Below are 72,089 nucleotides of genomic sequence, written 5' to 3'. Positions count from 1 at the left end.
GATTCAGTTTCTAACACTTTCAGTTAAAAAGAAGTTCAGGAATTTAGGATGCATAAGATCTTGGCCTAGTTAGAGAATCACTGTTAGTTTGAATAACCAACCTTGTCAGGATAGATAGACCAATACCTTGGCTCTGTATAAGGCAGTTCCCCAGAACACTGGATACCTTTCCTCAAAGCAGTTAGCCCTTGTTGTTGCTTTTGGCAAGAGAATGGCTTATTGTGGGTCTCAGTTCCATGCCAAAACCACCCAAATGGTATTTGTCCACCGTACAATCACAGAAACTGCTTGCTTGCACCCTTTTCCCCTGGAAAAGGGTGCTAGTACTCTTGAGTAGCAAGTACTCAAAATCTCCACACTAACATACTGCCATGGGGCAACATTCTCAGGAGCCCCTTGGTCCTCCCAGCACACTTTTATCCAGATTTAGTCACACATCCATATCTCAATAAAACTCCAGCATATTTTACTATCTCAGTTCCCTCCAATTTTACTTTCTAAAAATGGAGGTCAGTCACACTCCCCCTCCAATCCCTTTTTTCATTTCTTCTCAACAACTACTGGAGACTCCGATTTGGGGATGTAGTTGCTAACAGCACAATCCTAGGCATGCATATCTGCCTATAAGAAACACTCATTGAGTTCTGTGGGATTAGTGTTCGATTCCCAGCTCAGCCATGAAGCCCACTGGCTGACTTTGAGCAAGTCACACTCTCTCAGCCTGAGAGGAAGGCAATGGCAAGCCTCCTGTGAACAAATCTTGCCGTTAAGTCTAAAACATGTCTGAAATGTGTACCGTAAGTCTGAAATGACTTGAAGGCACACAAACTGTAGCCAGGGAATGGTTTAGGAGCGAAGCCTCAAGGGTCCCAAATGTATTTTGCCTTCTCTGCAAAATAAGAAAATCTTGCTCACCTGGGCTTTGTTGAATCAATCTGACACTTGAATTTTCCCCAACCATAGTCAGTGCCATTTGTCTTTCTTTATTGTATTCTTCCAAATGATCTTGCTTTAACTGTAACCTCTGACCTCCTGCCCAGATAATCCCAACAGGTGGATTCAAACTGTTTTAGCATGAACTAACTTGTCAATGCCATGTGGTTTTGTTTATCTCCTTTTCAACAGGTTCTTTGGCTGGGAAATTTAATCAAAAGGGAAGAACTTCAGTGCAGTATCTCTCATTGTGTCCCCACCCTCACCCCCCTTACCTCTCGCAAACATCTTCTCAAAGTAAATTTAGCAAATCCACTCATTTATCCTCAGCACAGCATAGTAAAACCATCATCTTTCCCATTCATAGATCTCTACCTCCCTTTATCACCTGAGACTGAAGCCCCAGACATGCTTGGGAGTGAATCACATTAAAAACAATGGAACTTTGGAAGAACAGGGCTGAACGACTTCTTTACATGCACAGGGTTCAGCAGGGTTGCAGGACTACCTATGCAGGCTAGCCCTCCATAAAGTCATGCATTCATCTCAGTGACAGCCATACCTCCCATCTGTCTAGCCATCCATCCATATCAAAATCAATCTGTACAGCTATTTACCTTTCAGGACACCCGTGCATGGACACACACACTGTCACACATATGCACACACACCGCCGCATGCTGCCTCTCCTACCCATGTGTCACCACCTCCGTTGCTGCAGTCTGGGCTCCTCTCGATGCCTGCCTCTTCCAATTTCTCTCTCTCTTTCCCTCTCTCTCCTTCCCTCTCTCCCTCCTCTTTAGTTAATCTCTCCATTCCTTCCCCTCCTTGCACAATCGGGCTCCAGCCAATGGGCTGCTTTGGCAGCCGTCTCTGCTGCAGGTAGCTCAGTGGCTTGGCTACTGATGTCATTGCAATGGAACGCAGGAACCAAGGTGAAGTGTGCCATGTGGGGGCTGACGGTGCCCAGCCTCCAACTGGAAGCAGAAGAAGGCATGGGTAGGCAACAGCACTCACCTCTTCCTCCACCCCTCTCAACCATGCTTACTTGTTTTGGAGTCTGTCTTCTCAATTTCCATTTCAGCAATACGGCAGACAAGAGTGGGAGAGCAGACAGAGGAAAAGCTGGACTCTGTTAAAGCATCTCCCTCCCAGATGGCAGTAAAATTGTACATAGGCATGTCTCATCTGCAGGGTTGCCATGGGTCAGGACTGACTCAAGCATGGTTTACAACAACAACCTATCTGTGAGAGCCAGTGTGGTTTGAACATTGGACTACAACTTAGACAGCAGCTGGCTAGGGGATGAGGTAGTTCCAGAGTGAATACCAAGAAAAAGATGCTGTATACAAAACCCTATCAGAGATCAGAGTTTGATTCCCTACTCACCCTTGGAAACCCACAGGGTGGCCTTGGGCTAGTCACACTCTCTTAGCCACAGAAAGCTCCATGATATGGTGGTCATAAGTTGGAAATGACTTGAAGGCACACAACAACAACATCTATCTGTAGGCTAGGATGTATATAAAGCTCCCCTATGCTAGTTTTTCCCAAGTTGATTCCTTTCAGAGGTTGGATGACAGTTCCCACCACCCCACGGTGAGCAGATGTCATAACCACAAGGGAGAACAAGGCACTGCAACATGTAGGGTGCTCAGGAAAAATGTAGGACATTACAAAATAAAAGCTAAAAACACTAATATAAATATAAATTCTGCTTGTTAGTCATGCTAAAAATGGAGGACATGTTGCACTTTTTCATGGACAGATGGTTGAAATGTAGGACATGTCCTGGAAAATTAGGATATCTGGTCACCATGCATTGCCCCCCCCAGCATAATTGAGGCCATAGGAGTTGGTGCCCAACTCATCTGTAAGGTGCCAAGCTGGCGTGGGGATGAGGTAGTTCAAGAGTGAGTACCAAGAAAAAGATCCTCTATACAAAACCCTATAAAATGCAACTAATAAGATTTGGTGATTCACAGTCACTCAGATCTCTGATACTGCACAATGAAGTAGAATATGAGGACAACAGCAGCTTCCAACTCACACTTTCTAGCAAATGTGCTCAGAGGCATATTGCTTCAAATATTGGAAGGAAGGTATCATTTGATATACCCTCAGTGCAGAAATAAAGGAGTTTGATACCACTTTAACCATTACAGCTCCATCCTGTGGTATTCTGGGATCTGTAGTTTGATGAGGTATTCATCCTGGCCTGTCAGAGAGCTCTGGTGCCTCGCCAAACTACAAATCCCAGAATTCTGTACTAAAAGTGGTGTCAAAACTGTTTTATTTCTGCAGTGTGGATACACCCATTATTCTAAATAGGTACAATTGATCCTCTTTTGCTATCTAAACATTGGAGATGATCCCCAGTGCCTACCAGCCATTTTAATTGTGAAAATGCCCTAGAAGTAGTCTTGGGAACAGAAAGTACAGAAACTGTCTTAATTTAATAAAATCTCCAATGGTTGCATATGCAAAATCTCCAGTCTCCATGCACTTTGTCCTTCCTATTATCCATGTTGGTTTTCTCGTCTCCCTTTACCCAAGACTCTTCCTAAACTGCAGTTCCTCTGAGAACTGAAACACTCTTCTCTGTCCTCTTACAGCTATTCACTGGAGTTTATCAAGCGGGAGGAATTTCTCTTAAATTCGAATGAAAAGAAAGTGGGGCCAAAACGCATTCACTTAAAGTCGCTAGTTTTGTGCAATTACGTGAATGTGCATTGCATTCGAACTGGCTCCCCATTGCCCGAAAATAGCATGCCATTGCCCGAATTTGCATGTGGCAGTCTATCACGCAATAACGTGAAACCCCATGATTGCTTTCGAACTGACTTCCCATTGCACAAATTTGTGTGTAGTGGGTTATCACGCAATAATGTTAAACCCCATGATTGCGTTCAGATTGCCATCGGATTATACTTCCAATTCCCCTTGTCTGATAAACTCCACTGTCTCTCCAGGCATCCAAGACAAATGTCCCATCTCATCAAAAGATGGGTTAGCTGTACTCCTCAGTTTTACCCACACCCATATATATACAGTATGAGGCCTGGGAATGGAAATCAAACTAGCCAGGCATGAGATAAGTAGTATGTCCCCACCCCTAACCCCCTGCTGCTTCAAATTATGATTAGGAGAAAAATAATCCCCATTATGCAGATGGGACTCTTGATTGCAATTTGCCTGATATGGTCTGGTATTCCCATCACTGAGGTAATATTTGAACTAATATTTATCCAGATCTAATAGCGGACTACATCATGTCTCATATTCAGTAACTGAACTGAAGAATTTGTTTCCTTAGATGGATTGTAACATATGAGTTAAATGCATGGATTTACTGAGATTTTTAGTTAATTATTTCCCAACTTTGCAATGTGTAACTTAACATCTATCTATCTATATATCTATATCTATATCTATATCTATATCTATATCTATATATATCTATATATATATATATATATATATATATATTACTCTATCATCACATCCCCTAGCATTATGGAAATAAGAAGAGTTCTATGACATACAGACCTCCATAAAAGAATCTATGTTACTTAAAGTGTGTGTGTCTGTGTGTGTATATATAGATGTGTCTTCAAGTTGCCGATTGACTTATGGTGGACCATGAATTTCTCATAGGCTTTTCTTAAGTGAGGAATACTCAGAGGTGGTTTTGTCAGTTCTTTCCTCTGAAATATAGACGACAGCACCTGGTATTCATTGGTGGTCTTCTATCCAAGCACTAACCAAAGTTGACCCTGCTTGGCTTCCAAGATCGGGTAGAAACTGGTGTCTTTAGGGTATTTAGGCCAGCTACAACTAGAGGCTAAAGTGTGCAATAATGAGAGTGGTGTGTGGTTGCTGTAATCCATGTGTTCCATCACAGTCACTTTCTTGTTTTTATGTGCCTTCAAATCCATTCCAACTTATGGTGACCCTAAAGTGACCCTATCATGGGATTTTCTGGGACTGAGAGAGTGTGACTCGCCCAAGACCACTCAATGGGTTTCCATGGCTGGCTGGGGAATCGAACTCTGGTCTCTAGAGTCCTAATGCAACACTCAAATCACTACACCAACCTGGTTAGGAACATAAAATTGCTGGGGTGGGGGGAGAGACATCATTCAACATTTCTGTGCCCCAACAAGGAGCAGCCAATGTACACCCCAACAAATTATGACAAAGCTAAAAATGGTGCCCCTCACTTTTTAAAGCAAGATGCATAGCACCCAAGGCCAACTGAATCATCTTGGTACTTGAGTCAGAATCTCCCATAGGCTCCTCTATGCCCACCAAGTGGCAGCTGGTGGCTCCCCTGTCAATGGGGTGGTGAATTCACTCCAGGTCTTACAGAATCAATACAAAGGACTGAGCCTACTTAGACTTAAGCGCATTGGATAGCTCCTTTACAACTCAGAGCAAAATCCAGAGCTGATTCACCATCGCACTTACATGAACACCACTAGTTGCCATTGATCCCAACCTAGCCCCCCTCAAGCTGGTGCAAAAAAAGAAAGTAACAATTTTTGCCCTTTTCTGACACTCCATATCTGGGGCCTTAAGTAATCGCCCCATTCTTCATAACAGTGAGGCCGGCCCTAACCATGCAGCAGGGGTTGTACACCAAGGGTTGTGGTGGTATCATCAACTAAAATACTGGAGAGATGTGACAGGGGAAGTAGAATGGCAGGGGATGGACACCTCTCACCAGCCCCTTTTTAAAAATAGCTCACATGCTTTAAATTTTTTATTGCTTATCACTGAGCTGGAGCACCATGGTGGTTAAGATTGCAAGTTGAGAGTCCCAAGTTTAAGCCATGGCTTTAGCCAAAGCTTTATATCCCAGTCTCAACCTCTTGCTTGATGAAGTGGAGATAATAACATTGGCCTACCTCACAGAGTTGTTGCAAGGACTACTGAGAGAATAGATGTGCGATGCCTTGAAGACTTGAAAGGAGGTACCTAAATGTTAAGTACAGGTTGAGTCTCCTTCATCCAGAATTCCAAAATCTGACATCCAAAACTGTCTACACGGGTGGCTGAGAAAGTGATACCTTTGCTTTCTGATGTTCAATGTACATAAACTTTGTTTCATGTCCAAAATTATTTTTAAAATATTATGTATAAAATTACTTTCAGGCCATGTGTATAAGATGTATACAAAATATAAATGAATTTCATTTTGAGAGTTGGGTCTCAGCTCCAAGATATTTCATTATGTATATGTGAATATTCCAAAATCTGCAAAAATCTGAAATCCTTGAAAGACACTTCTGGTCTCAAGCATTTCAGATAATGGAGATTCAACCTGTATAATTATTTTTCTCAGCTCAGCATAGCAGCACCTCCTTATCAACATAAAAGCAAATTCAGACCAGCAAAAAATTGGCTTAAACAACAATAAACAGAATGAATTATTTTTGCAGTAATTCATAAACTTTGGTCCTACAAATGATTTGGACTTCAGCTCCCAGAACTCCTGTTGGCCAAGCTGACTGGGGCTTCTGGGAGGACTAAAGTTTGGGAATCATTGCCTTGAAATCATTTCTGGGTTGTAGACTCCTGTGTCCAGTGTAAATTGGTGATACAAAACATATTATATTAAATGACATAAAACTGAAATGAATAAGTTCTTATGTTGATATGCAAGAACAAACAACACCAGTTGTATCACTGAAATCTAGGTTTACATACTGAAATACTGTACAATGAGACTATGCACACATTTTAAAAGTACCCCAAAAGCAGAAGAACACACATCCCCTTGAGATGAATCTTCCCAGTAAAGTAGGAATTCCCATTTGCAGAAACTTGCAAAACTTAGCAGATTCAAATTTTGTTTGGAAAATAATTTTTAGTGATAATGGAGCTGACATAGACTCCTGCTTGGGCCAGAAGGGGAGACTTTGGCTATACAAACATTTGAGAGCATCAGCGCACATTTGCATTTGATCTGTTTGAAAGAGCTTGTGGGGTAAATGAAGCCTTAGGCTGCATCTGCATTCCAGAAATAATCCAGTTTGACACTACTTTAACTGCCATGACTCCATGCTATGGAATCCTGGGATATACAGTTTGTTGTGACACCACAGCTCTCTCACAGAGAAGACTAAACATCTCACAAAACTACAAATCCCAGGATTCCATAGGCTAGAGCCATGGCAGTTCAAGTGGTATCAGACTGCACTAATTCTACAGTGTAGATCCAGCCAAAGTGAGGCTTGACAGGTAGGTATACATGTACATGCACATGCTGGGACTCACATCACGCACAGATCAATTCCACTTTTTTTCTCCATCACATGTTCAATGTTGTTGATCACCAAATGGAAACCTCCATTTGGCTGTCTTTCAACTTATGGTGACCCCATCATTGTTAGAGGGTTTTCTTAGGCTAGGAATACTCTGAGGTGGTTTGCCATTTTTTTTGCTCTGGTAATTCTTGGTGATCTCCCATGAAAATACTAACTACTCCTGCTTATGTTGGAAATGATAGACAGCTCTCATGACCTATACCCACTGAAAACCTTCTCTTTCACAAACTGGGATAGTCCGTGTATACAGTTGTCCAAGTTGTTGACCACTCCTACATCATGTGGCAGAAAATTCTGCAGTTTAACTCGAACACATTAAAGGTATTTTTGGCTAACTCAAAATGATGTGGACAGGAAGGTTAACTCCATACCATCTTGAAGTTTATGAGGGGAACAACAGCTTTAAAATGAAAATCTCTGTTAAGTGTGGAAGGTCTCTATGTGATTCGAAACCCCCCAGAATAAGGATTATTGGATGTTTGGAGAGACTGCATGCAATGGAAGGGCATAGAGTCATTCTGCTCCCTCTTCTTTTGGGGTCAGAACACCCAAACAGGGCTTTAGTATTCTGTAGAGATTGACTCTGTTATCTATCTAGATTACCAAGTCGTTGAGCTTCACTGGATTGTTGAACATTAATATGCAAGAGGAATGGTGGTGGTGGGGTTGCTCATCACTTTCTTTATACCATGTATTATTTTATCCACTTTTAGTTTATCTCACTTGCAGTGCTTCCTAAATTAAAAGTCTTCAGACATTGTGGCTGCTCCTCATTGGGCAGTTGCTCCAGCTTCTTGATAATTTTGGTTGCCCTTTTCTGTACTTTCCTCTGTTCTACAACTGGGGCAGTGACCAGAATTGTACCACAGCATTCCAACCATGACCACAGTGTGTATTTGTATCTGAGATGTGGTGCTGGAGGAGAGTTGTGCAAATGCCTTGCACTGCCAAAAGGACCAATAAATGGGTCCCGGAGCAAATCAGGCAGAGACAATTTGGTGTAGTGGTTTATGTATTGGATTATGACTCTGAAGAACAGGGTCTGAATTCTGGCTTGGCCACGAAACCCATTGGATGACCCTGGGAAAATCACATGCTCTCAGCCTTGGAGGATGGCTATGGCAAACCTCCTCAGAATAAACTTGTCAAGAAAACTCAGTGATAGGTTCATGACCTTAGGGTCTCCATAAGTCAGAAATGATGTGAAGGCACACAACAGCAACAAATAGCAAATCAGGCCTAAATTGTGCCCAGAAGCTAAAATGACTAAATGGAGGCTGTTGTAATTTGGGCATATTATGAGAAGAGATGACTCACTAGAAAAAACAGTAATGCTTTGGAAGCTGGAAGGCAGTAGGAAAAGAGGAAGACCCCATTCCAGATGGATAGACTCAAGCAAGGAAGCTATGGCTCTGAGTCTGCAAGATTTGAGCAGGATTGTTGATGGTACGGTGATTTGCAAATCTCTCATTCATAGGGTCACCATAAGTTGAAGTCAACTTAATAACAGCCCGAAAAACCCACAAACTTGATAACAGTTAACAACAACAACAATGTGTAATGTTGACAGATTTATTTTCAATTATTATCACATTGAAAAAATGGAATTTTCCTTGTTTTTTAATAGCAGCTACACATTGAGTTCATTTTCACTAGAGGCACATGCAGCCCAATAATCTGCTATGCTAGCATTTCCCAATTTGTGGCTTCTCACATATTGGAGGTTTATAACTATCAGAAACCTTCCCTAACAATTGTGCTGGTTGGTTCTTTGGGGACGTGTAGTCAAAAAATGTTTGGAGACCTAAGATTGTAACCACTGCACTAACCTAAGCAATAGTTATGGCCTCTAGCTGTGCAATGTGATACATGTTAAAAAATCTTTTTTTGTACCACGGAGACAATGACACAAGCTTCTAGACACGAAGACTAGAAACTTTACACTTTCAAAACTGAAAGGGGTTTTTTGAGGGGGAAATGAGGCAATGCACAGCCTGGAAAAATAGCTGCAAATGTATCATTTTGAAAATGAAGAGGGAAAACACACGTCTAAGTTTCTATCTCCAGACCAACCAAAAATTCCAGCAGAAACAATCAGTCTTGAAAATAGATAAAAATGTATTTCAGCTATGAGAGGAAACAGTCAAGCCCACCAAATGCAGCATCCTTTCCTCCACAATGGCTAGCCAGTGTATCTGGGAAGCCTGTAAGCAAGGACATGGGGGCAACAGTTCCTCTCTACTGTTCATTCCCAGCACCTGATAGTCAAAGACATCATTCTTCTTAGATAGAACACACAGAGAATGAAAATCAAGAAGCAGGAACAAATTGGTCATACCCAGCAACTCACTTTCAGTATGAAGAATGAAAGAAAAACTGTTTGCAGAATAAAAATTAAATCCAGCACTTTGCTACATACAGTACTTCACCCATAACTATTAAAAGGTTCAGACTGCCTGCATTCTATAGCTTGGAAGAGTTACTTTTTGGAACATGTTGGCTGAGGGATTTTGAGAGTTAATAGTCCAAAAAGGTACTAACTGTTCATTACATACACACAAAAATGTCAAAATTATACCGCCTGGCCATTTACAAATTTAGTTGCCCCTTGTGATCACTACAGAGCCTTGAGTCAATATTGGCAATATGTTATGAATGATGTGATGCCAGTAAGATGGCTTGCATAGGAGGCCTTACCTAAATGATTCTTCCAACTAGAGCTCTAGTTGTCAATTAATACGGAAGAAGAAGAGGAAGGAGGAGGGGAAGGAGAAAAGAGGAGGAATACTGGAATTTGCTGACCGTTAGATAGAAGTATAGTAGGACGGATATTCTCTTTCAAGGTTAGCTGACCTGCCAGCCCCAGAAACCCCTCTGTTCAATTCCCCTATAGATCCCCCCCATCAATGGGGTTACCACTATCATTACTGCCACTGCTGTAATATGATGACTCAGTTGGTTTAACACCAAGAGGATGGAAGGCTACCTGGTTGTCAATCAGGTGCCACAAGCTGTCAACCTCAAAATAGGAGTGAAGATGAAAATATGTGTACTGTCTTTCAGAGGTGGACAGAAGCCTGAGTATCATCTAATGACAAAGTGCTACATTGGGGAGTGTTTTTGACTTTTATGGATTAACAACAACCAAAACGAAAAAAGCAAGGTCACCTCAAAATTGAACAATTCTCTCTGCATATGTGTATGCCTTCAAGTCACCTGTTGACTTATGGCAACCCCATGAATTTCATAAGGTTTACTTAGGCAAGGAGGTGGTCTTGCCAGTTTCTTCTTCAGAAATATAGGCGGGTTACAGACAGGCAGGGGAAGACGTCTTGAAGGTGTATTCTGCTGAATACGGAGCCTCCAGACCGCCCGCCCCAGGGGCGTGGCTCAGGTGTATGGGGCTTCCACATGGGGGGCAGTGAAGACGCCTCACCTGGGGCCGTTTCTGACCCGTAGCTTCCATACCGCCGCCTCGTAGGACACTGTAAAGAGAGAGGCAGCTTCCGCACGGGCGGCTGCGAATATGGCTTTTTTTTTTCTTTTGCTGGCTGAGAAGTGCGCAGCTGCGGCAGTCCAGCACCGGCCGGCAATTTCCCTTTTGCTGGCTGTGGAATGTGCATGTACACATTTAAAGCGCCCAGGCCCCATTAAACTTTTTTCCCCGCCCTACCCAAGAACAAAGGTGGCCTCCTGCCAGCTGGTGATCAGCTGATGTTGGCATCCTTGCCCGCTTGCGCATTGCGAGTGCCACCGGCATCATGGATGCCTCCTCTCCTTTGTTCCCTGTGGTCTTACTGAAGCTGCAATCCACAGCCACAGGTGTCGCCGCTGCCACTGTCGTCCCCTCCACCTCCTCCTCCTCCATTGACGCTGCAATGGAGGTCCCATCATCCATTTCAATCAGAGCTCTAGCCTTGGCTGACAGGAGGAATGACGATGACGATGATGATGAACAGCGAAGGGCAGTGGCTGCCATAGCGGTTCATCAGGCTGTTGTTGGCGGTGCCATGGCCCTGGTCCGAGTGGCGCGGCTCCGCCGGTGCTGGAAGGACCCGACACCACAGGAGTTCTGGGACAAGTTTGTCTCAACCATATGGTCTGACAAGCAATGGAGGTATTACTTCCGAATGCCCCGTGCCCTCTTCCTCAGGCTAGTGGGCATCCTGTGCCCAGAACTGGAGAAGTCAGACACAGTGATGAGGAAAGCCATCCTGGTGGAGAAGAGAGTGGCCATTGGTGCCTTTTCACTGGCACACAAATCCACCTATGCTGTGACCGCAGCGCTGTTTGGGGCTGGCATTGCCACCGCGGGGGAGATCGTGGTGGAGTTTGCCCTGGCCATGGAGAAGCTGCTGCTGTCACGGACTGTGTACCTCGGGAACGGACGTGAGGTAGGGACAGCCAGACCACCTACCCTTTAATCTTTGGCAGCTCTGTGATATTCTGTGTCAAGTGTCACCCCCTCACTGTACATTTGCTGTTCTTGCTATGGTGCAGTTGCGCATGTGTAAAAGAGTTGTCATGTCAATTCCTCTGTTTCTCTCCCTTTCTTTCCCCCACAGATTATGGATGCCTTTGGTCGGCGCGGCTTCCCACAAGTGGTTGGCCTCATGGACAGGTGCCACTGCCTGATCATACCACCCTTGGGGCTGAGGAATGTGTATGTCAACAGAAAGGGCTCCTATTCTGTCATCCTGCAAGGGACATGTGACCACACAGGAAGGTTCATGGACGTGGAGCTCGGATGGCATGGGTCAGCCCACGATGCCAGGGTGGCATGGAATTCTCTCATCTACGAGGCCATGGAGGCTGGCATCTATGTGGAAGGGAACCCCAGCATCAACATCAGAGGCCAGCAGATCGGGTCCCTGATACTGGCTGACAGTGCCTACCCCATTCGGAAGTGGCTCATGAAGCCCTACAAGACCCCCCAGACTCCCAAACAGAAGCTCTTCAACAAGAAGTTGAATCATGTCAGGGGGGCTGTGGAGAGATCGTTTGGCAGATTGAAGGCGAGATGGCGCTGTCTCACTTCCCCACTCCTGGTGGTAGAGGAGAACGTGGTGCCCATCATTGCCTCATGTGTCATTCTGCACAACATCTGTGAGACCAAGGGCAGGGTCCTGGATGAGGGGATGCGATATAGGTGCCGTTTTGTGCTGCCCACCCTGGGAGCAATCACGGAGGCTGAAGAGAAAGAGAAGAAGAAAGCAGGTGTGGCTGTGAGGAATGCCCTGGCAGACTTCTTTCTGACAGGGAGAATCTGAAGCTTGGCTCCTGTGCCATCATCTGTGATGTTAGAGTGCATTGTAGTGTAATAGCATAAGCACCTGAATAAATGTATCCCATTATCCACAGTTTGAGTCTGCCTATCATTCCTGCTCTGTGCTGTGGGCATATTTTGCCACGTGCCTGAGGGGGACACACACAAACACACACACACAAAAGGTCTCCTGGCGCCTGTTTTCCTGGGTCAAAAAGATACATCAGCTCCAACTGCCAATTTCCCCTTTGACAATGTATCAATCCCCCTCAAACTCAAGCTTTCCTAATGGCCCATTTGAATGTATCAATAGGGCACCCAGAGGGCATCTATTGGGGGAGAGATTCAAACTGCTCCTCTGAAAGCTTTCATTGGCCTAGGACCACCTTGGCCTAACGGCCCTGAGCCGCAGGTGCCCATATATACCCATGCACAACTGTGCAAGACCCCAGGACGGCGATCAAGATGGCAGCGCCACGCAGGAGGGTCCTGATCCGCATTGCCTACTGGACGGACGAGGAGGTCGGGATCCTCCTGGACTCCCTGATGCCACAGGCAGCTGCGAGAAGGGTGATGGCCAGCACCAACAAGCCCAACCGGGGGTATTTTCTGCAGTCATTGCGTGCCCTCCGAGACCAAGGGTTTCAAAGAACACTGCACCAATGTAGAGTGAAGTTTAAAACTCTCAAGGCAGCGTTCTTTGAAACCCTTGAGGATTTCGTTGAGGATCCCCCGGTTGACAAGCGGCCACCATTCTTCTCTCGGCTGAAGGACCTGTGGATCAGGGGAGATAGGTCGAGAGCAGAAGATTGCCGTCCTCCAGGTAAGTCAGAGCTCTTGCCATGCACTGTCCTACCCTCCTTGACCCTTCCCTTGCCCTCCTCTCCTTCCTGCATGGTGCCAATGCCATCCTTCCTCTTCCCTTCTGCAGGCGTGCGGCCGAGGCGGAGGCGGAGGGAGGGAGGGCACCATGCCAGGTCGCCCTCTTCACCATCCTCGGGGGATGAGGATGTCCTCGAGGGTGGGCCACAGCCAGGACCAGCTGCTGTGGCCCCTCCGCAGCCAGAGCAGGCTCCTCTGGCGGAAGGTAGGTCCCCAGGGTGAGGGGTGGGGGTTGCCTGACTGCAGCCCCCACGACACTTGTGCCCTCCTCTGCCATGCCAACATGGTAACTTGGGCCTTTTTTCCCCTTTGGCAGGGCTTCATGTCCTTGCTGCTGCCGCCGCCGCCGAGGAAGAGGAGCCTGGCCCGAGCCGCCGCCTGCCAGGGGAGCCAGGGGACTTGGCCCTCGATGCCACGGCCCTGGATTGAGTCCTCCAAGCCCGGCAGCGAGATAAGTGTAGAGGTGAACCCAGGGAAGGGAGAGGGGGTACCCAGAAACCCTGCCTGTGGGAGTGGGTGATGGGGTGCACAGGCTGATCCTAACCATCCTCTTTCTTTTTCCCCCACAGAGAACCAGACGGAGCGGAGGCTCTCTGCCCTGGAGGAGGGTCAGAGGAAGATCGAGGAGAGAGTGGAGGGCATCGAAAAGACCCTCCAAGAAATCCTCCGCCGGCTGCCCGCCCCACCCCCACCTCCCCCTCACTGAAGCAGCTTCCCTCCCCTGCCCCCTCTGCCATCCCCCCTTCACCACCACCCTTCACCATCCCCCTTCCCTTTTACATATGTGAATACAAAAAGTTTTGTTATTATTGTTAATAAAAAAGTTTATTTTTTTTTTTAATTGTGTGGTTCATTGTGTGCAACTGCAGCAGTATGGATGTGTGTGCGAATGTGACGGCTTAGGCGCAACTGTGCACTCTAAACCTAGGCAGTAGTGCTGTGAGGTAGCAGTGTCCAAACTCTGTCCTTCAGGTGTTTGGACTTCAGCTTTCAGAATCCCAGACCACAGGGCAAGGTGGCTTGGGCTTCTGGGAGATGAAGTCCAAACACCTGAAGGACAGAGTTTGGACATTGCTTGTTTAGGGGACCAGTGAGGCAAGCATGGTGGGAGGAGGGAACAGGAAGGGTAGAACAGAATAGATAGGGCTGGGAGGGAACACATACCCTGGGAGGCAAAATGATGTCTTTATGGGACATCATGGGGACCCAGTGCCTTGTCAGTGCTCCCTGCCCCTTGATCCCAGGCCCCCTCTAGTTGCCCTTTGCCTTTGGGGGCGAGTAGTGGGCGGTGGGACTGCCACCGCGTCACTGAAGAGGCTGGAGGATGGCCTAGCAGGAGGCTGCTGAGACAGCTCCACCTCCATTGCAACTCCCTGCTCCTTAACTGGAAGGATTGCTCTTGCTGGGGGCTCCTGCAGCCCAACCCCTTCCTCCACAACCCTGGGGACAGCCCTGCCCCTTCCACTCTGCTCCCTACGTACCCTTCTGCGTCTCGGGCCACCCTGCCCTCCCCTCATGATCTCCACCATCTGCCCCATCAGAGCAGTCTGTGCTTCCAAGGTGGTGTTGAGTTGCATGTTCTGTTGGTCTGACCTATCTATTGCTCTCTCCTGGTTCTGAAGGGCTCTCTCCTGGCTCTGAACGGCCCTCTCTTCAAATTCCAGTAGCCTTTGCATGATCTCCCTGTGGGACTGTCTGTCCCTCTCTCTTTCCTCAGAGGCTCGCTGTCCCTGCTCCACCAGTGCTGTCATGTGCTCTGCTGAGCAAGCCTTGAGCTGATCCACAGCCGCCACAGTTCTAGTAGCTCTTCTGCTTGGTCGCAAGCCGTTCCTCTGCTGACATGGCAGCTATGGGATTAGCTGGAGGTGGTTCTTCTTCTTCTTCTTCTGCTTCAGTTCGTCCTCTTACTATTGGACATACAACCAGAGAGTCATAGAAGCCTACAGTTAGCAGAGACCCTGAGGGCCATCTAGTCCAACCCCATTCTGCCATGCAGGAACTCTCACTGAAAGCTTCCCCAATGTGGCAAAGGGTAGCGTTTCAAACTAAGGGCATGGGGAAAGGAGAGATTTACAGGCAAGGGAGGGGTGCCTTAGGAATGTGGGACACATGCAGCACATGACCATGCCAGGGACACTCACAATCCTACTTCCACAGCAACCTTGCAAACATACCAGCATAGTAAGCAGTGAAAGATACATGCCACAATTGCGCAGTTGAGCCATGCAGTTTATTGAGTTGCAGTAGCGCACGTACAGTTATAAACATAAATATAGGGTTTACCTTGCATATTCTCTTCGGCCTCACTGCCATCGCTGGCGGGTGCACTGGCCCGGGAGACAGGTGAGCGGTCACGGTAGCTGCTGGTTGTGGAAGAGGATCCAGCACGAGATGGTGGTCTCCTTTTGGAGCTCCCGGCCCCAGCAGACATTCGTCTGAGCAGGGCGCGGGGGTCCAGACGTCGCTGGCTGCTGGAGGAATCGCCCGAGTCGGGGTGTTCCTCCTGCTGTTCATCTGTATGACAAGGGACAAGGGTCATCTCTGCCCTGTGCCCACCCTGGGGCCACATCTTCCCTTTCTCCCATTTCCCCCTCCCTTTCCCCCAGGGGCCCTGGCGCATCTTACCGTGAGAGGGCATCAAACAGTCTTGGGAACATTCAAGCTCCGGGGTCTCGTCCTCCACTGCCACAGGCTCCGCTCTGGCTGGCTGGCCCACCGGGATCCTCACACGCTCCCCACTGGTGGCTAGTCTGTTGGGTCTGATGCTTCCATCACTTTTAATGAAAGCATGCAGCTCCTTGTACAAGGGCAGAGTCGTGGCCTTCTTAGTACCTCTCGCCTGGTTATCTCTGTATTGTTTGTATTGAGATTTCAGCGATTTGCATTTCCGGCGACATTCTTCCCAACTTCTGCTGTGGCCCTTGGCCGTCATGGCCTCTGCCACTTCTTTATATGTCTCAGAGTTCAGGTAGGACTGCTCCAATTTCTCCAGAATATTTGGCTGTGACCATATAGCTATGAGGTCAGCCATCTCCGCATGAGACCAAGACGTCCCCCTCCCTTTTTTCGGGGTGCTGGTGGATGGCTGTGCCATCCTGCCTGGTGGCAAAGGGGAGCCGCCACACAGCTGTGACAGGAGCAGCCGAACTGTGCCCGTTCCCAGGTAAAAATGGCGCAGGAATGTGTGTAGGGGGTCACTTTAAATTCCAAACTTTCCCTTATCACTTTCTACAACCAAAACATCCGCTGGCAAAACTTACAACTTCCCACGAATCTAGCCGTGCATGCGCACATGTGGCTCTAGGGTTAGGGTTACGAGCCTTAAAATGCGCTGCAGCTGTGCCGCAGCTTCCACACCTGCATGACATCTGATGCTGCAATTAAAGCCTGACTGCAAACCACGCATGTCCCGGGACCCCGACTCATTATGCGACGCAGCTGACACGGAGCTTTTAAATGGGCAACTTAAATTTGCGGCGTGACAATTGTGGCGTATCGGTGCAGCAGCTTATAGACGGAGATGCGCACGTACGCCGCTTATCAAAAAGAAGCGGGGAAAAGCGGCACCTTTTTAATGCCGCTTCTTCCCGCTTGGGGCGTGCAGGCAGCGTGTTCATGACGGCATTCAGGTAAGGGCCGCCTGAAGGCTACACCTTCATGACGTCATGAACACACCCCTTTTTGCCCGTCTGTAACCTGCCATAGCCTACAGGCCTGGATACTTGTTGGCAGTCTCCCATCCAAGTACTAACCCTGGCTCACTGTGCTTAGCTTCCAAAACAAGATCTTGCCTTTAGGGTATTTAAGTTCCTACAGATTCTCTAACCCATAGTTGTTTAGGACTAGATTGTACCAGTATATTCAATTTACTCCAAAGTATGGCCATGAGGTTCAGTAGGTAATTAGTTCTCCTGCCCCACATCATTATTTTGCATCTTGTTCTACACTCCTTCCCATCTTGGCCACTAGTTTTCACCTGGCTCCCATTGGTAGACATGGAGGTTGTAGTGAAATGCAAAATCAATCTCTCATGGCTGACATCTGCTGTTCCTGTGATACTTTAACTAGCAATTTGCTCACTTCTTTCTCTTGTCTCTAAAGCAGCCTAGGAAAGATCCCATGAGCCAAAGGATGTACTCTAAATAGAACAGTCTTTCTTAGGCAGCGCTATGAGCTATGACTCATTCTATACCTTAGTTGTACCTCTGTGTCCTAGCCTAGCATGGGTCTGCCCCTGTAGACATTGGCAGAACTCCGTTCTTGCCCTGCCTCTCTACATACAAACACTTCTTTGTCTTTCATAGGGCCTCAGTTTCCCTTCTCCACTTCTCTTTCTCTCGTAGCCCTTCTTTTCAGTGCAGGCAGTTGATTTCCTGCAGCTCAGGACCATTCCTCACTCCTTTCTGCTTAGGGCTCAGTGCTGTTCACCGACTGCTTTGCATTTGGAGTTGGTCACAATCAGCAGTGCCACAACCTATGAGCAGTTTCAGTTGTTGTTGGGATCTTTGAGTAGCTCTCAGCCCTACGGGATCAGTCTTTTCCATTTGGAACAACATCTCCCTGAAATGAGTGGGGCCATGTTATCTTCAGATGTTTTTGGATCCTGACAAGCATAACCAATAATGAAGAATCATAGAATCATAGAGCTGGAAGGGACCTCAAAGGCCATCCAGTTCAATCCCCTGCCATGCAGGAATACACCAACAAAGTACCCCTGAGAGATGACCATCCTCTGCTTAAAAACCTCTAAAGAAGGAAACTTTGCCACACTCCGAGGGAGATTGTATCATGGGAGATACAATCCAATCGCATCTTGATTATGAGAAATTCTGAATCCATGTCTCAGGTTTTGTCATGTTCCGCCACACAGGTTGTATTCTTCTCCTGACCTACCCTTTCATCCCTGGCTTTGACTTACTTCAGACTGTTACTCATATCCTAGGGTGTATCTACACTGTAGAAATAATGCAATTTAACACCACTTTAACTGCCATGGCTCCATCCTACAGTATCCTGAGATTTGTAGTTTGGTGAGGCATCAGTACTCTATGGCAGGGAAGGCTAAGGACCTTGCAAAACTACAAATCCCAGGATTCCATATGATGGGACTACAGCACATAGAGTGGTGTCAAACTGCATTATATCTACAGTGTAGATGCACCCGTGGTCTGAGAGGAAGATGAGCATTTGAACTTAACTGAATCTAGCCAGATGCAATTCAACAGGATCTAGAGGGTCAAAAGCTGTTGATCTTGATTTATGGGACCCACTTAGTTTACTACAGGTAAAGAATTGGACTACCTGAATTCTGTGATAAAACTGATATATAACACTTGCCTCTGCACTGCAGAAATAATCCATTTCAATACCACTTTAACTGCTATAGCTCAATATTATAAAATTCTGGGAATTGTAGTTTTATGAGACATTTAGCCTTCTGTTAGACAACTCTGGTGCCACAACAAACTACAATTCCCAGAATTCCATAGCACCGAGTCATGGTAGTTAAAGTGTCATTGAATCGGATTATTTCTGCAGTGCGAATGCATCCAGCAAGATGTTTCTTCAAACCAAGAGAGAAAAACAGCACCTTCTAATGAGCTGGTGGCATTTTACTGATTGATTGATTTTAACTTATGCATATACATCTTTTCCCTCCTAAAGGTGGACTCATATCTGCTTACAATATGGTAAGGCAGAAAATTATTGGTTTAAGACAGGGGTAGAAAACTCATGGTACCTTCAGTTTTTGTTGGATTATAACTCCCGTTAACAGAATTTACCAGCATAGGCTTTCATTAGGACTCATGGCAGCTGCAATCGAACATCATCTGCAAGGCTACCTTTTGCCAAGCTCTGATTTGCTACAGGAATAATAATATCAATATTCAATAATGCTTGTGTATTTGTTCCTTCAAGTCACCTGTAGACCTATGGCACCCCCATCATAGGGTTTACTTAGGCAATACAACTGGGGGAAAGGAAAAAAGAAATGGCTTCAGCCTGAAGAAATGTGTTGTTTAAAATGGCTGACAATCAATGCAAAGGAAAGATCTTCCATTGAGTAAAACTTGAATTTAGTCAGTGCAACTGGAATTTTAAGTTAAAAAAACAAACAAGCTTGAATTCAGGTCTTGAAAATTTCAGAATCCCCTAAATCTATGCAAAATAGGAAGCTGGAAAGTAAGTTTTTTGAGTGTCAAAGCTCCACGTCTCCTTGCCCCTACTTGCAAAATCTTGTATTTGGCTAGCACTGAAATGTCAAAGCTCAGATTTATAGGCTTTTTCTCAAGCACACTTCAGCACTAATAAGAAATAGACAAGAATGAAAAGCAGAGTTAGTCTCAAGCTCAAATTCATTTGCAGCTATACTCCTCTTTTTGTGTGTGTGTATACTCATGGTGGCTAGTTGTTCACATACCAGAATATCTGCTAACATTTCACAGATGAAAACTAGGATACATGTGGCTGAGCAACCTCAGAGTGTGATCAAAAGGGTGTGAGCATGAGGACAAACAAAACTACTCTCCAAAGGAAAGAAACTCTGGAATGTATGTACTGAATTCAGGAAATCCTGGAAAAAAGAAAGAAAGGGGGGGGGACTCCAAATTAAAAAAAGTCAGTGTGGGGTAGGGTCTCCATCAGTTGGAAATGACTTGAAGGCACACAACAACAACATCTATCTCTAGTCTAGGATGTATATAAAGTTTCCTTACAATAGCTTTTCCCAAGCTGATTCTTTTCGGAGGTTGGATGACAACTCCCATCACTCCTCACCCAGCATAACTGGGGCCATGGGAGTTGTTGCCCAACCCATCTGTAGGGTGACAAGGGGGATGAGGTAGTTCAAGAGGGAGTACTGTGATAGGGTCACCATACGTTGGAAATGATTTTAAGGTGCACAACAGCCACACGAAAAATGCAATACTCTTTGTGCATGCACACATGGCAGTGACATAATTATCAATGAATGTAACATGATATGATATGTTACTATAAGATCAAAATTTCTTTATTGGACCTGCTCAGAACTACAGCTTTATCTCAGGTCGTTGGTCATCACATGAGCTCTGTGTTCACACCTGCACACTCTGCCCAATGTGCATTATAAATCAGGTCAAATCCCTGCCTCCCCATAACATAATAATAATAATAATAATAATAATAATAATAATAAATTATTTCTATACCGCCCTTCTATATAATCAGGGCGGTGTACAACATTATAAAACATCAACAGAAAAGCAATCATTACAATTACATTAAAATTTACAACTACATTAAACATAATACTCACATAGTTACTGTGACCCAACCATAACTTCTCAGCATAACCTACTTTACAGGGTTTTTGATAGGATAAAAGGGCAGTGAATGGTGGCTCAGAACAGGAATAAGAATTACAGTATTTATAGCTCAAGAAGATAAACGGAATAAAATTATTTAAGAAAAATAATTGGGGTAAAAAACAAGACTGTCCAAAAGAACGAAATGCATTCCAATGGCCTTTTAGAATGTCTCAGGCTACAATCCTTACACATTTACATAGAAGTAAGTTACACCGAACTTATTGGGGTTTATGTCTGAATAGACACTTGTTTGTATTGCTTCTTTGCAATTCTGTTTTCTGCACACTTAAGTCCACTGAGGAGCACAAAACGCCCCAACAAGATTCTGGGGAAGGTTTATGAAAAATCAAAGAAAAAGCAACTAAAGGGAAAAGAAAAAAATATTTTCAAATCAGAAATTCTTTTCTGCAATATTAATCTTATATTGGAGGAGAGGCTCTCCACATCTTTGTGTGAGACTGAGTCCACAATTTTGAAGACGCAAGGGGGAATCTTCTCAAAGATTTTTTTTAATTTGACAGGGTCCTTTGTCTTCCCTTGCTTTGTACAAATTGTGTGTATTCCTTTTGCTTACGATAAGAAGCAATTTGTGGTCATCTAACCCAGGCTTGAAATGGCTCCAGTGCAGTTCTTGCTTTGTTTTCATTTTGACTGGCAAGAAGGCTCTGCCTTCTCCTCTCCAGAGTACAGGTTGCCTAGGCAGAGTAAACTGAATGCAAAGTGCAACTGAGTTTGAAGCAACTGGGAAGATGGAAAGTGAGGCATCTTGAAAGCAGCTGGGAAAGGCAGGAAGGCAGAGATGTAAGCATGACTGTCCTGGCTGAACCAGGACGGTTGCAAATTAAATGGCATTGGAGTAGTGAATCAGCCCTTGACTTTAATCTAATCTTGAAAGGAACTATCCAAGATACTAAACTGATATGAGGGAGAGAGGTCAGCACCCTGGATAGCTCTTTTAAAGCTTGGACTAGAATCCAGAGCAGATTTACTAACTCACTGACATGGAAACCACCAGCCACCATTGTGTATGCCTAAAATGCTGAATTCAAGAAACATATATATTCCTGTGTATCACACAGGTATACTAATTAGGAACTATGATTGGTGAGAAATGTGTGTACAGTATTTACCCTAATGCATAAACAAGCAGCCCTCTGTATCCACGGATTTTGCAAGCAGAGATTCAACCAACCACGGCTGGAAAATATCCATATATATATATATATATATATATATCAAAAGCAAAGTTGATTTTGCTATTTTACATAAGGGAAGCCATTTTACTACCTCACTGTATAGAATGGGAACTGAGCATCCACAGATTTTGGTATCTATGGAGGGTTCTAGAACCAAACCTCAGCGGATACTGAGGGTCCACTGTAATAGCTCTATATTTATAGTCCTGGGCCTCCCTCCTTCTCTCTCTTTCCCTTAGATACACTCATGCCATTGCATATGACACATGTACACACCCCTTGCAGAGAGATTGCTTGGGCTCCAGTTTATTCTTGAGGCTTTAGCAACAGCCACCTACCTCATCTGGCCAATAAAGTCCCACCAAACGGAAAAGAAATTAAATTGGTTAAAGCCAGCCAGGGGTAATTAATCAGGGTGCTTCTGCATTCTTGGCAGGCTCTTGGCCTAGCTATTCATCATTAGAGTGCTTTGAGATTTAAAGTGAAACACAGCAACTGGAGTGAATGAAGGGAAAGGACATGCCTCTGTGGATCATCATCTTTACAAAATCTGTGTTGCCAGGTGTGTGAGAATTTTCTTCCAAGTATATGATCACTGCCACTGTAAAAGGCACATAAACTTTTGTGCCACCACACAGAACATGATGGATGAATTTAGGGCTGGTCAATGCAGCCCTAACATAGGCCATGCGTTACCTGTGCTATGGTGTGAATTATCTCTGATTTAGAAACTGGAAACTGTAGTGAATCAGGCCATGAGCACCACTATCCAGCCTGGTGTCCAACTAGATTCTCCAGTGGAAGAAAGGTCTCTTCCATTTTTAATCTGGCAATACCAGGGATTTAACCTGGCAATACCGGGAATCCATGACACCCAAAGGAGGTGTTTTGACCATGGAACTACAGACTTTCTCTCAAGGGGAGGAGAGAGGTAGAAGGAAGAGAGTGAGCAAGCAGTTGGACTGCTTCTAGGCATTTGTTCTATGATACAGTGGCTTTATGGTGATATTGTGTGAGAAAGAAAGAAGTTGCAGAAGGAGGCTGAATATGGCACTCATGTTAAGGCAGTGTGACATGGGTGGAAACTGTGCTGCCCACAGTTCATGTATGCTCTGGAGACTTTTTAGCCAAGGCCATTCCCAGCCAAGTTTTTTTTGTTATGGTTAAAAATGGAGAACTGTATCTTCAGGGGCTTCTATGAGGTATAAGTCTCCATTTGATTGCTATGTCTCTCTTCCTTAAAAAGAAAATGATGACTGATCCAAGTGCAGAAGAACAGGTTTTGAACCAGAATATGCTAAAACAAGACAGGCAACATGGCATAATGGTTTGAATGTTGGAACAGACTCCAGGAGACTAGGGTTTGAATCCCTGTTCAGCCATGGAAGTCCACTCTATCAGACTAAGAGGAAGGTGATGACAAATCCACTCTGAATAGATCTTGCCAAGAAAACCTTATGATCAGGTTGTTTTAAGGTTACCATAAATCAGAAATAACTTGGAGGCATTCAACAACAGAGCCAGGACAAAGAATCAGTGTCTGTCTGCTCTTTTCCCTCTGTGTCTTAAATGCCAGCAGGCCAGAAGTTATTCATATCTGTTGCTAGCATTCATGACAATCCCTATATCCTTTCTATGCCATCACAAATATTGTTCAACCTTTTAGGTTACTACAGGACACAAAATGTAGAAATCCTCATATTAGGAAATCTGGAAATCAGTATTTGTACAATTATACAAACAAAGAACTCAGATGTAATGTGAGATTTTAGCAGACATAGCTATCTTTATAAGCATGAAACCTATAAGTTTGCTGGGCTTAGTGGCAATATTTGTATAGCTCTAGCCCATCCAAGCAGGATGATACCCAAAGACAGATAAATGTGTGCTGAATATATTGATCAATGGTGGGTGTGTGGGAGGGATGCTATGGGCACTTGAGCCTCAGCTGGTGGAAGGTGTTTCTGGAAGGTGGGCTCTGCCACAGAGTCCACTACAGTTTCCAAAAAGACAACACAGACTTAAGTGTGTCTCAAGAGTACCACATGTGAACTTGGTGATTTAGAGCAGAGGTGAGACTCATACGACCCTCCAGATGTATTTGGAGTGCATCTCCCAGAAGTCCTAGTCAACATTGCTGGTGGTAAGTAATGCTGGGAGCTGCACTCAAATATATCTGGAGGGCTCCACTTTATCTACCCCTGGTTTGTAGGGAGTGCAGTTTTTGAGGCTGGATCAGAGACACCCAGCAGCAAAAGGATTACAAGGAAAGGTTTGGTCTGTCTCCAGCCTGAACAGCTGCTGCTGCTGCTGCTGTGTTTGGTTGCTGTCCATGGTTCTGATTATTAAGAATGCTCAATCCAATTGTACCCAATGCTTTCATGCTGCACCTGGAAACCACAGGGGTCAGTCAGGCTTCATTTTCTTAGAAGTACACTGCCCCTGCTCATTTTTGCCAAAGGAACGGGGTCACAGTCTTCCTGCAAGTATGGAATAAAAAATCTGAACAATTTCAAAGTCTTCCATATTCATAAAAGGGCAAATCAGTGTGTGACTTCAGCATGCATGCAAATGTTTATAAAGGCCTTGGTTTTCTGGGGGGGGGGGGGGGTTAAAATATATTTATTTAATATCCTATCCACAGCCACCATATTTCCAGAAATGAAAATATGATATGTGGCAATATTTTTGGTTTTGTGGTATAAATTTTGCCATTTGTGATTTTGTAATCTGTTATGCTGCATGTTTTGTTATTTGTTATGCATCCTCCACTCTTGTGATTAGTTTAAGATCTAGCCAAACAGATATGCTAAATTCTACCAATTCATCAGGAGGCAATGCACACAGAAATTAGAGAGCTGCAGCAGTAACAAATCAAGTGTCCAGACTTCTCAGTTATCTAGTATAAAATAAGCCATAGCAAATATTCATGAAAGCTAACTTTATACTAGACATAACTTGAGAATTTTCTGGTCAAGGTGATCATTCCAAAACCTTTGTGGTCCATTGCACATCTCTTCTCTGTTTCAACATCCTAAAAAATGGGTATTAACTGTGCATGCCTTTTCACAACATGATAAATGCAGGGCAGATGGTTTGCATGGTGTGGGCAGGAGCTTCTGTACAGAAGTCAATGTACCTTATCAGCTGCACATATGACACACTTTGTACATAGTCAGATTTCTGCCACTACAGAACCATGTGAATCTACCTTGATAATTTAATGTTGCTTCATGACTGGAGGAAAGACCAGTTACTGTTGGTAGGACTTGCAGCTTAATTACATGATACTTGTGGACCTTAGGGTGAACATCATTAACTTAAACCAGTTCCAAATTTTGGTCATCTCAGCTAACAAAAATCCAGATCAGCTAACAAAAGAGAAAGAATACTTAAAACAATTCCCAAATGGTATTTAACGTCCATCCAACTATCAAGAATAGCTAAAAATGTCCCACCATCATGCTGGAGGGTTGCAAACAGACTGGCTCTTATCTCCATATGTAGATAGTATGTCCTAAAGTTAAACTTTTTGGACAGTGGTCATAAACAAGATCTCACTTATGAGCAAATGAACCATCAATTTTTGTCCTGCACTTTTGTCACTCCATTTGTATACTAAAGAAAACAATGCTCAGAAACATAGAAACCCTATTACCTTCCTGTTGGCTGCTGCAAGAACTGAAATATCTGCCCACTGGAAGATGGGAGATTTAACTCTGGAAAAATCATGGGCTAGAGTTTCGAATACATGGTTACTTGAAAAACTGTTCTATGTCATCAATTCTTGTAATGGACAAAAGAAATCACACTCCTTTTATGAGGACTGGTCAACTCTTATTGATTATGTTACCACTACTTCACATTTGTCCAGACCACCATCAGGAACTGCTGACTTACTTGAGAAACACATTTACTTTAACCCAGTGTGATCAGTGAACTTTTGTGTTCATCCTCCTTGTACAATGTCACCTGGATAACTACCCTAATGAAACTGTCTGTTAAGCATCCCTTATATTTGTTTTCTGTTAACTCATATCCTCAGCCTGTTTGAACTTGTTGCTGTTGATTTATAATTAAAATAAATAAAAGTTTTTTAAAATAACATATTTGCATATTAAATAAATTATATATTAATGAAACAAATTAATTAATTATTAAGCACTACAGAGGTCCATTTATGCACACCTCAGGGTAGGGCTGTACAGATGTTGAACTAGGACTCCCATCATTCCACACCATGATGGGAATTAGGGTGGAATAATATCTGGCAAACCACAGGTTGCCTATCACTGCCTTAAGACTATGATATTCCTCACAAGTTCTTGAGGGGTGTTATTCATAAAGTAACTGTGGGTTCTGACTTTATATCCATGATTCAAGAATAATAGAGGATCAGTTAGGTATGCAGTCTGCCTAGAAGCACTTTTTAATGACCCACTTTTGAATAATTTCATCCTACTGATCTCTCAAAAACACTAGTTACACATCAGTTCTGAAAATCTGTACACAGGCTGTTTAAATGGAAAACAGATTCCACCTAAACATTAGGAAGAACCTCCTGACAGTTACATTTGTTGACAGTGAAATATGCTGCCTCAGAGTATAGTGGAATCCTCTTCTGCAAGCCATAGACTGCAAGCCTATGGAAGAAGGTGGTGAAGTACACGTCTGAAGGACACATTAATGCCAAGATCCCTCCACATATCCCAGGATAATTTACCAGTAGGTTTAGTCTCATTTATGCTCTTATAAATAGGTACTTGTGTATCACGTTTTAAATAAATAAAATTATCTACCTAGACAATGCAAATTCAGAAACGAGAAAAGCCAAATTCTGCAATCTATATCTGTTATGCAAACTTGTATAATTTCTCCTAAATGTGGAAACCTTAGTAAGAAGCTACATAGTTATTTGGGAGGCTCAATGTAACTTACTTTTTATAAAAGTAAGCACAGGGTTACTGTCTGTCAGGCCCAGCCTGGAGGAGGACTCAGAGGATGAACAAGAGCCTCTGGGATCTGAATCTGCAACTGTGGAGCCTGAGTCCGGCGCTAGTTCTGTTGTGCCCATTCCAGCAGAGCCTGTGGCATCTCTGAAGGCTTAGCAGCCCAGTCTCCCTGTGGCAGAGACTATGGACATGGAAGAGGGTCAAGGAAGTGTGCCAATCTTCAGACAGTGTCAAGCCAAAAGGGAGTGCCTTCAAAGGTCGTGGATGCTTTATCAGAAATGTGCTAGATGCACCTGAACTCCTGCAGCATGCCATATAAACAGCTGTAGCATGTTTGTTTAGTTGCCAGTGATTATCTGACTTTCTTGGGGAAAGTACTGTGCCTCTGGCTCCCATTGCTTTTTGGACTGCCTGTCTGATACCCTGGACCTCGGACTTCTGGACAAATCTCTTGGTTATACCTCTGGTGCTTCTGGACTTGGAATCAGAGGCTGACTTTCACTTTGCACTGGCTCTGCCAGGCCGGGGGGTTGCTTGGGAACTGAGCTGGTCTTATCAGCCATTTGGCTGCTTTCCCGGACACTGTCCTCTTTAGACTGCAGCTCTAGTGTGCGGGGAAGAGTGCCTTAACCCTTCTGCCCGGACCACCACCTAAATCTGGATCAGTTCCCTGAAATTATGGCACCCCCCACCCCAAAATAGTCCTACCAAACTAAATAAGGCTTGGCCACAGCTCCTTTTAGGGAAAATAAACTTTTTTCTTTTCGAACAGGCATAACTCATACACTTTCCAGCCTCCCTTTGTCACCCTAAGAACTAGAAACTTTCTGGGCCTTTAAAAACATTAAGCCGGTTTTAAAATGGAAGCTGATATTCTCAAAAATCTGAATTCATTGCACCATACTACTCAGCTTTTCCCCTGTGTTCCTACAGAATTATAGCATAGAAACACTCATGCTATTCATAGCTCAATGGTGGAACACGTGCAGACGCTCACAGCTGCCTCTTTCAAGTGCACTAAAACTGCTATCAGATATTGAAAATGTCCAGAATTTGGTTGCTTGTCATGTGAATCCACCTTGGTGAGGGGCTGCACAGAAGTATTACATGAACACACTTTGGGAGATAATCTTTGAGGGTCAAGGTTAGCATGAAATTATTTGTGTGTACCTGTTAAAGTATCAGTTATTAGAAAGGGACCTACTTTAAGTCCTCCATGAAAAATGGGGTTGGAAGCAAAAAAAGAAGCTGACTTTCCTAAGGCATGTCAGTCTCTAGGCAGTGTTGTCTCCTCTGAGTAGCAGCAGGTCTCCAAGGTTGCTTTTCAGGCAATGCAACCAAAAATCCTTCACTCACTAATACCTGAGACTTAAACTGAGGGCTTCTCCATGCAAGGCAGGTGCTCTCTCACGGAGGCATGGGATACTAATATTATTCTTTATTATCTGATTTCTTCCTATATTGGCACAATGACTCCCAAGATAATGTACTCGTTAAAGTATTGGAATGAACCCATGTGGTATAATAGCTTGAGTGCTGGAATAAGGCTTTGGGAAACCAGGGTTCAAATCCTCCTTCTGCCATGGAAACCCATTGAAAGGCCTTGGGCAAGGCACACTCTGTAAGTATCAGTGGGCAACAATGGCATACTTCCTCAGAATATACCTTGCCAAGAAAACTCCTGGAGAGGGTTGCCGTAAGTTGGGAGTTGAAGGCATGACAACAACAAAGAATTTTGAAGTGTGGCCAGGGTTCACACTTACGTTTAGCCACAAAGTTTAATGGGCGAGTATGGGGCATTCATCATTGCTCAGCTTTTACAATGGTACAGGATTGATGTGTGGGGTAAAGGTGGATTTTATGTATAAATTGATTTTGTGGGAGCATGAGAAAAGATCCAGAATAAAAGAGATGCCACTTAGAGCAACTTGAAGGATAAAGATTAAATAAATACAAATATAACAAACTCCAACAGATATGTCTAAAGTGCACTGTAGACTGCCAGAGCTGGAAATATTGACAGTCTAAAGAGCAAGTGTTACCAATATTTCCCTCAACTCTTGCATTCCCTGAAATTTAGAGGGCAATGGGATTATTATTATTATTATTATTATTATTATTATTATTATTATTATTATTAACCTTTATTTATGAAGCGCTGTAAATTTACACAGCGCTGTACATGCAATCTTTTTAGTTAGACGGTTCCCTGCCCTCGGGCTTACAATAAAAAGACATGACACAGAAGGAGAAGGGAGTGGTGGAGAGAAAGGGTAAGAGGTCCAGCAGTTCCTCTCTACCTCCGAGGCCTGGACCAAGGCAGATGGACTGGAGGGAGGGCTTGGCTTCAAAATGGAAGGTTAAGGGATAAAACAAAAGTACATAATAATGTTTCCTGCTTCCAGGCTCAGGGGCAGGAGACACTGAGAGAGAAAGACAGTCCTCAGATCACTACCTTCTTGAGAGTCCCCAAACCTGACACTTTCCTTTTAAGAGGAACTGAAGGTCAGTGGTGTGATCATTGCACCAAGGAGGTGACTTCATCCTTTGCCCCAAAAGCCTGCCTGTCCCCCCCCCCCAGGGAAGGTGAGAATGCAGGGATGATTGTGGTCCTTAGGCTTCCGGGTGTGATTCATCACTATGTGTGGGAAGGGCGAAGGAGTCTTTGTATGCCCAGGTTTTCGTCTCCTCCTCTTTACCACAACCACTGTTGCCGCTCCGGTGTTTCTCCTCTCATGCCCTCGGGATGTGCAACCTGAGCTCATAAAGCACTGAGCTCTCAGACGCTAGGACTTTCCTGGTGAAATCATTTCCTGGTTACTACTACCAGTAGGCTATCTTTCTCCCCTGAATCTGGAGCTGGGGGCAAGGAAGGAGGGGGAACTCAGGACACCAGAGCAGCAAGCAAGCAGGCTTTCTCAGCGGAAACACTCTGTAAACTTAAGAATGTTTTCATCCATGGAAAAAGATGAAGCTCCCAAGCGAGCCCCATAAATATTGCTTAATCCCATAATCTCTGATGGTGAAGGATGTAGTTCAGAGGTATCTAGAGGCTTTAGGTCTCTTGCTACTGGCATTGTAAAAACAAAAATAGGAGGGCAGCATGGAGAGAGACCATGTTCTTGTGCTTTTAACAGCATCTCAAAACACAGAATGTAAGGAGACCCAGGCAGCAAATCGTGGCCTGAACAACAGCAATTGTTGGCAAAGGGTCAGGGTTCCTGAATCTTTAATAGCTAGATAGACAAGAGAAAATTTTAGCAATGGAGTGGGGAAGTTTGGGACCTCCTGATTTGAACCACAATTTCCATATTCTTTTACTGTTGGTAATGCTGTATGGGGCTGAAGGGTGTTTAAGGACAAACATATCTCAAGGACAACATGTCCTTACCCCATTCCTTCCCACTCCCACAACTGTGTAAAAATGCTTTATACCTGAACATTTATTATCACTCTGTTGGATTCAAAGAAGTTGGCCTATATCCATGAAAACTCATGCACATTTTTTAAAAAAATCTTAGTTACTGTCACATTACTTTTTCTTTCTCTTTTCCCTTCTCTCACCTTCTTCCTTTTTATGCTGCATTTTTCTTTGAAAAACATTCCTTATCCCTGTTTTAGCAGGTAACATTGCTTCCTTCAGATCTGCAAAAGAAATCACACCACCTCTTAAAACTGCAAACCAAATCTTTCTATGTCCAAGGCCACCCTCACTATGTTTGCTCACTGATTTTGCAGCAGGCAAAATGTGAGGCTCCTGTATCTTTCACAGTAGTACACCAAAACAAAAATTCAACTGATGAAGCTTTTCCTGGCATACAGATGTAGTGATGGCAGAAGATTCAGTTAGTGAACTTTTTTTCTGCCATGCAGCTGATAAAAACACTGCTTGAAAAATGATGGCACCCCAAGTTTCCAGTTTGTTTGCAATGCCAGGAGGTAATCTAAGTGCTAAAAAGTTGGATCCATACTATGAGATTGTTTGGAAGGGTCAAATCTGTTTTCCACTGTTTTTTAAAGGAAACTTGTAACAATTACCCAAAATTATTCTGTGGAAACTAAAGTGATCTCCACTGTAGGATTGCCAGAGTGAAAATTGAAGAGGGCTCCTGTTCACTTAATGGTTATGTAGAGGATGAAGTTTTGCGAGGTACTGATTGTCACACAACTGGGTTAACAAGTTTCCAGTTATAATACAGTTTTTTAAAAAACTTCCACATATAGCTTGTTTCACAGGCTGGGAAAAACAGGGGCCAGGGGCCACAATGTTTTCCTCACCATAGCCTCTTAACTATATGTTTAACCCACCCATCATTCTCCCTTGTTATTGTTTTGTTGTTGTTGTTGTGCCATTGCCTTCCCCTGAGTCTGAGAGGGTGTGACTTGTGCAAGGTCACCCAGTAGGTTTCATGGCTAAGCTGGGACTTGAACCCTGGTCTCTGTAGTAGGAGTCCAACACTCATACCACCATACTACCTTGGCTCTCTAGCAGCCACCCTTCCAGCTCACAAAAGGAAGATCTGCTGACAAAGCCGTGGCAAAGAAGGCAAGAAAGGCAGGCTATGCATGGCCTGTAAAAATCACAAATGGGAGGCTGGCTTTCCAGCCTGGCTGTTCCCGAAAAGCACGTGAGAGACGAGAGGGAGGTGCAAGAGAAAGGAGAGGAAGGAGAAGGGATGGCAGGATGCGATGCTGCCATAGTAACAGATGCAAAGGAGAGCAAGAGAGAGAGAGTGAGCAGCATTGAGCATGAAGTCAGCACTAATATTAATCGCTGACTCCACACAGTGGGTGGCATACAGGGTGGGGAAGGAGGGCATTGGCTTAGAGGGAATGCAGGAGGAGGAAGAGAAAGCACAGGAGGAGCATCACTGAACTGGCTCAAAGGGCCCAGCAGCATGTGTCCTCCTTAGGGTAACCATAAGCATGGTGTCCAAAACAACTAGGGGAAAACCATGTAGGTACGAATTATAATAGAAAAAAACCCGAAGGATTAATATTTTAGCAATCAGTATGCCAATTAGCATTTTTAGCCATTTAGTTTTGTACTGGTACAGTAAGTACTGTTGGTCAGATAAGTTAATTTGGTATGATGTTGTTTGTGACTTTCCATATATGAGCATATCATTGCTACTTACTTTCATGTTCTTCTTTCATGCGTGGTTTTTAAGACCTTGTCTAATGAAGAAGCCAGTGGAGCTTCGAAAGTTTGCAAAATGTATATTGTGCATTTTGGTTGGCCTAATAGAAGTATCACTGATTGGTGGATTTTGGATGTTATTAGACATGTTATTCTTTGGTTAATGCAATTTTAGTTCATTATATTAATGGTAGTTCTCCTCTGTATGTTCTCGAGTTATTTTTTGTTCATTTTTTTCTATTATAATTGACATTGACATTGTTCCCCCCTAATCTGTTAGGCATAGTTCTGTTTTTGAGATCTTCCTGTGCGCCTTTGGTGCTAGCAAAGGACTATTGGACAGGCACATCTTCACACATGGATACAGTATTCTTCGCATCATCTTTAATGCAGCATGGAGAGGTACAGGAATCTGGCTCTTTGCAGTGGCAAAACATTGTTTTCTTTTTTCACACTGTACAGCATCAGGTGCATTTGGACACGTCATGAGATGGCTTGACTCATTGGAAAAGGAAAAGGAAGCATCGACACTTCAGAATTTGTGCAGTTTAAGACCTCTTTAATTGCCATGGTGCCATCCGGCAGGAATGTGGGATTTGTAGTTTTGTGATCTATTTCACTTTTTCTGTCAGAGCGCTCTAGTGCTACAACTACAAATCCCAGGATTCCACAGGATGGAGCCATGGCAATTAATTCTGCAGTGTGGCAGCAGCCTGTGTGTGTGTGTTGTGTGCCTTCAAGCCATTTCTGATTTATGGCAATCTTAAGGGGAATTTATCATGGAGTTTTCTTGGCAAGATTTGTTCAGAGGAGGTTTGCAATGCCTTCCACTGAGGCTGAGAGCATGTGACTTGCCCAAGGTCACCCAGTGGGTTTCATGGCCAAGCTGAGAATCGAATCCTGGTCTCCAGAGTCAAAGTCCAACACTCAAACCATTACACTATGTTGGCTCCTAATGCTGGGTAAAATGTAAGGCTAGAGGAAAAGAGGGAGACCACAATTCAGATGGATAGACTTAGTCAAGGAAGCCACAGCCTTGAATTTGCAAGACCTGAGCATGGCTGTTGACTGGGGTTCTTGGAGGTTTTTTGCCTGATGAAGAAGCCAGTGGAGCTTTGAAAGTCTGCATTATCTGTTCTCTCCATTTTGGATGGCCAATAAAGGTACCACTCTTTGGATTTTATTTTCTTGTGTTGTATGGCCATCACTCCTGAATATTTTTGCTCTCATTCATAGGGCTGCCATAAGTCAAAGCTGACTTGTCAGAAATAATAACAACATCTGGTTAGTCCAGAGAGGAGCCAGCCTAGGCTCCTGAAAGGCGCCTGTCCAGACTCCACCAACAGCTGGTGTTATTTTTCTCGCCCTCTTCTCTCCATGCTCACACCCTGCCCACCAGCCTGTGCTTTGGGAAACTGATCTGTAACACTAGCAGAAATTCAACAGGAGAATCTCTCTCTGTATCTGCAAGCTGTAGAAGGCTATTGTTGATGTTGAATCCCTGCCTCCTCCCTTCTGAAAGGGTTCCTGCACTTTTAACCCCTGCATTAAAGAGAAAGGGAACTGGCATCATGAGCAGGAAGAGACCATTTAGTGTCCCAAAAGGAGACATTTCCTTGCAAGCAGGAGAGTGAAAGTGGAGTCTGTCCTTTCCCATGTTTGCTTATGAGAGAGGGCTGGAAGACTCGTTTCCACCAGATTTTTTGCAGCTATATTGAGAAGCTGCTTTGCCTGTCTCCCTTCCGCACCCGATATTGCACCTGTGACTTTAACAATATCCTGATACTGTATATCTAGGCACTAAACAGGTGATGCTTCATACTTTGTGTGTACCTGTACACCAAATCCAGCTATCAAGCTATATCTGTTTCTCTATATGTTCATGTGCTGCTACTGTCCAAGGCACCAGAGCAAAGAAAGGGGAAAAATTGCACCATGAGCACTAATTAGATTGGATTAATAGCTTGCTGCTTTTAGCACCTTTCAGACAGAGTCACCCAGGTCCCTTTGCCTTTAACAGAGAAACCATGTGAAACTTTGGTAGGATCCAAAGCACTGTGCAAAAGAACAAGTTGCAAAAGCTTACTCTCATGAAAAATTCACATCTGCTCTTGTGGGTAAGTGTCCTAAACAGATGATGTCATTTTTTATTTATTTTTTAACCAAGGCAGAAATCCATTGGGATAGTGGAACAAAGAAAGCTTTGCCTATCCTTAGACAAACTCACACATGAGGAACCATGGGATACAATAGCATCATCTTTTTTGGAGCTAATGTTGTGCAATCATACCTTTGTTAAAATGCATATGCATTAATGCACTAGCTGAGAAGGAATCACATGGATGCAGCAGTAACTATGAGTAGTTTGAATGCTGAACCAGGGCTTTGGGAGACCAGGGCTCAAATCCCCATTCGTTTGGCTTTGGAAACTCATTGGATGACCTTAGGCACATTACACTTTTTCATCCTCAGAAGAAGACAATGGTAAACCCAATCTGAATAGACCTTGACAAGAAAACCATATGACAGATTTATCTTATGGTCATCATAAGTCAGAAATGACCTGAAGGCACACAGCAGCAGCAGCAGCAAAGGAGTAACCACAGACAACTCTAAATTTAAACAAGTATTAGGACAGACTAGGTTGGCCAGCTACAAAAGAGGATAGAGCTGCTGAATCTTCAGGACCAGTGCTACTATTAAATAGAAGGAGGCATCTGGTTCAGGCAGAAAATGCTGAAATCCACCAGCATCCAGGCTATTCTTTCTGAGCTTTCCTCCCCAGCTTTCTTTTGGAGGAAAGAACTGTGGTTTCTTTCACACTACACAATATAGCACTATTATTCCACTGTAACTGTCTTTGATGTATCCTATGTGTGGCATAGTGGTTTGAGTGTAGGACTACAACTCTGAAGATCAGGGTTCAATTCCTAGTTCAGCCACTGGACCTTGTGCAAGTCACATGTTCCCAGCTTCAAGGGAAGGCAATGGCAAATTCCTCTGAACAAATCCTGCCAAGGAAACCCCATGATAGGGTTGGCTTAGGATTGCAACAACAACAACACCAATAACAACAGAATTCTGGCAGTTTAGAGAGGATTATTTAGAATTCTCATCCAGAGAGCTTTAGTGCCGTTGTTGTTGTTATCTGCCCTCTAGTCAACCTCAATTCATTACGGCCCTGTGGATGAAACATTTTCAAGACCCCCTGCCCTCGACCTACATGCTCAGGCCCATATCCTCTCTGATTTGAGTCTATCCACTTAGCATGTGATCTTCCTCATTTTTTGCTGCCTTCCACCTTTCCTAGCATCATTTTCTTTTCTAATTTTTAATTTTTTCTCATGATGTGGCCAAAGTATGATAGCCTCAATTTATTCATCTTGGCTTCCAGAGTTCATGCTTGATTTGTTCTAGAACTCATTTGTTTGTCTTCTTGGCTGTCCATGGTATTCTCAGTAGTATTCTCCAGCACCACATCTCAAACAAGCTGATTTTCTTCCTATCAGCATTTTTTTTTTTTACTGTCCAGCTCTTGCATCCACACATGGTGATGGGGGAATACAGTAGCTTAGATAATCTGCACTGAACACTAAAGTGCGGATCATCCAAGCTACTGTATTCACCGTCACCAGCTGATAGGAAGAAAATCAGTTTATTTGAGATATGGTGCTGAAGAATATTACTGAGTCTAACACCCAAACCACTATAGCATGTTGATATGCACTGCACACCCCACCTTTGGTAGAATATCCTGTTTGACTGGCATCACCTGTCAAATCAGCTTCTGAATGTTGGTGGGAATATGCAGGGAGGGAATGGCATTTTGTTCTTCCTCTGTCATTGCCACAAATAATTTAGCACCCTGTGACTGGAGAGCCCTTGTCTGCAATAGGGAAGTGCAGCACGTGTGGCTTGTCATGCAATCGACACCTACTGAATACACTCTTCTTTGCAAACATGAAAAGACCCAGAGGCCTGACCTCTTTTGCATATATACAACTTAGTGCAGACCCCCCTCCCCCATTTTCAACAATAAAACCTTAAATCACTAGATTCTCATACCACCCCACCCCACCTTGGCTTCTCTTTCCAGAACCTGAACTCAGCAGAGGCCAATTCTCTTCTTAACCACAAAGACCTAAGAAGCTTTGGACTTGAATTTCAAGAATATAATATTGTGATTAGACCAGACAACCACAAAGGTAGGTAAGCTGAGTAAGAACTACCATGTAGAAAAATCCTGTTCTGTGGTGTTCAGTGGAGTTTACTTCCAGGCAAGTGTGCATAATCTCCTTGGCAATTTGCCATTAACCATTTTGTCCCATTCCCCTAATATTCTCCACAACAGATCTAGCTTAGCTATTACATCTCATCTGGAATCGGAGTCCAGATGAGCCAGAATTCTCTGGTTCTTCTCCTACAGTGATTGCTCTTTCTCCCGCTCCTTCCCTTCCCAACAGTGTAATGGGTGGGAGAGAAATGGTATCAGAGAGTGGATGTTTTAATTCTATGCATGGATGTATATCAGCATCTGTTTATGCACAGACTCCAGTTTGAATCATTGGAGCACTGGAGATCCACAGCTGTTTTCCTTTCTCCAGCTTGTGACCCAAAACCATTTCCCAATCTCAAAGGCGATTAGCAGCTCAGCACTCCTCACAGGTGCTTCACATCTAAAGAGATTATGGGTAGATGGAAGAGGCATATAAGGATTCACTGTATCCTCCAAAAACTCTCCCCTCGCCCTCCTCAAGCTTAAGGCTATGAGCAGCGGTAGTCTGAATCCTGAAATCAGAGCTGTTGTCCGACCAGTTTCATCCATTCCTAAACCAACCAATTTCCGCTTGAAAAAGTTCACCAAGCTCTAAATAAACTTTTGTTGAAACCTATCTCAGATGATTTTAGCTGAGGCACAGATGTTGTCTCTTATATATGCATGCTTTGCATGTAGAAGACACCATGCTTAACTCATGGCATTGCCAGTTAAAAGGATCAAATACTGGAAGGTGATGGGAACTACCTTTCTCTTCCACTCTGAAGAGCCACTGCCAGATAGACAATATTGGATTGGATGGACAAATAATCTTCACTATTCACTAACTTTAGCCCTTCTGCTACTTAATTATGTACATATAAAGTTATGTTAAGGAAAAAGTGATACCAGTTGAGCCTCCCTTACCTGGAATTCCAAAATCTGAAATACTCCAAAATAAAAAATGGTCCATGTCAGTGATTGAGATAGTGACACTTTTGCTTTCTGATGTTTCAATGAACACAAATTTTGTTTAATGTACAAAATATATTAAAAATATTGTGTATAAAATTACTTTCAGGCCATGTGTATAAGGTACATGAAACATAAATTAATATCATGTTTAGACTTGGGTCCCATCTCCATGATATCTCATTATGTTTATGCAAATATTCCAAAATCCAGGGGGGAAAAAATCTGCACTCCAAAACGCTTCTGGTACCAAGCACTTCAGATAAGGGAGACTCAGCCTGTATAGGACTTGGAGAGATGCTTGTTAAGCAGATGTAAGAAATCCTCATAAGGAAAAATGTGCTGGATAAACTTACAGTACCTCTGATGGAATCACTTGAGATTTAAGTAAGTTTACATAAACTGTGACAGAACATGCTAACAGAATTGGGTATGGTCTTATACACACACCTATTGCCTAATTTTCCTGTTGGAAACGTTGGTAGTCCCGGAAGGAGTACTTTTCTCCTTGTCTTTTTACTACTCTGCTCATTCCTAATGTAAGAAAAACAACCTAGGTGTTCTGTTGTACACAAACCCTACATAGTTTAACACCCCTTTCTAGGAGAAGCCACATTGAGCCTTTTGCTTATCTGGACACCAGGCCTCAAGTGCCTAAACATTTGAAATATTAATGTAGATTTCTACACATAGAAGGGATTTCCCTGACAGTATCAGTAACCACAGCTTGCTTTCTTGTTTCTAAGATCTGCAAACATGACTTCCAGGCCAATTGAAGGGGCTCTCAGAAGAGACTGAGCACCCAATATAATTCCAGGGCTAGCACTACAATTAAACAGAGTGAGGAAACTGCCTCAGAGGGCAGATGCAAGGGGAAGTATCTGTCTGTTCTTTTGGGTTCTGGTCATTCCCCTTGGTTGGGGAACATATTTGTATAGTAATTCCTCCATTTCTAAAGACTCATCCATAGATTCAAGCATCCACGGCTTGAAAATATTTTTTAAAATATATACATTCCAAAAAGTAGATCTTTTGCCATGTTTATAAATACAGGACCTCATTTTACCATGCCATTGTGTTTAAAGGGCCTTGAGCACCCATGGATTTTTGTATCCACAGGTGATCTTAGAACCAAAGCCCAATAGATAACAAGGGTCCACTGTATATATCGCATGGCTGTCTTCGGCCCTGTACAGACCAACCTCAAAGGCCGGCCTGGGGGCAGAATCAGGGCATTGTGCCCACATGACGCATGCCCAAGTCTGCCCCCCAGGACATCCTGATGCTGCACACCACTCCACATGGTGTGCAAAGTCATGGCGCAACTCCAGTGCTGTGTCCATAGAACGCAGCACTGAAGGAGTGCCACCATGCTGCGGCAACGCAGCTATGGCACCCTTTCAAGGATGCAAAAAGAAGTCGCATGCAGTAACCACATGCACCTGAACCCTAGAACGTGCTGCCGCCACCATCATGCCAGCCTCCCATCCACATGGGGGCCACCACAATGATGTACGCAATGTGCAGCATGTACACATTGTGCACAGGAAGTGGCATCATAGGGCTGTATCGCAGCCCTTATGATATAGCAAGTAAGAAGCTGTTCTAGGCAGCTTCTTCCTGGCTGTGTATCATTCCCGCACAGTTTGGCTGCTTCAGGAATGATACATAGCAAAGAGGGGTGGCGTTTCGACACCCGTATGAACAGCCCCGTTGTCATGCTCAAAATGCAGAATGGAATGTTGAAATGGATGACATGTTCTGGAAAAGGAGGATGCCTGGTTACCCTGCTCTCAGGTCTAATCTGCACTGCAGAAATAATATAGTTTGACATCACTTTTAACTGCTGTGGCTGAATGCTATGGAATCCTGGGATTTGTAGTTTGTTGGAGCATCAGAGCTCCCTTACAGAGAAGGTGAATATGCTCTCTGAATTTAAAAGAGCACTGAAGATGAGTCTCTTCCAGTAAGCCTATCCAGATAATTTTTAAAGGATGGATTTTAAATGATGGATTTTAGATGCGGATTGTTTTAATATGTGCTCATTTTATTTGTTGTTTTAAACTGATGTGTGTATTTAACGGATGTGTTTTAACTGATGCTGTCTGTTAATTGTTGTTAATTGTTATTGTCCCCCCACCTTGCTCCATGGGGAGAGATGGGTAAGAAATAAATCTTTTTCTACCTCCTCCTCCTCCCCCTCCCTCCTCCTCCTCTTAATTATTATCTCACAAAGCAACAAATCCCAGCATCCTATGGCATTGAGCACTGGCAGTTGAAGTGGTGTCGAACTGAATTATGTCTGCAGTGCAGATTAGACCTCAGGTCACAGCCACCTCACAGGGGTTTGGGTCTTTTACCCCTCTTCCTATGGGGTAAATGAGCTAAGAACCATCAAGCACTTTGGAGAGGAAACTGCAATGATGCCCATTTTGTCCATCAAGGAATGACCAGCTCAGGACACCCCCACCCCACCCTCCTCCCTTGACAGCCATCTGGGTCCCCTGCCACTTTTGCCTCAGCAACAGTCCGGCAAATCTTCCCAACAACACAACCTCTCCGCCAATCCCCTCGGCCATAGAGACCCATGTGAGCAAGACCCTGGCCAGGATGCCAAAAAGCCCCCCATCTGCCAAGGCCTGGGAGGGGAGCCAGACATGCCGTCACCTTGTTAAATGGAGCAAGACGATTCCCAGAGTCAATTTGAATTTTTCATAAGTTCCACTTTATAAAATATTAACGGAAGGAAGGGAAAAGCCAAAGGAAAGGCTCGGGAGATTATGGAGCAAGGAAAAGGGCACAAAAGAAAAGAGTTGAAATTCGTATCTATGGAGTTTCACCTATGAAGGTGGATTTTTCTTTCTCTTTTCCTTTTTAACTGAACAGCAAGGGCCAGAATAGGCCAGCATAAAAGGTATCAGCGAAGTTTTGACCTGAAAATTATACTGGGCCTGCATGAGGGAGACATTTTCAAAGGCTGATTGTTAAGATGGAAATTTGCACAGCTAGCCTGAAACCTGAAGTATATATTCAAATATTCCTCTCTGCTCATGGGGTTCCAGACACAGTAACACAACTTGACTTGCCTCATGGAGTTTTGTCCCCGTCCCCCCCCCAGGACTAACAGTACATTTCTGTGCATTCCCATTCAGGAATATCACACCAGCCTGCTGTCCTGCAGCAAGCACACACATTTAAGAATAAAAGCATGCCAGTTTTGGCATCATTTCCTATCACAACTTTCCCCCATGATAGCGTATTGGCGATCCATGGTCATATGATCTGTTTTCCACACTGCCAATTGCTTCCTTCTGGGAGAATGGGGGACGGCAAGCTGCTGCGGCCGCCAACCGCCTCCCAAATCTGGCTGCTGTGTGAATATGCACACAGCAGCTGACTTCAGAAAAGTGTTGGCAGCCGTGATTACTGCTGTATCCCCATCTCAACGTGCAGCATTGTTGTATGCATTTCCACATAGTACTCTGTGCTTTTTGGGGGGATGGGACAAGTGATCACAGCTGCCAACCATCAGCTGCTATGTGAATATGCAGTGTTGGCTTCAGCAATTGCTGTGAGAGGGAGAGAGGAGACAATGGCATCAATGGGTAGGTGTGAACCACACCAAGTAATACCACAGAGGAAGGGTGACACACGGTGGGATCCTCCACCCGCTGTGATGGAGGGGCAAGTGCCCCTCGTGGCTTCATTGCCACCCTGGCTCTATCCTTGGGGAGGGAGCCAAGGTGGCAATGAGGGTGGCAGAGGGATGAGCATGCCCCTCGTGGCTTCACCACTGCCCAGGATCTGTCCCCATGGAGGGAGCCAAGACAGTAGTAAGGGCAGTGGAGGGGTGAGGGTGTCTTTCATAGCTTCATCACTGACCTGGTTCTGCTGCCAAGGAAGGAGCTGAGATGGTGGAGGGGTGACCATGATCCTCGTGGCTTCATTTCTGGCCTAGCTCTGTGCTAAGATACAGCAAGGGTGGCAGAGGGGTGAGTGTGCCCCTCATGGATTCATCATTGGCATGGCTCTGTTCCCAGGGAATGAGGTGAGACAGTGGGGAGCATGTTAAGTGGGCAAGGCAGCGGGAAGGCATGGCAGGTTGCCTCCACTGCCACCCCCCTTGGCAGCCTCCCTGCACCAGTTGTTGCCAAGCCTAGTGATGACACTGCTGGGAAAGGAGCAGAATCAGGGCCACTCACACCACATGACTGTCTGAGAACTGGAACTGAAGGGACCTATCATAGGAAGGCACACTGATGCTATATACATTTTCAGGTGTACATATATAATGCATGAAGCAGTCCTGGGACACCAGGAAATCATGAAGCAGCTAGTATACTTCCCAGGAGCAGCCATCCCTCACTTTGGCTTTCGTGAGTTGCATATCAGTCCGTTTTTCTGCCGACCTTATCCAATCTCCCTGCCCTGCTTCCTCACAAATACTTTTAACAGGTGTTATTGGGTAGAAAACAACAGCCCATATGATGGGTTTTTCAGAAAGCTGGTGTGACTTCTGGGTCTTGAAGGACATTGTGGCAGAACTGACTATCATAATTCCTCTTTTGCAATAATCTCCTCCTGCTTCAAACCACTCACATCAAGCAGTGACCACAGCCATTTAAACTCTAAAAGCATAATCATTAGCCTGTTTGATGTAATTGTGCAAAGGATCATGACAAATTGGACAGAGCTGGCCTCAGGAAAGGGCTGGATACTTGTGCAGCTTGATCTTTGAAGCTACGCAGCCTGTGTGATGACCAAGGCCTGCATGAAGAAGCTGGGAGTTAGAGAGAAATGGATCCAAGTGTACCTTCTCCTGCCCCTTTGCCTCTACTGGATATCTTGGCACTGCCAGATTGTGTTACCAAATGTAAACATATTTGGCACCTCTCACCAGCATCTGTTGCCTGATATATCCAAATAGTAGTACTTTTAAATTTCTTTGTTCTGCAGAATTCTATCCTTTTCCAGCTAAGTGCTCATACAAAGATGTGGAGCTACCTTATAGCAAGTGAGATTGTCATTCCATCCAGACCAGTGTTACCCACTCTGATCAGCAGAACTTTTCTAAGGCTGCAGGCAGCCGCTTGCATAATAAAGGCACAAGAAAGCCACTAGAGAAGTATACCAGAATTGGTTAAGTTTACAAAATGAGGTAGATATGAGGCACTATTGTTGTGTGCTTTCAAGTGATTTCTGACTTATGACGACCCTAAGGTGACCCTATCATAGAATTTTCTTGGCAATTTTCTTCAGAGGGGCTTTGCCATTGCCATCCTCTGAGAGAGTGTGACTTGCCCAAGGTCATCCAGTGAGTTTTCGTGGCCAAGACAAGATTCAAACCCTGGTCTTCAGGGTCATAGTCTAAGGGCTCATTCACACTGGCGGCATTGCTCCGGAAGGAACTGGGCAAATTCGGGGGGGCCTCTCCCAAATCTCTCCGGAAGCAAGTGCTAACTACCAATCAGGGGCATTTTAACACAAATGTCCTCTTGGAGAATTTGGGTTTAAGGTGAAGGTGACTGGGTGTCAATCAAAGTTAGTTCCGCGATGGTCATAGGTGACATTTCCAGCACTGATAGGGGCATCAGAAGTGTGCTTTCCACCCGTCCTTTTTTTAAAGGACCAGGCACCACTTGTCAAATTTAAAAACCTCTGGTGTGTGTGTGTTGTGGGCATTTGGATCAGTGTTGTAGGTTATGATCTGCCCTTGGCCCCATTTTCAACCCCAAAATGCAAGCTAATGCATCCAGTATCCCCCACACCTTGCCACCCCAGAATGCCTCATACACAGGTAATAATAATAATAATAATAATAATAATAATAATAATAATATCAATAATATTAAATCCTCACCTCGAAATGCCAGAAAAGGATGCATTTTTTTTTTTGCTCTCCCCAGGCTACCCCTGAATTCCTAGCAAAAGCTGTATCAATTTGCCAATTTACATAATTGTAAAGAGAAGCATTACATTTGATTTGTAACATTCATTCGCAATCCAGCAATCATTTCAAAGGAAATAATAGGCTGCCCTAGCAAAAGCTGTATCAATTTGCCTAGTTGCAACATTACATTGGATTGGTAGCATTCATTTGCAATCCAGCAGTCATTCCAAAGGAAAGAATATGGGCATAGACAGAGAAAAATAATTTTTAAAAAATACACATCAAAGGGAAAAGGTCCCTGATGGATAGGGGAGGCTTGTTTTGCTCTGCCCCCCCACCTGCCCTGAATTGACCCTTGCTCCTGCTCACCATCTATCCATATATCTATATATATCTCTTGCCAAGAACATACACATAGACAGCCAAAAATAATTAAAAAGAAAAAACAAAACAAAACATGCGCACATTTTGTCAAAATTAATTTTAAAAAAATAAAAAAGGGGAGGAAAGTGCTTGATGGGAGCTCCGTTCATGCCCTGCCTTTGGCCTGAACTGAACTGACCCTTTTCCTCCTGCTTACACTTTGCCATTGCCTTCCACTGAGGCTGAGAGTTCCAACTGACCCATGGAATCAATTGGGAATAAAAGGGAAATGTAGTGCAGGCATTCTGACTGTAGCATCCTATAATAATAATAATAATAATAATAATAATAATAATAATAATAATAATCCAGGAGCAAGATGAAATTAAAGTAGCACAAGCAAGTACCCAAAAAATCATGCACATAAATTGTCAAAAGAGGCTGCTTCTATTGCATCCATTTCCCTACATCCCCCAGCTTGGCCCTACAGCCCTATTTCCCTGGGCAAACCTCCTCCTCCTCCTTCTTTCCAACCCTCACCTCCTTCTGAGCTGCCCTGGCTCCTTCATCCTCCTCCCCCTGCTCCATTATAGGATGCCCTCCATGGCTCCCTTCTTCCCAGGGCTCCTTCATCCTCCTCCTCCTGCTCCATTATAGGATGTCCTCCATGGCTCCCTTCTTCCCATGGCTCCCTCCTCCTCCATCACTTTCTCCATCTCCCCCCCCCACCAGCCCTTTGCAGCCCTCGTCACCCTGATTTCCCCTTTTGCCTCCTGTCACTCTTTGCATCCAGATTCCCCTTTTTCCTTCGGCTCTTTCCTCCTCCTCCTCCCCCTCCCCTCGGATGAGGGGAGGGAATGCCCTGACCTCTGCCCGCCCTCTGACCTTAATCCCTCCCTAAATTTGCCCCGATCATGATCGAGGGCAAGTTCATATTTCGCAGAACCCAGGTCTTTTCAGAAAAGACGGATTTTAGCCCGATTTTGGATACCCCGGGGTAAGGGGCATTTCCTTGTGCAAGCCTCGACATGGACTGTGACAGAATTAGGCCCAATATGAACTTCACATGGAAGAATCGATTTCAGAACCGGTGTAAATGGTAATGTGAATGGCCCCCAAGACTCAAAACACTACACTACACCGACTCTTATGTCCCAAGAAATCCCTGGAATGAATTTTGAAGGACATGAAATTTGAGGGCTATGGATAAGAATACAAGGAATTTGATGAAGATGGATCCCCATGATAATCATTTGGCAATATTAACAATACACACACTCCCTGGAAATTTTGCTCCCTAAGCAAAAAATTCAAGGATATGATCTCTCATCTCCCCAAAACAGAAGCATGAATGAGAGGGTAAGCATGTGAACCCCACTCAACAACTGCATCACAAATGCGCAAAAGTGGACTACAATGTAAAACTTCCTTCTTGGAGAGACTATTAAGAATACTGTTACAACCACCCCTAAGCAATCTTCACCATGTATACTCAATCAAAATGCACAGTATTAATGTTGCAAGTTTTCAAAGCTACACTGGCTTCTTCATAAGGCAAGGTGTTAAAAACCATAGAGGAGGAAAAAATGGAAAATGTTAGTCATGGGCCTGCATTTTGCTGTCTTTTTCTCCGTTCAGATGGTATGAAGGGGTATTTCTTGTGGGCAGGAACCTCCTCTTTCTGGCCATGTGGCTACTAGGAGATTACCAAAGTCCAGGAAATTTAACATCCATTTGCAACACAGAAAATATATTTTCTTTGCAGCACAATATGGCTACCCCTGGATGCTTTTTGAGTTACAACTGTATAACTCTAGTTGTAACTTCCCAACAGGATTCCAGCTGCTATATTTATACTTTTTAAACAATGTTTCTGTATACAGTTCGAATCTCCCTTATTTGAAACAATTTGGATTTTGGAGATATATATTAGAATACCTGTATTTGCATATAGATACATAATGAGGTATCTTGGAGTTGAGACCCAAATCTAAATACAAAAATTCATTGATGTTTCATTTACACCTTATACACATAACCTAATTTTATACAATATTTTAAAAATAATTTTGTGCATGGAACAGTTTGTGTATATTGAACCATCAGAAAACAAAGACGTCACTATCTCAGCCACCCATGAAAACAATTTTTCGTTTTTGGAGTATTTTGGATTTCAGAATTCGAGATAAAGGAAACTCAACCTCTAGTTTTTAATCTATATAGTTTTAAATAAGTTGTAAACTGCCTTGTGTCCATGAGTGGAGAAAAGGCAGAATAAATGAATAAACTAAATAAATAGGCTCCATTGAACAAGATGGACAAAATAGTCTTGGGTGACACAAGGTATTTTCCTGGGTTCCTGAATTCTGTAGGCTTGTCTTATAACGCCTTCATGAAATACCTTATGCCCCATGAATCCCAGCTTACTATTCCTCTTGTGCTCTCAGTGTGAGGCCAGGAAAAGAAAAACTGGCATAAACATTGAAGCACTGCACTGGGAATAGTTGTAGCATAAGGACAAAAAAGGAGCCAAGTGGCTGCCATGGATGTTACCAGGGGAATATCCTTACAGCATTACCAGGGGATGTTACCCTTGCAAGGGTAAGAACTCCAAGGGGGATAAAAGGTAAACAGGAATGCTTCCTAAGATTTTTATGCCTGGCTGCATTTCACACTGTGCTCCTTCCCTTCCCAAGTCTCAGAAACCGCAACCAGGATCAAGCAAATTTCTTCAAAAAGCAGAGTTTGGGGATGTCACCTTTTGGATTCTAACTCCCAGAACCCCTCAGCCAGCATGATTCTGGGATGCTGAGAGTTGTAATCCAAAAATTAACTTTCTCAAGCTCTGCAACAACTTTATGCTTAGTTACGCGAGCAGCTTGACTTCATTCTTTTCTTAAATTCTCAGCAGCTCTTCACATCCCTTGCCCCAAACCATTGCCAAAATGTACTTTCACACCTTCTTCTTCGTCTCTTACTTTCCCTGGCAACAAACCAAGTTCCCCACCTCTCAGCAAAGACACCTTAAATTGTACCACCAATCAGAAGAGGAAAAAGGGTCTCCTTAGAGGTCGCCAGATTTGGCAGCTGGAGAACTTAAAACATCCCTCTCTGCGCTCACTGCCAAGAGGAAAAATACATCATCCGTCCCTGGAGAAAGGTGAAATTGATTGGGAGAGGGGGCGAGAGGGTCCAAAACCTTCTCCCTCAATTAGGCCATCTTCCTGCAGGAGACTGTCCTTTTTATCCTTCAAACTTTTCTGCTCCTCCCAAATTTGCATTATTCGTGGTAGATGCAGAGCTGCTCTGTATGGTATGCTTTTTCTATCAGGAAACCATTTCTATATACAGGAAAGGGAGCACATGTTTTTATGTTTTAACTGTGTGTGCCTATGCTGGAAAGCTGCTGCCAATTATGGATTTCCAGTAGGGGGTCCCAGCAGTAGAATGCATGGCCTTGTGCCTTAGTTATGTGAACAATTATAAGTACAGTAAACTACAGCATCCCTGAGTGTATTTGAGAAGTGTGTGAACAACAAAGATACATGTCAAATTCATCCTGAATTACTTTCATCATATGAATACCACCATCACCACCCAGTTTCTATTATCACAGACAGTGAAGCAGATGCTTCCAGCAGCTAATTCTGGACATGGCAGCAAAATGTGGGAGCTGGATCTACTATCCAACCTATCCTGTGTCTTCTAAGATAATTCAGGTGTGATTGAGGCTTTATACCATTAATTAACTAACTTTGTTTCTATCCTGCCTGTCTCCCAGTTTGGGACCCAAGGTGGCTTACAACAAGGTTAAAACAAGATAGAGCATATATTAATATATATATTCCAAAAAGAAAAGTTTGATTTTGCCATTTTATATAAGGGACACCACTTTACTATGCCATTGTATATAATGGGACTTGAGCATCCATGGATTTTGATATCTGTTGAAGTGCCTGGAAACCCCAGTGGGGTTTCTCACTGCACACAATCCATTAATAACAACAATAAGGATAAAAATGCAGCAACCCCATCTAAATAAACAATCAATGGCCAAATTCCTGTTTAAATAAGATATTCTTTACTTGCTGCCAAAAGAAGAGCAAAGAGAGCATCAGCTTGGTCCCCTATGGAAGGGTATGCCATAGCCTGGGTGCAGATACTGAGAAGGCCCTATCATGCATCTCAACCTCTTGGACCCGTGGTAAAATTTTGTGGAAGGAAGCAGTTTGTTTTAAGTCAAGTCAGAAGCACTGTTCTGTCCTTCCAGCCAGTTTTGGAGGCTTCAAATAGGTATCTGGGAGATTCCATCTCAAGGATCCCCCCACTTTTCTGCCTTATTTATCTGTATTTTTTTAAAAAATACTACAGTCCTAAACTGCCTTTCCTTTTAAGTAAATCTTTACTCATAAATAGTAGATTAGCCTGAGCAAACACTGACATCTTGATCTGGTACTAAAAAAACGGTAATGTCAGCACCAGGCGCTCATTCTAGAGTGAGGGTACCACTGCAGAAAAGGTCCTCTGCTTGGTATGTACAAAATACACTTCTCTCACTGCTGCAGTACTCTAAAGAGAGTGTCATATTATGCTCTTAAAGCAGTGGTATGTTGCTATGGGAAGATGTTCTCTTACAGGTATTTGGGCCCTATCTTGTTGAGGGCTTGAAAAAAACACCTGTTGGTATCTTGATTCAGGCTCAAAAGAAAATGGGTGGCCAATTTAATTCTGCAGTTCTTTGCCACTGTATAATTCCATTCCTTCCTAGTTGGCCCTTTCAGTGGGCTCCTCTATACTGGCCAGAATACTCTGGATGGCTCCCAGATTCCCTCTGTTCACACTGGACTTTGTAGCAATGCTGGAAGGCTGTGTAGGCATGTGTCCCAGCTGTGGCATGAGTTGCTCCTTTTGATGTCAGAAATGAAGCACACAACATTGATCACATGTGTCAGCAGCATCGGTACAGCAAGACATGTGTAAACAGCTGCCCAACATCAGTACAGAGTGCTCTGGATTTTATTGCAAAATGTGGAGCAAAATGTAAGTTATTTTAAACTAGTTTAATTCAGTGCAGAACTGGCCTTACATCGTGGGGGAACCCCTTCATTTGGCCCATGTAGACACGCCCAGTGCCTTCAATTTTCATTTTTTTTCTTTCAGGTGACTGAAAGCAGAGTGGCCACTCCATTTCCTGAAGCAGGGAAGGGTCCATCAGACACCAAACAGAACACACCATTCAGGTGGATTGTGTAAGACAGCAATGGATGTGCCAGCTCATTTGGTAAGCGATAACAAGGTCTTCATTCAGTTAGGCTTCTCCAGTCTGTCTAAAATTTGGGGGCTGATTAATATTCCCCTATTTGATGCATCCCTCCAGCCTTTTTAACTTGTTAAAACAGAGTTTAGTTTCAACCATTTAAAGCAAGGGTGGGCAAATGTATGCCTCCTGATGTTTCTGGCCCACAACATCTATCAGTTGTGGTCACCAGAGCCAATAGTGAGGGAATATAAGAACCATAGGTCTAAAGACCCAGAAGGCACTAGATTATGCCTAATCTTGGAAGGTGAGAAGGAAAGAACCAATCATTACCCTCTTTAATGTGACAGCCATTTCTGATATTTGAAGAGTTCTACCATGTCTTCCTGCAGTCTTTTCTTCTCCATGCTAGACATCCAAGGATCCTTCAGCCCCTCCTTAACTTTCCTGACTCTTTCATTGCCCTTCTATGAATCCATTCCAATTTCATAGAATCATAGATTTCCGTGAAAGAGACCACCATAAAGGCACCCCTCAGAGATGGTCATCCATTCTCTTTTGAAAAGCCTCCAATGAAGGAGAGTTCATCATTCTCTGGGATAGTTTATTTCAAAGCTGAACAGCTCATTCTGTTGGGAAGTTTCTCCTAATGTGACTATAGCCTGCTCAGAAGTGGACACTGTATTCCTGAAGAATTCTGACCTGCACAGAGGAAAGTAGCACTAAAGACTTCTTCTGTTATCATAGTCTAAAATTGCATTAGGGGATTTCTTCACTAGTATTTAATTCTGGTACTGTAAAGTCTGGGTCATTTTTAAGATGCAGGCTCCATTTTACCCTTGAATTACTTTTACGATGACTTTTCCAGTGCTTGTAATTTTGACATGATGCAAAGTCATCAGTTTCCCAGTTTAGAAGTCACAGAACTTTTACCTTTGAGGATTAAAAAAAGGGAAATAGGGAGGTGGAGGTGGAAAGAAGGAATTCAGCAGTGCCCTTGTGACCCAACTGGTTCATTTCAACTGATCCATCAGAAGTGGATTAATATCGACAAAGGCTGTTACCGAAATAAATCAGTTAGTCTCAAAGGCACTACTGGATTCCTTATTTCCACCCATCCCCTTTCCTTTTTATATACCTGCTGTAAACTCAGACACTTTGTGTTAGCCCTTAAGCATTCTTATGGAGCATTCTCAGAGGCACAAGAATACAAAAATAATTTATTAAATAGATGTTCAATATAAAGTTAAATATTACTTATGTAATACATCTAAATCCTGATTAACTCCCATCTCTCACTCACATTGAGAATTCAGCATTCATATTCAGCATTCATATCTTTCACTCCTAGACTAACTGACCACTTTGTAACATTGACAGATTCAAATGTCACTCACATTAAGGGGCTGTACAGACCAGCATAAAGAGCCGGTGTGGAGGCATAGTGGGGGCATAGTGACTGCACGCTGGTCACCCCAACTGTGCCCCCATCCCAGTGTGACGCCGGCCAAGCAACCATATGGCAGGCAGCATTATGCTGCAGCAGCTAGGGTGCCATTTCTTTGGCGCAAAAAGGAGCCACTTTTTGCAACTTCTTTTTGTGCTGAGAAAAGGCTAGATTGGGGCTGCGGCATGCAGTTTCCGTAGCCCCAGTCCGGTGCTTCCAGGGGCAGCATGGAGCCACCCCTTAGGGGCCATCTGTCGGGCCCCTAAGTGACTTGAGCCAAATTGATTTCTATCTCTGACACTGACTACCTTTCTTAACATCTCTACCTCATATTTCTAACTACCTCAAATGTTCTACACACAATCCTATTAAAGTCCCTTTCAAACACTCAGCCAATCACCAGCCACAAGCATCCCAAACTCTGAACTCCACCTGGCAGATCTTTAAGAGATCTGTCAACGGTCCTAATCTGGGCTTGGAGGTGTGTCAACCAGACCCAGATAGAGTTAAATAAATAAATAAAATGCTAAAATTCTCACAAGTATTGAAGCTGCCAGTCTAGTTGTTTTTTTTGTACTCAGAATGGGGAGGGGCCCCTTTTATCTTCCAACACAGGCAGCAAAAATATCTTGTGCCAACCAGCTGGACTATTTTCATGCTCTGCTTATTTTGCTCTGAGTTATTGGGCTGGCCATACCTTTCACTGGTACCGTGCCAGTGAAGCACAGAAATAAGATCTGTGCTTAAATGTTACATGCCAGATCGCTGTTAAAAGAATAGAAGGGCCAGTAATAAAAGTTGGCATAGAAAAAGCACTATGCATAGATAATGGTACAGATTTCTCATGAGAAGTTGTAAGGAGGGAAGATGCACTGCCATCCCACTGGGAATGACGAGAAAAAAAGTTGTATTTGGTCTTTAATTGGTCACCAAAGATGTCTTCCACACTACAAAATTGTAGCATATGGACACTACTTTAACTACTACTAAGATTTTATTTTATGGAATAGTACAATTTGTAGTTACGTGAGGTTACGTACAATTTTCTGCCAAGGAGCTGTAGTATCTCAGTCTGCAAATTGTAGGATTCCATAGGATTACACCATGATAGTTACAGTGGTACCAATGTGTCATAACTTCCCCCTCATTATGAGGGTAAATGGCAATCCTCACCCTTAACCTGCATCCCCTCATTGTTCCAACGGCTGGTTGCAGATGATCACATACATTGCAAGAAAGGAAAAGTAGAATAAACATTAAACAAAAAAATACAGTTACACAGCCCCAATGAATAAAAAGACTGATGACGATGACGATGATGACAACACTGATACTTAAATGACTTATGAAGTGTAAGGTTCTTCTACCTTTGGCTCTATAAAAATGTACATTTACCAACAGAACATATAAAGATGGTCTGAATTAGCCCAGTCGTGAAAGGAACATCATTTCCCACTTTGAACAGATGATGAATAAATAATAGCCAGTGCTTCCCCTAATGAAATCATGGCTATCCCAGGAGGCAATTCTCTTGCCACAGGCAGAATGCCAGAGCAGAGTATTAGGCAAAACCTGGGTGCAAAAATCTGGTCTCAGCTGAAATGCATCACGTGCATCAGTGTTTAAGCCCCATAGGTTTGGCCTGTAGGTTCTGTGAGACAACATGGACGAACAAAGTCTATGTAGGAATGAACATAATAATCTGCATGATAGAAGATCAATCTCAGCACTGGATTCTCATACAAACTAAATAAGCTACACTTTAGAGTTTCAATGTATGAGTGACCTCCATATGCTTTTTAAAAAAGTTTTACCTAATTACTATAATAATCCATTTGGCAATCCTATGGACCTTTTAAATCCCATAGTTTAGGGGAGTGATTCCCAAACTTTGGTCTCCCTGGTGTTTTGGACTTCAACTCCCAGAAGCCCCAGCCAACTTTGCCATCACTCAGGAATTCTGGGAGCTGAAAATTCAAAACATCTTGAAGACCAGAGTTTAGGAAACACTGGTTTAGGGTCTCAAAATGTCTAAGTCTGGCCATCATTAGACTATTGGCCTATCTAAGCCAGTTTGGTCTACCTCTCAGGCAGCATATCCTTCATAGCACTAGTGCAAGGACAGAGATGAGCAACTTTGGCAGGTTCAGTGAATAGTTTTCTACCCTTGGGACCATCTAGGGGCCACCTGAATGGCCAGAAATGTCAAAAACAAACCAAAACATTACAAATGACCAGCTATTCACTTTCACTTTGGACAAACACAATAGACAGAGCAAGAAAGGGACCATGACCTATTTAAAAGATGAATTACTACTCCTGGAGATTTCCATGAAAGATATTTCATCCCCCCCCCTACACATACACCCTTTGTATTCCAGAACAGAGCTGTGGGAGGGAGGTCTGGGTTGGTCAGGGCCCACAAAACAGACTTGTGGGCCTTACACAGCATTGTAATAAGAGAAATGTGGGACTGAACCGGAGAACATCTACATGCAGGTCAATTGCTCTGATATAGAGCTATACCCCCCTCTTTTTGAATACTTTTACCCAGTGTTAGTCAGGCAATGAAAATGATCTTAATAGAATCTAGATTGAATCTCTGTTGTTCAGATGCATTTTGAATGCATCCAATTAAGGGGGGGGGAGGCTGAAGAAGCCACTTAACCTGGAATAATTGATTTCAGTCCCCCTCCCCCAATTTTTCCTAAAAGAGTTGCATTGTTGGCTGTGTGAATAACTGATGTGAACAGGCCCCAGGATAAATCAGGATAAAACACTGCGTGCCTTGAACATATATATGCTTGCCATATCCCGCCTGGGGGCGGGACTTTCCTGGTTTGGGGCAGGGCCACACAGTCCCACCCTGGTTTAGCCCCTCCCCCAGGACCTCCCCCCCCAGCAAGGCCCTGGAGGCAGCTCCACCCCTCCCCATGGCTGTGTGCCACCCTCGCTCCCCGCCTCCCTGCCTAGCTTAGCCTAGAGAGCAGGGCTTCAAAACATCTGCCACTCAGAGCTATTGCCAGCCCACTTGGTATATATGTCTTGCAAAAGGCCTGACCTTCCAGGTTACAGTGAGCAAAGAAAAAAAGGCCATCAATCGTTCCTGTTTCCCTGGGAGTCTAAATGCCTCATCTTTTCAATGTCTACCAGGTCAGTATTTTTGTAATTCTTTATCACAGGGTCGTTTTTGAGGCCCTAAACACCTTTCCTTGTAATATGCAAATTTCTCCCGAAGCTGACCAATGGGAAAGAAGCAATCAGCCCTCCTCCCCTTGGGTTGGTTTTCAATGGCTTGGAAGGAAGAGATTGTGCCTTGCTTGTAAATAGGAAGGGCTTTAGGGTAGCAAAAGGCTGCAGAAATAGTTTGATCCCCCTTAAACATCCATGGCTCAGTACTATGGGATTCTGGGAATTGTAGTTTCTTGACAAAAGGAAGCTGAATGGTCCACAGAGGAGGCGGGGGCAGAGCCTCTTGCCAGCAGTCTTCAGTGGAAGAAAGGAGGCTGATGGTCCTGGCCACTTCCCTTGGCTCCCTCCCTCCTCCTCCTCCTCCTCCTCCTCCAGCCGAGGTGAGCTTCTCATTCACTCTCCCTGGCTTTTCTCTCCCCCCCCTCTGCACTTTGAGACCCCTTTAACTGCCAAAGCTCAATGCTCTGGAATTCTGGGGTCTGTGAGGCATTTGGCCTTCTCTGTCGGAGAGCTCTGGTGCCACAATAAACTACAATTCCCAGGATTCCATAGCACTGAGCCCTGGCAGTCCAAGCAGTGTGTTTTGGACACACAGATCCTCCAAATGAATCCAGTCCCTAGCTTTTATATCTCTCACACACACTGCAGGAATAATAACACACTTTGAGACTGCTTTAACTCAGTGCTAGTGTTTGGGAGACATTGAGACTTCTCTGTCAGTGATGGCTCTGAGGCCACAATAGACTACAATTCCCAGCATTCCCCAGCACTGAGCAGTCTCAAACTGGACCATTTCCTCAGTGTGGATGCAACTGGTGAGGCATTCTGGGCACTGCAGTTCAACTACGTTTGGAGGGTTATGGGACTCCCTGTCAGAGATAGCTCTGGGGCCACAATGTACTACAATTCCCAGCATTCCCCAGCACTAACCCAGGACAGTTAAGTCACTCTCAAACTGGATTATTTCCTCAGTGTGGATGCAGCTTTGGTGAGGAACTCTGGGCATTTCAGTCCAGCATTGTTTTATTTCTGCAGTGCATTTTGTGCATCCTCCTCCTTTTCCAGGACATGTCCTCTTCTGTCACATTTCAAAATGTCCTCCATTTGGATCATGGCTAAGAAGCATGGATTTATAATTACATGGGTGTTTTTAGCTTTTATTTTTGGCCATGTCCTACATATTTTTGCTTGGGTGCCCTACATTTTGGAGTGAGGGCATTGGTCACCTTGGTCAGAGAGCTTTCCAGGGGTTAACTGCCATTCTGCTGTGGTGCTGGAACAAACCACCATTCCCAGAATTCCATAGCATTCAGCCGAGGCAGTTAAAGTGGTCTCAAACCAGATTATTTCTCCAGTGTAGATGCAGCCCAAGCCTTTTGTCTCTCTTATGCCTGAGATTTCAAAGCCCAGCCTTGGCACCACAACAAACTACAAATCCCAGGATTCCATAGGATGGAGTGATGAGAGTGAAAGCAGTGTGGCAGCAGCCTAAGTTTGCTTAATGCAGTTCTTAAGATGGTGCACCTCTTGCCTACAGAGTCTCACAAGACTTTTTTGTTTAACAACTTGTACCCATTAACTCCATTTCATGTCTCCTTTATTTAGTGGGGAGGAATACAGACAAAACAAGTCAAAATGAAGAAAAACCAAAGTCCCTTGACCAAAGGGTTTGGTTGTGGAATAAGCCTCTGAAATAGGCAAGAGGCAATGTTAAAATAAAGCCATGTTCAATGCTCAAATGTGCTGTTTGGAATGGAGAGAGGGGGGTGGCCAGAAAGGGAAGGACATTTCCGTGATTGTCTACGAATAATGTCAAAATGTCCTCCATTTTGATCATGCCTAAGAAACATGCATTTATATTAACATTTCAAAAAAAGCCTCAATTTTTTGCGTGTCCTCCATTTTTATAAAATGTGTCCTACATTTGAAAATGTTATCCTGCATTTGTCCTACATTTGTCCCGGTTTGGAGGTCCTCACTTATGGCAACCCTAACATATATCAAATACATCCTCATCCTTGAATACATCTTTATTTGCAGTGCTGAAATGTGTGAGCAACAGAACTTGCAGAGATTCACACAGATGCAGTTCTGATTAAAAAAAAAAATAGTGTGAACAACAAAACCAGAATTCATGAGTGAGATTATTTGCCTAGTCATGCTAAAAAACAATGTCTGAATGACCCCCAGGACTAGCCATTATTAGGCAGAGTGAAGGATCTGCCTCAGATTTTGCAAGCCATGAAAGGGCAGCATATAAATGTATTATTATGATAGTTTATTGACAAAGACTGGGTGACACATTTGTGGTATTCAGAGCTTCAGGTGCCAAAATAACTGAACAGCCCTGGATTCTATATATCTTGACTTCAAAGTGGTGATGGTGCATACCTTCCAACATTTCACAGATGAAAACTGGGACATGTGTGGCCAAGCAACATCAGGGTGTGGTCAAGATGGCACAAAGAGAATAAATTAATGAGGAGGCTCACACAAGTTAGAGAGACTGCAGCTGTTTGCTTTTGCTTGAGTCTACAGGGAAGGAGAAAACACAATTCTCTTCTCTCCTCCCTCTCTTGCTGAGCTGTAGACAAAGAGGGAAAGTGATGATACCTGTCTATGTCTGTCTGTCTGTCTATCTATCTATCTATCTATCTATCTATCTATCTATCTATCTATCATCTATCCATCCATCCATCTAACTGGCAGTCATAGATGGTCTTACCCACCATAAACATATCCAGTCACAAGTTGATAGCCATAGCTATTTTTTATGCCAGTGAACTGCTCCACAGTAATTTCACAATGTGAAGGTGGGGGAGAGAAAGGACAGTCTTTGGTTTAATGGGCTCTCAAGGCATTCACACCCCATGTTTCTTTCTAAGGTGATATCTCTCCTGGACACTGAAATACTTGAAGGAGATTTTATAGGTATAGTCACTTGCACATAGCCAATGAAGAGAAAATGCATTTCGAAAGGGAGGACAAATGGGGAGGCAAGTTTGCATATGATGATTTATAAATCTAGATTAAGATTTTGCAGTAATTATTGGAAACTGAAATTGAAATACAATACATCTCCTTGGAGAGGCTTGACAGCTGGGTCACCTGTGGTCATTTGCACTCCAGGTATACACTTGGATGGGCAGGGTTTTTTTTAAAAAAAACAACCTCTCTCTCTCTCTCTCTCTCTGATCTCCCTTTTTATAGTTCTTTATTGCCCCATGGGCTGCATGCAGCCCTCAAAACCATTTTTGTGGTTATTTTTTTCTCAAACAGAATTTTTGTGCCCCCAAATGTCTTCTGGGAGGTTGGGGGGGGAATTTTCACCCCATTTTGAGCACAGCAAAGTCTTTTTTCTAAAACAGGGAGTAAACATGAGTGACCTAAAATGGCCCAGAGGGAGGGACAAAAACATGGCAAAAATGCCACCACAGTCCCCAGAGGGTGCCTAGGAGCATTTAGGGGTAGTAAAAGTGAATCTCTATTAGCGGAGGGTGCAGTGGGAAGTGCTGTCCTCCAAGACCGTCGGGTGTGTATGTGATGCATTCCACTAGCCTCCCATTACAAAACAGACTCTAAATAGGGCATATGTTCATCCTAGAAAGATATGTTCAAGGCATGATATTACATTACAACATTCTAATAAAATGTTGCCATTTAGTTCAAATGCAAGACCTGCCTTGGAGATTGAGATGTCTCTAGGAGATCCAACTAGCACTCAGATTATGATGGATGTAAACAACAGCTTGGCCCTCCCATCCCTTTGCCTGCAATTTTCAGAACAATTATTTATGCAAAAGAGATGCCCCTCGACCCTTGTGATTTATTAAAGCCCAACAGGAGACACTCCCTCCACTAATTCCAATGCAGGTTAATGGAGCAGAAAAATTAAGCTGTCTACACATCAGAAGCCCCTTCTGGTCTAGTAAACGTCATCCCTGAGAGGAAAGTAGAGAGCAAAGAGGAGGGGGTGGAAAGAAATTTTTTATCAAATGGCAGGAAGTTGCTGAACAGAAAAGAGAGCCTTAAAAGGATTATCCTGTCTCCCATGTACATTTGTTGTTAACTGCAAGTCAACCTCAACTCATGGAAACCTGTGATGAGACCTCTCCAAGACACTCTTATCTCCACTCCTCTGCTCAGGTCCTGCAGGATCATGTCCATGGCCTTTCAGATTGAGTCCAACCATCTGGCATGTGGTCGTTCTCTCTTTCTACTGCCTTCTAACCTTCCTAGCGCCATTGTATTTTCCAATTAGTTGTGCCTTCTCATGATGTGGCACAAGTACAACAGCCTCATTTTAGTCATCCTGGCTTCCAGGGAGAGTCTGAACCTGATCTGTTCTAGAACCCATGTGTTTGTCTTCTTAGCCATCCACGGTACCCTCAGCACTCTTTTCCAGCACCACATCTCAAATTAATTTATTTTCTTTCTATATGCTTTCTTCACTGTCCAGCTCTCACATCCATACATGGTGATGGGTATACGATGGCTTGGATGATCCTCACTTTAGTGTTTAGTTATATTTTTATACTTTAGGATCTTGTCCAGTTCTTTCATAGCTGCCCTTCCCAGTCCTAGTCTTTTTGGGATTTCTTGACTACAGTCTCCATTCTGATCATTGTTTGATCCAAGGAATGGGAACTCTTTTGATTATTTCAACTTTCTCATTATCTAAGATAAATTCTTGTAGATCTTCCATGGTCATTATCCTTGTCATCTTAATGTTCAACATCAAGACTATCCTGGCACTTTTCTCCTTGACCCTCTTCAGTAATTTGCTCTCATTCTTTGTTGTTCTCTGCTAGAAGTATTGTGTTGTCTTAGGCTGTTAATGTTGCGTCCTCTGATTTTTACTTCTTCTGTCTCTGAGTCTAAGCCTGCTCTGTGTACAATATTTTCTGCATACAAGTTGAATAAATAGGGTGATAGAATGCAGCCTTGCCTGACCCCTTTGCCATTGGGAACCATTCAGTTCTGACAGCAGCCTCTTGTCCTGAGTACAGGTTATGAATCAGAACAATCAAATGTAGTGGTTCTCACATTTCTTTGATAGCTTTTTGTGGCCTATGCAGTCGAATACTTTGCTGTAGACAATAAAGCACTCACAGATTTTCTTTTGGAATATATGTATCTTCCTCTTCTTCTTCTTCTTGGCTTTACTTTGCGAACGAAGATTCAGGAAGGACTCATCCATGCTTTCTACAAGTGCATTGATGACGTTGGATGTATCCTTCGAGCCTGTGCAATGGATTTTTCTGGTGGAGTGCAGCGTGCACAGAACTGGCCTCACCCTTTAAACCAGAGGTTCGACTGCTGAGGCCTTGACCAGCACGGATGGTAGCAGCGAGGCCCTCGGGTCATAGGTTTGATTAGAGTTTCCTTCTCTTAGATGGTTGACCTTACAGGGTTAGATGAGCACCATCTGCCCCGGTTTGGGATTAGAGTTTTCCTTCTCCTAGGATGGTTGCCATAAGGCTAGAGAGCCCATCCTGCCATTTGGCGCACTTGGTCAGACCCTTTGGTTGTGACCTGTCTGGCATGGGAGGCCCTGCCGGTGGCTATTATACCACTGCCAGCATAGCTCACAACTTCATTAGGATACGCAAGCCTCTCCCCCACACAGTCAGAGTATAGCTGGAGGGGAATAGGAGGCCAGAAGATGACAGTTAAAGAGGGAGAAGCCTCTTTCTTCAGGCTATCCCTGGTGGAGCTGGTTCTGCCTGATCACTCCCTCTATATACTTAAAACATCCCCCAAAATGATTTTGTTGTTGTTATTATTAGTTTCCTTCAAATCAACTTTGACCTATAGTGACCCTAAGAAGGAATTACATGTCATCATATGCAGATTAGTTCCCAGCCTTTAATGCATCATAGATTAACTAATTAAACTACATTGAAGGTTATTCCAGAATTGTTCCAGACATCAGTCTGCAAAGGGTTAATAGAGAAGTGCGTAACCGTCACAATCAATTTCTAACTGTCATTTGTTGACACAACTCTCCTAATACTATCAAGAGATGCAGTGCAGCAAGTCTGTGTCCCCCCCCCCCCCCGTCTTGTTAAAAGATTTTCAGTGGAAAGAAACAAACAAAGGCAGAAGAAGTTGTGTGGAAACATGGAAGGGTTACGAAAGGAAGACAAATTATTTGGAGACATGCCCACACTCCTGGTAAAGTATGCTGTATGAAGCAGGGCAACCACACAATAAACGTTTTGTCCTAGAATCACAACCTTCCCACTCCGATATGTGCCATTGGGCAATGGTGGATTGACAACATTGATTTCAGAGTTCCTGAGAACAAGCTAAGGTACCCAGTCACTTCTCCATGTGTATCTGATGCTGAGGCCCTTCCCATTGGACTTGTGTGAACTGTAAAAGCAGACATAGCCTTAAGTCACGTCTGTACTACTATGCTGTCACAAATGGCGAGGCTCAACTGAAGGGGCTAGATGGAGGGAGAATGACAATAAATGTGGTAATTCATGTTGATCCTTTAACATTTATTTATATACCTTTATACAGGGACATAGCCAAGGGGGGGGGGTCCTGGGGTCCGGACCTCCCCCTTCCATTAAAAAAATGAATGGTGTGTGCTGCTGCGCCGCCACACCCAAGCCCCATTATAATGGTGGCACTTAGTCTGGACCCCCCCTTCCTAAAATCCTAGCTACGTCCCTGCTTTATAGCAAGTGGTAGAGAACCTGTAGCCCATCAGAGGGTATTGAACTCCAACTCCCATCAACACCAGCCAGAACAGGCAGTGATAGGGGTAATGGGTGTTGCAGAAGTCACAGGTTCCCCATTCTTGTTTTATAGTCTGTCTTACTCTGGCACTCTTAGTGGATCACTCCTAGTGGAACCAATGGATCACAACCATTTTAGAAAGCACATGGTATATGATGAGCATAAAATGACAAGGTATAGATGCAGTTGCATACAACTAAACCAACTAAAGCAAAACCAGCAACAACAACTCATATCTTCTACCAGAAATGAGTGCAGTTCCAGGTCTCTCCAAGGGTTCTTTTGCTGCCCAAGACTGACATGTTACTTCTATAGCATAAGCCTTATTGGTGGCAAATATGCAGCAGGTAGAACACAGATGAGGAGAATTTCAAGCCTTTTGCTGATGGGGCCCAGCATCCTCTCATAGCAAAAGGTATAATTGAGTCCCTTAAACAAATTCCACCCATATATCCCTTGGTCACCAACTTAATTCAGTCCTCTTTGATGGATTTATGGGGAGCGTGGGTGCGCTACCCCCAAGTCCAAGGCAAATGAACGATGGATTCCCAAGGATGTTATAGTTCAGAAACAAGCAAAGAGACTCAAAGTGTGCTTCCCCCCAATAGAAAAGAGAACGATGCAAGCAGGCTAGCAACAGAGAAAATTCATTCCCCCAGTCTGTTCTCAGCCTTCATATCTTTTCCCAGCCTTAAACTGCAAAATTAACACAAAAAGTACCCAACCAGATCACTAATACAGATTAACGCTATCACACTACTGGAAAGCTGTTAATGTTTGGCTGTGATACTAACAAAGATTCTAAAACCCATCTGCCTGATGGCAGAGGTCTAATTCACTACAACCCCAAACCCCACTACCACTGTTACATACCATCATGCCAAACTGAAAATTCAGTTCAACAAAAATAGAAAGTTGTATAACAAAAAAGTTTATTTACAACACCCTTTTCACCAAATGGCAGAACATCAAACGTATATAATGAGGGATGAAACAATAATACAAAACACAATATTACATTAATATCATTAATATTTTTTGCATAATTATTCTCTTGCTTCAGCCATATGGAAGGGGAGAGATGTATGAAGGCCTTTGAAGCTTCCCCCTTTAATCAATTGAACATCCTTTTCAACTCTCTTCTGATTTTTGAGTTTTACAAGCACTGTCTCTCTTTGTATCTGAAAACACAAAAACCAACAGGTGGTGCTTTTTTCCTGTGTTTTCCTGCCAGGTAAGCCTTCATCTGTTGGGTGTTTCACTTGTTCTGCAATTGCTAAAGTACAAAGGTGGAAGGGACAAGAAGACTTCTCCATATAGTGACACTTAGCCAAGGTTTCATGTTAAAATAATGCTAGCATATTTGTACTTTGGAACTGGAAAGTGGGAAGATGTAAATTGACCTCTTAGTAGGCAGAAGGAAAATTTCCAAGTAATGTCAATTTTAAGAGGTCAAATCTTTTGCCAGAAAAATGTGTCATGAAAAAAACTTATTTTTTTAAAAAAAATCTCTTTTGTTGTTGTTATGTTCTTTCAAGTCATTTCTGACTTATGGTAACCCTAAGGCAACACTACCATAGGGTTTTCTTGGCAGGATTTCTTCAGGGGAGGTTTGTCAAGCTGAAAGTATGTGACTTGCCCAAGGGTTTCTATGGCTGAGCTGGAAATCACACCCTGTTCTCCAGAGTTATAGTCCAACTAGAAGCCCATAATAATCTAAGGCCCCACACTGTTCCTTGCACAGCTCATATGTAAATCTGGCAATGTTAGAGATAAATACTCTTGTTTAGTTCACTCTCATTCCAGAATCCACATTCATCCTCATTCCATTTAGCTCACTCTTATTCCAGAATCCACATCCTCCTCTTTGACACATGTAGCATCCAGTTTGTTCCAGCAGGTAAGATACAGAGGAAGTGGCCACTGTCTAATCTCTCCACTCAGCAGCACAAGCAGGGATCAAGGAACAATGAGCAAAATCCAACATTACCCCTACCTAGAATATTGTGTTGTTGTGTGGCTTCAAGTCTTTTCCAACTTATGGTGACCCTCTCACAGAGCTTTCTTGACAAGATTTGTTCAGAGGAAGTTTGCCTTTTGCTTTCCTCTGAGGCTGAGAGTGTGACTTGCCCAAGGTCAAACCTCTACACCACACCATCTCTCCTCCTATCTAGATTAGACCCTTTGAAACCAACAGGCCTTCAACATTTTGCTGGATGTTTTAAATCAATATGTAAACTTCAGACCTCCTCACCTTAGCTTGTGCAGTATACTTTTTTTTCTTTTTCTTTCTTTCTTTTTTTCCCTAATTAGTATATTTCAGTTAGACTCTGATCATTGACCAAGGCTGCTGTCACACTGTAGAATTAATGCAGTTTGACACTGGATTAGCGGTCATGGCCCCATCCTATGGAATCCTGGGATTTGTAGTTTGTTGTGGCAGCATAGCACTCTGCCAGAGAAGGCTAATATGTCACAGAACTACAAATCCCAAAATCCCATAGCATTAAACCATGACAGTTAAAGCAGTGTCTAACTGCTTGAATTCTGCAGTGCAGATGTAAGCTCTTGTCTTCATACCCCTGTTCTTCTGGACCAATCCAAGTGTTACCATGCCACTTGAACACAGGATTCTCACCAGGATTTGGCTGCTATGCAGGGTCAGGCTTTGTTAATAATCAGATGGGAAAACAGGTCAGGCTAAGGAAGAATCCTGCCTGAAATCTTGAAGGCAGGAAATCCTGATAATACTGACCTAGATGGACCAGTGCTCTGAAAGGCAGATTCTTGTGTTCAGTTCTCTTTACCCTGATGCTTTTCTTCTCCCTGCCACATCCTGATTCCCTGTGACATTATGGCAGTTTGGGATAGAGGCAGGCAATGACTTTTTTGCAGTCTGAAACTATGACTGCAGCTGTACTGCAGAAATAATGCAATTTGACAGCAATTTGACTGCCATGGCTCAGTGCTATGGAATCCTAGGATTTGCAGTTTGTTGTGACATCAGAGCTCTCTGACAGAGATGGCTAAATAGCTCACAAAACTATAAACCCCAGAATTCCAGTATTAAGCTTATGGCAGTTAAAACAGTGTCAAACTGCATTATTTCTACAGTGTAGAGGCATCGCTTACCAGCATTGTTACTGAGAATTGCTGGAAATGGAATCCTATGCACTTTTCTTTTTGTCCCCTCACAGTGGAACCAAAGCAAACTGGCAAAACTAATTTGCTCAAGGCAAAGCAGATGCTGCCTTTCAATTGTCCAAAGTAGAGCCATCATCCATGTTCAGACTGAGTTTATTCCCAGCTTGCAAGAAAATTCACCATCACCACATCCCTTAGTACACGCTTCCCAAACCTCATGCTCTCCAGATGTGTTGGATAGAAATTGTCACCATCTTAGCCAGCATAGCCAATGGCCATTCTGGTTGTGGGATGATAGGATGTGTATTTTAATACCTCTGGAAGGTGCCAGGTTGAGAAAGGCTACCTTAGTGCATTGTAATTCAAAAACATACAACTCACTCTGAGCACAGTGGCATGACAGAACTGCTATGATGGAAAAGAACATCATGTACATCTTCATTCTGATCTAGTAAAACTAAAATTGTCTTGTTTCTCCAGAGTATGGGAAGCTACTTTTAAAATGTAATTACATTTATAATTTTTCAAGGGCCCTCAAAAGTGTTTAGATATCATTATAGCAACATTTTTAAAACAACTCCCTGCAAGAAGCCTTTGGACGATCTGTGGTTTATTTCTAAGTTCCTCCTTGGTTAGGTAAAGAAGCATTCTGAAGGCACTCTCTTTTCCTAGAAATTTCTCACTGGTTAATTAAAAGTTATTAGGGTTTTCTTCCCCAGCAACCATAAACACAGGTTTTATGAGGTAATGAGTTCTGAGTTTTGAAAAGCCAGTAAAATCTCAGTCTTGCCAGGCCCTGTCCTAACCCACTATATCTCATCCTGTCTCTTGTCTGTGAAAAGACTCCACTTCTTCGTTGACTTCCTAGCCAAACCCAAAAGTTATCAACTTTCCCCATAATATTTATAGACTGTTTGTAGGGCCTCTGCCCATGCACATTCAGTAGAGAATGAATTATAGATGGAATCTGCTCCTCATATTTTATGACGTTAAAACTATGGACTAAAGCAAACTTCCATCAAGTTGACATTTAATTTCCGAAATATGGAGGGGGCTCTATACCAACATGATATTCACTCCGATATCAGCGGGTGGAAAATCCACTCTAGATTTTAACCTGAACTTTCATGGAATAATATAATGATAGAATTGGAAGGGACCACAAAAGCCATTGTCTCAACCCTCTGCACTCCTGAAAGATGCCCATCCAATCTCTGTTTAATGACCTCCAAAGGTAGAAAGTCCACCATCTTCCAAGGCAGTCTATTCCACTCTGGAACAGCACTTACAGTAAAAATTTGGGATCTCTTTTCTTGTCATCTGAAGCCACTGGTTTGTGTTGTAGCCTGTGGAGAGGAAGAAAGCAAGCTTGTTCCAGCTCTCTAATCTTTCAAGGTCATGTTGAATTTTGTTCCTGTCCTCTGGGGTATTAGCTAATTTGGTGTCATCTGCAAATTTGATAAGCATGCCTTCTATTCCATCATCTATGGCTGCATATGCAGAAATAAAGCAGTTTCACAACACTTTAACTGCCATGACTCCATGCTGTGGAATCCTGGTATCTGCAATTTGTTGTGACACCAGAGCTCTCTGAGAGAGGAGACCAACCTCTTACAAAACTACAAATCCCAAAATTCCATAGCATTGAAGCATGGCAGTTAAAGTGGTGTCAAACTGTATTTCTGCAGTGCAGAAGCAACCTAGGTCATTTATAAAGATATTAATGCTGGCCCAAAGACAGTATCCTGAGACACCCCATTGGTTAATTTTATTCAAGATGTTGAACATTATCCCTCTTAACAGGCTGAACACCTTGGACAACTCTTTTAAGATTCAAAATCAGATCTGGAGCAGATTTACCATTCCACTGATATCTGTGCCACCTGGTTATCACTCTGTGTAACTTCTGAGGACAGCTCAGAATGCCAGCTATATTTAACACATGCATGTACATAACCCAGCAAGGGATACTTATTTCACAGGGCTGTAATCTTTAATATTCTTAGGCTGTTTATTTTATCCTGTCAAACAACTACAGCTTTAAAGACTAAGACTAGGGCTTGAAGAGCAGCTATTAATTTTATTTATTTCATTTATTTCCAATATTTATATCCCACCTTTCTCCTGTAATGGGATTCAAGGCGGGTACGGAACTAGACAAGATCCTGAACTGTAAAGATATATAATTGAATACTGAGGTTAGGATTGTCCATGCCATCATATTTCCAATTTAAATGTATGGTTGTGAAATCTGAAGCAAATCAAGCCTGAACATTCCCTAGAAGCCAACATGACTAAACTCAGACTATCATATTTTGGACATATCATTAGACTTCACTCACTAGAAAATAGTGAGGTAGTAGGAAAAGAAGGCAGTATGAAAAAAAGAAGACTTAATTGCAGATGGATAGATTTAGACAAGGAAACAACGGCCCTGAGTGTGCAAGACCTGAACCAGGATGTTGATTATAAGGGTGCATTGGGTTGCTGCCATACTGCAAAATTAATGTAGTTTAACACCATTTTAATTGCCATGGCTCCATCCTATGAAATAATGGGATTTGTAGTTTGTTGTTGGGCCAGAACCCTCTGTTTCACAAAATATCTCACAAAACTACAAACCCCAGAATTCCATAGCATTGAGCCATGGCAGTTAAAGCTGTGTCAAGTGGCATTAATTGTTCTGTGTAGATGCAGCCTTGGAGGTCTCTCATTCATAGGTCTCTCATTCATAGGGTCACCATAAGTTGATGGCAGTTAACAATAAATGGTACTACAATAACCATTTAGTGCTAGTGAAATGTTTAACTAGATATCCAGGTTAACTACAATTCTGCTGTGGTTTCATAAAGTCTCTGGATATCGCATCAGTTTTACCTGGCCAATAATGGAAATAATAATAATAATAATAATTTGTTTTATTTATATACTGCTATTCCAAAGATCATAGCGGTGAACAGCAAGTAAACTAATGAGCAAGTAAGCTAATTTGCCCCCAACAGTCTGGGTACTCATTTTAGCGACCTCGGAAGGATGCAAGCCTGAGTCGAGCTTGGGCCCTTTTCCTGTCTTGAACTCGCAACCTTGTGGTTTCGAGTGAATGGCTGCAGTACAGGCATTTACCCACTGCGCCACCAGGGCTCCTTGTGTCTAAATGACTTAGACTAAACCCTTTCCAAAATGCCTGCTTTCAGAGAACATTTGGCCACATTGACTGCTGTTTAGAGCAAAAGCACTGGACATTGTAGGGGACAATGGACATATTCCAAGGCAATGGAGGATACTAACAAAACTTGCTAAGTCTTCAGGGTAGCAATGCATGCAGCACAAAGAAAGGAAAAGAAAATGTTTTCTCAGGAAAGAAAATATTGTACGGGACACAAATGTACCAACAATATTTGTAGACTAATTTATACATATGGGTGCAAATTTACAAATAAGTACTGTAATTTCAATAAAAATTGAAATACAAGTCCCCTTTGTGATTAAGCCTGTGACCAGGTATTCTGTGTGCCTGCCTGGTCTGCTGTCCAGGTGCTGACTTTTGAAGGACACTTTCAGAATCTGCTCCTGCTCTTTCTTCTTATGACTATCTTTAAAGACAAACAAGATAGTCCTCAAAACACTCTTTAAATTAGGACAGATGACCACTGTATGAGCCTTATTAACTGATAGCCTCTCACAGCTTCCTAAACTTGGATGTCCAGATATTGTTGGTTGTCCTCGCCAATGCTCAAGGATTCTGGATGCTGTAGTTTCACAGCAACTGCAAACCCAAGAGGGAGAGCAACTACTGCCAAAGAACATATTTTCCTGTTTACATACCTTGCAGTACGAAACCTGGCCCTTCCACACCTTAAAAACAATTTAAATGAACTCGCCTTTTGCTCTGAGTTTTCCAGTAAAATCCAGAGCACTATATGGTGGTGATAGGTGGTTATTCACATGTGTGCATCATTCTGCATCGCCCGCTGCTGCCATCACTGGCTAAGTTGCATCCTATGAAACCAGAAGGAGGTGCCCAGCCATGTGGGCACCTTCTTCTGTCCTCAGAGAATGGGACTCATGGTAGCAATGGTGGGTGATGCAGCAGGGCGCTTATATGTGAACAACCTCTCATTGCCACTGTGGCACTGACTGGTAAGGGGAGAGGAAACAGGACAGTTATGGGGCCAGGATACTCTGAGGTAAGCCCAGGTTATCCTTGCCAGTGCAAACAAGGCCCCAGAAATCTCATCCCTATATTTTGCAAAAAGCAGCATGGTTAAGGTAAAGGTAAAGGTAGTCCCTTGACATGAATGTCTAGTCGTAACCAACTGTAGGTGTTGGTGCTCATCTCCGTTACTAAGCCAAAGAGCTAGCATCGTCTGAAGACGACTCCGGTGGTCATGCGGCCAGCATATGTGCACCGAACACTGTTACCTTCCCACGAAGTGGTACCTATCTATCTACTTTTATTTGTATATTTTCGAACTGCTAGGTTGGCAGAAGCTGGGACTAGTGACAGGAGCTCACCCCATCATGCAGCACTCGGGTCTCAAACTGCCAACCTTTTGATCTTCCGGTCATCGCAATTGGCATCTTAACCACTAAGCCACCGCATCCCTCCAGCATGTTTAAGAGTCTAGCCTTATTCCTCTGGTGCATGAAGAACTGATTCGATAAATGTGGCTACAAAAGAAATGGGGAAAGAAAGAGTTCTGGGGTGGCTCCCTATAAGTAAGTCTAGGTCTGGATTCTTACCCCAGCCTAATGGGGAGCTGCAGCACCCTGCCTCTTCTAATCCTCTATTGTTGCCATCTATTATTTATTATCTGTAATGCTATATAATTCCCCCAGCTATATTATTAAATCTGCAGAAGTGTTCAGAGATACCTTTGAATAGGATGCGCTCCGTGGAAATTAATTGCATTCTTATTAGGTTGACAAGTCCCCTTTATACACATGCAAATGAGCACTGAAGAGCTCCAGAGACACTTCTGGGAAGGGAGTCTGCGTGTTACTGGAACGCCCTACTCTAAGGAAGAGCTAAGTCTTGGGCTCCATCTAGTGACTTTAGAGCCTGTTAACACTGCAGAATTAATTCAGCCTTACTTCTGAGTACTATTTCTCATGAGCATTTATCATAGCTCCAAAGGCCTGATTCTCACAGCAGATGAAATACAATCATCCCTCCATATCCATGAATTTTTTATCCACAGATTCATGCATCCATTGCTTGAAAATATCTTTAAAATATATAAATTCCTGAAAGCAAACCTTAATTTTGTTATATATATCCATCCATCCATCCATCCATCCATCCATCCATCCAGGGGTAGACATGTTGGCCATACAGCACATCCAGTAGCATCAAAAATCTACCAAATAGTGGTACTTTTATTGGCAAACCAAAACGCACAGTATACATGTTGCAAGATTTCGAAGGTCTACTGGCTTCTTATCAGGCAGGATGTTAAAAACCATACAGAAAAAAAAGTTGAAGATGTTAGTCATAGGCCTGCATTTTGCTGTTTCTGTTCTCAGTTTAGAGATGATTTTGCCATTTATATAAGGGTTACCATTTTACTATGCCATTGTATTTAATGGGACTTGAGAATCCACTGATTTTGGTATTCACAGGGGATTCTGGAACCAATCCCCAGCAGATACCAATGGTCCCCTGAATTAAGTCCATGGACTTTATTACACAGGGAAAATCAAGGGTTTAAACAGTGATTATCCCATGAAAATCATGTAATTGCAATTAACATTTTCACATGATGTCATGATTAAAGTGCCATTATCCTGGGAATAAGCAGACAACAAACAATAACAAATCATTCATGGTGAAATCCCATGAATGATTTGTTGTTGTTTATTGCATGCTTATTCCCAGGATAATGGCATTTTAATTGCAATGTGTGTGAAAATATTAATTGCAATTACATGATTTTCATGGGATAATCACTGTTTAACCCCTAATTTTCCCTTTGTGATAAAGTCCTATGTCTGGGCCATGCTCTGACAGACTGCACACGGGAAACAGACATTCAAAGAGAAAGCTAGGTTAATAGCCCAGTCTCCCTGTCCTACCAGTTTGGTCTGTGCAGAGAATGGGGTAGGGGTGGGTTAAGGAATGGGATTAATTACTGGGGTGGGAATTGTGTGACTCTCCAGATGTTAGTATGCAAAAGCATCTTGGTGCACCTTTGAGACTAATTGTGCAAAAGAGGCTGTAGCATAATCTTTTGTAGACTGAGGGGCTGAACATGGGCAGGATACTACAGGCCAACCCTATGGTATCCTGCCTGCAGTTCTGGCCTTTTCCTGTCCCCAGTACTTACCTGGGTCAGTGTGGTAAAAGCGAGTATTCAATGGCCATTCGCCACTGCATCATGGAGCTGCTCTCGCTGCTGCCCCGCTACCTGCTCCCACCACCATGTTTCTTGTAAGGGCCCCTGCCATGGTTTGTAAGGACAGAAGTGGGGTACTAGGCTTCACTGACATGGTCAGCCACCCCCTTACAATATCACATGCTGTGACCTCACAGGGAATGCAGTGGCAGGTAAGGAGCCTAATCCTGGTACAGGGCTGTTGGTCTGTGTCCTCCAAACAGGAGGACGCCAGGCCAGGGAAAACTGGCATTTTGATCTATCCATACAGCCTCTGAGGTCCACTTCTTCAGAGTCTGCTGTTGTGGAAATTAAGTAGAAAGATATAGCTGAGTCTTGAGCTATTCACACTGATTTTCATACTGGATTTCATTGACCACTGAGTATCAGGCACCAGGAATTTAGCTAATACTATTCTGCAATATTCCTCCAGTATTCTGTGGCATAGAGGTTTAGGATGGACTATGACTCTGGAGACCAGGATTCAATTTCCAGCATGGCCATGAAACCCACTTGGGCAAATCATATGCTCTCAGCCTCAGGGGAAAGCGATGGGAAACCTCCTCTAAACAAATCTTGCCAAGGAAACCACATGATAGGGTCGCCATAAATCGGAAATGACATGATGGCACACAAAAACAAAAAAAATCAGTTGGTAAAGAAAGTAACCTCTGACTGTCTCTACATATGTTTCCCCTGTCTTCTCAAGTCTACAGGAAAGCTGGCTGGGACAAAGTGATCAAGTAGATTTAAAGAAGAAAATACTTCCCTGGTGGTTATTCCAACTGAACTCAATAGGATGTTTTCCAAAAAGATATACATAGGATTGCACAGTTTGAATAATCATCTGAGTGCTTAACATCTGCACAGGTCTCCCAAATCTTCAAAGTGCTTTACATGCATTATCCAGTTGTAATCTTTATTTCTTTGAGCACCCCCACCAGAATCATTGTCCCTGTATTACAGATGGATGGACTAGGCTGAACACATCTTGTCTAAGGAACCTACGTGAGTTTAATGTGGATGCAACATTTGAACCAGGGACTTCCTGATTCATAGCTCCAGCCCCTTAGCCATTGTGCTAACACCAGCAGCTAACACCAGCCATTGTGCTAACACCAGCTAAAGTGGATACATATTTCACTTTATAGGTGGAATATGTACCCTAACACCTGATATAATTTTAAACCTTTGGACCTGGCAAGTACAAATCATGTCTAAAAAGGCACCTCCAGGGTTTGGGTAGTAACTACTCAAATGAAAATAAACTTTGCAGACCTGTGCTCACTCTCTTGCTCTCTAGCTACAGGAATTGTCATCATAACAATGACTATGATCATTAAATTTCGACAGTAAAACATTATGATTCAGGCAGCAAAGGAGAAACACAAGCCTCTTCCTGGAAGTTAAAAGAGAGGCTGTTAACAGAGATTAGGAGTAATTGATCAACATTTCTCCCTTCTAGAAGAGAGATCACAGAGAGAGAGGGGAGAATGACTCACCAACCCTGAATCTGTGTGTGAAGTCTAGAATACAAATGGCACTTATGAAACCTCTTCAGGATGAGCTGTTCAACCTGTAATGGTGAGGTGGGAGCAATTCTGTCGTCAGAATGGTCCTATCTGGGAAGCTTAACCACAGATAAGAGAATGTAGCAACCTATGACATTGCCTTATGTTTAGTCTGACCACTGGGCTCTCAGAGTTTCAGACCACATTCTTTCCCAGCCCCACCATGAAATCCTTAACAGTATTCCTTGGTTCATAGGAATATTCTTCCAACAGTATTGCTTGATTCATAGGAATATTCTCCCAACAGTAATCACTGGTTCATAGGAATGTTGGTGGTCTCCCATCCAAATACTCACCAGCTCTGATCCTACTTAGCTTCTCAAATCTGACAAGACTGGAGGACCTCAAGCTGGTACATTCATTAAATAACAATACTGTACAATCTATTATGGATAAGGGAATGTGGGTGCAAAACACTTTTAAAATCTCTAGCACTGTCCCCATTGAGATCAAACAGGGTTGTGACATGGCAGCCCCAAACCAAACTAGAGAAGTGATTTGGAACACATTTGGATGCTCCAATGAAGAAGAAATACCCCCCCCCCAAAAAAAAAAAACCTTTCACTTTTGATAATACAGACTAATTTTTATATTTATTTATTTATATAATTTATATCCCATTTTTTGTTTGGCATGGGACCCAAGATTGTTTAAAACAAATGCATACCAATACACCTATACACACCAAAGGTGACTTTCTGCCTTGCTGTCCACTCCACTTGGAAATCTCCTACATACTAGCCTTTCCCAACATAAACCAGCATGGTGTACTGGCTTGAGTGATGGACTATGGCCCTTTTCACATGAGGGGTTTTGCAGCT

General features: G+C 43.4%; 1 protein-coding gene across 1 annotated transcript in view; it reads right to left on the bottom strand.

Annotated features, from left to right (window-relative positions):
- The window catches only part of MAP3K12 (mitogen-activated protein kinase kinase kinase 12), a 61,099-nt gene extending 59,407 nt beyond the window's left edge, over positions 1-1,692 (bottom strand). The window contains exon 1 of the mRNA XM_042454641.1: positions 1,627-1,692. The gene's annotated coding sequence lies outside the window, so the exon portion shown is untranslated. The remainder of the gene's footprint in view (positions 1-1,626) is intronic.
- Positions 1,693-72,089: the final 70,397 nt, after the last annotated feature.

This window comes from Sceloporus undulatus, chromosome 2, assembly GCF_019175285.1.
Source record: "Sceloporus undulatus isolate JIND9_A2432 ecotype Alabama chromosome 2, SceUnd_v1.1, whole genome shotgun sequence".
NCBI lineage: Eukaryota > Metazoa > Chordata > Lepidosauria > Squamata > Phrynosomatidae > Sceloporus > Sceloporus undulatus.
This window is presented reverse-complemented; position numbering and strand designations above follow the sequence as displayed.